The sequence below is a fragment of the Rhinolophus sinicus genome, chromosome 7 (genome assembly GCF_057876585.1).
Source record: "Rhinolophus sinicus isolate RSI-liver-muscle chromosome 7, RSI-T2T, whole genome shotgun sequence".
Lineage (NCBI taxonomy): Eukaryota > Metazoa > Chordata > Mammalia > Chiroptera > Rhinolophidae > Rhinolophus > Rhinolophus sinicus.
This window is the reverse complement of record NC_142507.1, coordinates 24536281-24597228: the sequence shown is the minus strand read 5'-3', so window position 1 is coordinate 24597228 and position 60948 is coordinate 24536281. Positions and strand designations below refer to the sequence as shown.

Genomic DNA, 60948 nt, shown 5'->3' with positions numbered 1-60948 from the left:
TAGGAAATTGCACGTAATGCAAAAATTTCCTCACATAATAAACAGAATTACTATATGACTCAGCAATTTCACACCTAGGTTCCATTCCAAGAGAATTAAGAACCTATGTCCATACAAAAAAATGTCACAAATGTTCATAGTAGTATTTTTTAGTAGTCAAAAAAATGGAGGAGATCCAAATATCAACTGATGAAGGAATATACCAAATGTGGCCTATCCATAAAATGGAATATTAAATGGCAATAAAAAGGAAAGAAGTCTGATACATGCTACAACATGGATGAACCATGGAAACATACTAAGTGAAAGAGACTAATCACAAAAAAGCCACATAGTCTATGATTCTACTTATATAAAATGTCCAGACTAGACCAATTTCTAGACAAAAAATGGATTAGGGATTGCCAGGGGCTGGGGAAAAGGAAAAATAGGATATGACTGTTAATGGACACGAGATTTCTTTTGAATGCACTGAAAGTATTCTGAAATTAGTGGTGATGTTTACACAATCTTATGAATATACTAAAAAGCGCTGAATTGAACAATTTAAAATGTTGAGTTTTCGCTATGTGAGTTATATTTCAATAAAACTTAAAAACATTTAAATTACATTTTAAAAAATCAATTGAAATTATTAAATGAATAGAGAGAATAGTCACAATCACTTGTTGCTAAGCTTTGGTTCATTTAACCATCACTGAAATGGTTTAAAAGTACTTTAAGAGTAGAAATCTGATTTAACTTTCACTGGAAGTGGCAGTCCTTTAGAAGAAATTAATGGAAATCTAATGTTTGGTCCTGGATGCAGGCAATTAGGCAGTGCATTGTCTGTGTTACTGTTAACAAACAATAATCAGTCTGCTTTTATTGTTACCATGTGCCATCAATCTTAAACTATACCAATGTAAAAATACTACTCCCCAAAAAATCGTTTGTTAGTCCGAGTTTCTCAATCTGTGGTCATCTAGGGCCAGATAATTCTTTGCTGTGGGAGGCTGTTCTGTGCCTCTTAGGATGTTTAGTTACATCCCTGTTCTCTACCCACTTGATTTCAGTAGTACTCTCTTCCTCACCAGTTAAAACAACCAAAAGTGTCTCCAGAAATTGCCAAATATCCTGAGAGGCAAATCACCAAGGAGGAGAAGCACTGATGTAATTATAAATAAATGTTGTGGTTTCTATTAAATTTTAATAGCATGTAAACCTCAATGTAAAAATATTTTTAAAAATAAACATTCTATGGGGAAGTTAATTCATGTCTTCAACTTCTGGGACTATATAAATCCTACCTTTAATGAGTACATTCAAAATACACAATGATAGCTCTGTGACTGCAAAGATGCCTAAACAGAAATTGAATCATTTCAGTTCTATCACACTATGTACAAATCATTCTATGAACCCCGCATGTTTCTCTTTTCTGAAGTATTTGTGTTTTCTCTTTTCCAAAAAAAATTCATATTATGAAAAAGTACAAATCTATTACTTTTTAAACTTTTATTTTGAAAATTTTTATGGCATAATTAGTATTTGAAGACAAAAAAATATTTTAATGTGTACAATTCTGTCTAGCCTATATTTTCATTTCATTTGATGATTATTAATAAAAATAAATTCCTCATTTAGAGGGAGAAGGTGTTAAAAATGATCTGTACTAGGTATCAAATGTGTTGTACCGGATATCAAATAGGCCACTGATTTCAGACAAAGAGAAAGGAGCTAACAAAATTGAGTGTGTGTGTGGTATCATGCCAGGTGCTTTGATACCTTGTGTAACCTAACATAGCAAACTGCCATTTCACATGTGGAAACAAATTCAGGCTTAATTGAGTTTTCTCAAATTCTGTTTAAAATTTTAAATATCATGAGTAATTTGTATTGGGAGATTTTTGCTGTCTCAGTCTTGGCCTGATTAGTGCTCTCTCAAAATCAAACAATATAATGACATGCTATTTGTATAATGTAATTAGTAACTTTTTGAAAATTGAGGTATATTTAACATATAACATTAACTTCAGGTGTACATAGACATTATAATGATTCAATATTTGTATACATTGCAAAATGATCATGACAAGTTCACTTAACAACCATCACCCTTACATAGTTACAAAAAATATTTTTTTTCTTGAGTTGAGAACTTTTTAAGATCTACTCAGCAACTTTCAAATGTGCAATATAGTTTTATTAACTATAGTCACCATGCTATATGTTACCTCCCCATGATTTACTTATACCTGGAAAGTTTGTACCTTTTGACTCCCTTTACTCATTTCTCCCACTCCCCACCCCACACCTCTGTCAACCACCAGCCTGTTCTCTATGAGCTTGGTTTTTATTTTAGATTTTAGACTCTGCATAGAAGTGAAAATATACAGTTTTTGTGTTTATCTGATTTATTTCACGTAGCATAATGCCATTGAGGTCGATCCTTGTTGCAAATTGTAAGGTTTCACTCTATATGGCTAAGTAATATTCCATTATGTATATATACCATATTTCCTTTATCCATTCATCCATAGATGGACACTTACTTAGGTTGTTTCCATATCTTGGCTATTGTAATATAGTTAATAACTTGTAAATTTTTTCTTAGTTCTTAATTTAATAAGAATTCCTTTCCAGGACATTAGTATACTTCATGGCAAGACTACTGTCTCAAATTATGAAACTGTCAGTATACACATACATTTTAAAGGGAACATTTCTAGACATACTTGCATCTCTAGTAGATGCCTAGTCTTGTGCTATACACGTAATTAACAATTATTGAATGAATAATAGTTTATAGTTTGCATAGTCAACATGAAATCGTCTCAAAGAAAAATTGTCCAGAAATGGCTCTATCAGCAAATCCTTGGTGCTCAATTTTAATTTGAAAGACAGAAATAATTAGAGGAGATGGAACAATTAAGATAAGTCCTAGTCTACAACATAGGACAGCAGAGGAGCAAGACTGGCATCTTTTAAAATATTCTTAAAACACTCTCTCATATCTACAATTGTAAACTTTTGGAGTGAATTCCATTTTTATGGTAGAAAGCTAAATATCAGGAATTATGCGTGGCATTTTGCTTTGGGATCAGAAATTTCTAAGTATGGCCTCAATAAAATTAACCACTGTAAGTGCTTCTTTGCCCCAACCACAAAATGCATCATACCCAAGTATTAAATAATGTCCTATGCCAGAACTTGGCATCACTGGGCAGTCAGTGTTAGAAAGTTCTTATGTGGAAGATGCCCCTTGTCATGACGTGAAAACTAACTGGGAAATCAGAATGTATTAACTTCAACTTTAGCTTTAAATAATTGGTCTTTCCTTTTAACAACAAAGCAACCTAGCCACATTTATTCTTTACTCAGTAAATATAGACAGGGTGTGGTGGCCCTTAGCAAGCTGAGCATGTCTCTGCAATTGAAAAGATGACTAATGAGGTACTGTTTACATTTAAAAGTAGAAACATTATCCTTGATGTATACTGTTCCTTTGAGTAACTGGTGATTGAGGCTATTAATGAAAATTAGGAAAACTGGAAAAGTACAGAGTTCAAAAGCAGTAAAAGTCTGTTCTTTCCCAACCCCTCCCATTTATCTCTAAAGTCTTTAAATGATGGCATTGGATTGGGGTTGAATTTCCTTGGGTAATCAACAACTCTATTATCTTCCCTTAGACACTGCAACTCGTAATTCAGAATATTAACTACAGTCCCTCAGAGTCCATGCCAGATGGCTAGCATGCTTTGCAATCAGTTTCTTGTTACTCATTGATTCACTAGTTCATTCATTCACTCAACAAATATTTATTATGGACCAGGCATTGACAAGGATACAGTGACATGGGAAAACCATAATTGTCTATCAGTAGCATGTGGGTAAGTAAATTGTGGTATGTTCAATTCATACAATTGAATACTACCCAGTAGTTACCACAAATTGAATGCCTTTTCCATCTGATCTAAGCACTTATGTGCAATGGCCATAACTTTTACAGTTTGAGATGCAATAGCAAAACTAGCATGAATTTCTTTTTTCACAATTTCATGGATAGAAGATTCCTTCTTCCCATAGTTCTTAACCTCAGCATACAATTTTTTCCCTTTCGTTACTTATTAAGTGGAGAATTATCACCTTTTCACTTGAAGTACTTTAGGGCTGCTCTTTGGCATATCTGAATTGCCAGCATGACTCTCCTTGTGTTTTGGCGCCATTATTAAGTAAAATAAGGGTTACCTGAACACAAGCACTGTGATATTGAGGCAGTTGATCTGACAATCCAGTCAGCTACAAAGTGTCTAAAAGGTGGGAGTATATATAGTATGGAGATTATTTTGGACAAAGTGATGAATCACGTTCCAGGCAGGATAGAGCAGGACTGTGAAATTTTATCACAGTACTTAGAACGGTGCACAATTTAAAACTCGTGAATTGTTTATTTCTGAAATTTCCCGTTTAATATTTTCAGACCATAGTTGACCAAGTGTAACAAACCACAAACCGAAACCACGGATAAGGGGGGACTACTGTACCAACATTGCCAGGGTATTGTGAAATAATACTTGTAAAGAGCTGAAAACACATGGCATGTGGTAAGTGCTCAATTTTGTCTGTTATTATTTGCTCTAGAAATAATCTTCCGCTTTCCAACTATGCTTTTGCTCAGACTATTATTTTTCCTGGAATTTTTTTCTGCTCACCTTCCTGTCGATAGGCTGCCAATTTTTAAAAATTATTTTTTCCTGGTCTGCACAAATGAATGTCATTTTCTGTACTCTGAATCTTCATGAAACCACAAACCTCTTATGGTACTTCTGCCCTGCTTCTCTGAAGTTATCTGGGTACTTGTCTTGTTCATAGATAGATGATATATATCTAGCAAGATTCTTGCTGAAGGCGGGCCAGGGTGATCAGACATCACCTAGTGACTAGTAGGGGAGATATATCTCCTGACAGATGACATATATAAACTTTTTTGTCATTAGATACAGACTTTGTTGCATTTCTTTTAATGCCTTTGTAGTATTCTATCATATGGAATATAATAAAGTCCATATGGATATACTATTTGTTAATTGGTCCATTGATAGATATTTAAAAATTTGGACAGGTATTTAAAAACTTTTTCAGGTTTGCTTCTACAGTTTACAGCTATACAATTATCATGGAAACATCTGTTTTTGTTTTGTTTTTTTTCTTCCCCTCACTCCACACAGTAAGTCATGACTAAACTCCCATGTGCAATCATAAGGTTGTTCCATATAGTCAAAGATTTTAGGTAGTGAAAAATCATTGCTAAAATTTCCATCTCTGAGAAACTGATGTCTTGAAACACTATTTAGAATGCATGAATGATTTTTCAGTCTCTTTCTCTTGAGGACAAATTGGTGTTTGACCATATTTGGTATCCCTTGATTTGCCCCCTTTGTTCCCTCCAACTCAGCACCCTAGATTCTTTCCCTATTTTTGTTTCTCTTGGAGGAGGTCATTGAGGGGACATGAATGCTGGTTGACTTGCAAGGTGGCCCAGGGCATTCAGAGGCTCCTTACCCACTCCTTTGTCCTTGGAATGTATGCTCTACCCACCGTTCCCACAATGGGAGCTGTTCCAAAGATATAACCTTGAAAAAGTAAGGTGGTGTTGAGACCATCTTGAAAGTATATATGACTGAATGCAGTTAAGGCCTCTATATAAACTTTTAAGATTTGGTGGATGGATGCAGAGATCTATTTGTCTTGCAGCTGCTCAAGACAAGCCTTGTAAGTTCCCCCGGTTATTAAATCAGCCACCTGCAAATCTGGAGTGGTCTGCCTCTTTCTTCAGTCCCCTTTCCCTTCCTGTACGGGGGCCAGTTTGAGAACCAAAAGCTTCTGATGCAGTATTTTTCATAGGCCTAGCTTTTAGGAAAATTAATTTTTATTGTCACCAACTCATTTTTATTTTTAGCCTTCTCTTTCCCTTTGCTTCCATTCTTCAATTTCAGGATCAAGAAAGGAAATAAGTACAATCACAGAATTTAGTAAAAACATTTGCTTTTTATATGATCTCTTACATTTTAGTAGGAACCTTGTATTCTAATAAGGATTTTCAGAATTGTCTGAGCAACTAGAAAAAAAATTTTTGAGCGGAGGGTCTTTCTTATAATCCTAATTTAACAACTCAGACTTATTTGCATGTTTTGCCTTATTGCTGGGCCATAAGCTTTATACATCACCTTACCACTGCTATGTTTCTCCAAAGGCTCCAGACTACCATCATGGTGGCATAATACTTTGCAGTTACAGTAGTGCCCACTTATATGCGGTTTCATTTTCCATGGTTTCAGTTACCACAGACAACTATGGTCTGAAAATATTACCTGGAAAATTCCAGAAATAAACAATTCAATAAACAATTAAATTTTAAATTGTGCGCCATTCTGAGTAGCATGATGAAATCTCAAGCCGTCCTGCTTCATCATGCCCTGGACGTGAATCATCCTTTTGTCCATGCTTATCCTCGCAATAGATGCTCCCTCTACCCTATTAGTCACTTAGTAGCTGTCGAGGCTATCAGATCAACTGTTGCTGTTATCACAGTGCTTCTGTTCAAGTCACCCTTCTTTTACTTACTAATGGCCCCAAAGTGCAAGAGTACTGATGCTGGCAATTAGGATATGCCGAAGAGGAGCCCTAAAGTGCTTCCTTAAGTGAAAAGATAGTATATGTAGGGTGCGGTACTATCTGCAGTTTCAGGTATCCATTGAACAGATAACGGGGGGCTACTTTATACACAAGTTTACACATACATGGTGTCACTACCAGGCTAGTTGATGGTGCAGCCTGATTAGAAAGAGGAAATTTAGGCTGGGAACACTATACCCATCTACCCAATTCTATACAAATTGGCTGGAGAATATACACATTAAATCACACATTCTTCATAGTTTTTATCAGTCAGCTTCAAATAGTTTAACTTGTAAAATTGCCAGTATTTGACAGCCCTTTGACAAAGAGTGTCTCCTTGACCAAACTTGAGTCAGCCTCTTCTGAATCCTCAAGTAGGCCTTGACATTTGGGCTTCTGTGTTTGTCTCTGTGTTACCACAGGCAGAAAGAATAGGGCCAAGGGGAAAGAAGAGAGGAGAGGAAATGAAGGAGGAGATAAGGTCATTCTTAAGAAAAAGTACAGCTAACAGACCGGCCAGAACTAGATGTCGGTGGCCAAGAGCAGACACAGGATACCATCTTGCCCTGAACTTTAGCTAATTATAATGGATTATAATATTATCAACGTTAGGGGCAGGAAAAATCTCCCCCTGTGTCACCAAGACAGTTCTGACTAGAGTCAAATAAGGACACAAACCCTGCCTCCTGACAGGAAGGAGTGGTCAGTGAAGACCTGCCTGGGAATGCCTATAACACCACCCCTAAATTTTGAATATTTCGCACCCTCATTTTGAGGGTAATAAAGTCCTAAAACCCTTTGTTCCTCAGATCAGTTGCTCTTCTCCAGGCCTGCCCACTCCCACGACTTTGTCCTATTTCTTTTATTAGGTTGGTGCAAAAGTAATTGTGGTTTTTGCAATTTTCAACCTTTTAAACAACTATTACTTTTGCACCAACCTGATAATAAATTTACCACTTGCTTGGCTTATTCAGTGCATCCTTGAATTCTTTCCTATTGTGAACACCACAAACCTGTTTGCAGCAACATTTGCATTGTCCAATTTTAGCAAGAATGCTCCTAAGTCAGTTTAGACAAAATCTCCTATCCGTGATATCTGATAAGCCCTCAGTATCTGATGACACTCAAAAATCTCATCAAGTTCCTCATCCTCCATTATCCCCCAGGGGGTGTCTGCTCACCCTGGCCTGCCTTCAGCAAGAATCCTGCTAGAGCCGTTTATTTAGAATCCTTTTTACCCTTGATGTTCCCTCTTTGTAATGTTCCATCCCCTGCCCGACTCCCCCACCCCCACACACACACACATTGGCCATAAATTCTCATTTCCCCTTGTGGTATTCAGAATTGAGCCCAGTCTCCTTCCCAATTGTAGTAGGTCCTATGCCTATCACAATAGTCCCCTTGAATAAAACCTGACTTACTATGCTTTAACAAGTATCACTGAATACTTTTTTCTTTAATACCTTTCACCTGTTCAACCTAATATATATTAAGCATTGTACTAGCTCCAGTACATTCGGTGGTGATAAAGCTCAAACTCTGAGGAAACAACAATCAACCCAACATATGCATTTTCTCTCCTTTTCCTTCCTATCTCCTTGTTTTCTCCCTCCCTCCCTCCCTTCCTCCTTTCTTCCAGTTTTTCCCGCCTCACTTTTTCTTTCTCTCCTTTTCATCCTACCATGTTCTGTGAAGGATTTGAGGTGAAAACTTTGTTCTCATTACAGTAGCAAATCCAGAGTTAAATGTCTTGGTGTGCAGTATGAGTTATTTAGATTTATCTCATATTATGACATAGACGACTAATTTCTTAAATTTGTCGTTCTTGAGGGAACATATAATTCTGCATAATTATGGATTTTAAGACATTTGAAAAATATCTGTCTTTTATGTATTTTTTTTTTTGGATAATGCCTTCCACTATATTAGGCTATAGATAAGTTTAAATTCCTAAAATAACTTCTATTTTTCCAATTGCTTTAGTAGCTGAGATTTAATAAATTTAGTTTCCAAGTGATATTTTTGTAAATTTTAAAAATAGCATATATAGGTGTTACCTAATACAATGTTGCTCTTTTGTATGTTTAGTTAACAGAATCTAATTTGGAGAAATTTGCAATTTACCGCATGGACCACTGGAAATGAGCTATTTTATAGAGTTTGCCAAGTCTTGCCAGTAACTATTTCAGTAGATGGTTTTAAAGATGAAAATATGAATAGTAGTAACAAGAGAAAAATTCTGAGATGCCTAAATTAACTTACAGCAGGCGGAAGGGTGGGAGAAAAGGAAAGTTAATCAGTTAACAGTTGTGCGCAAAATCACCAAAGGACTGCACACATTCCTGAATGTATGTTGAAACTTTGAATCAATTCCAGGTGGTTATTTCAGCAATTATCTAAAAAGAATAGCCAAGCACCAGATGCCACCGCTCAATCTTATACATGAACTTTCCATACATGGACTTTCCAAACTGTTGCCCACAACCAGTCCAGAAGCATGAAATACTTTTTCTGTATGAACCATCCACCTATCCTAGACTTTCCCCACTTCACCTTCTCCCACCTCCTTATCTATGGCCATTGTAAATTCTTTCAAAACAACTTACATATTTCGTCTCCAAATCCATTATATAAAAGAGTCCCATCAACCCCAAGGCAGCAAACATGTTTGTCTTCTCCTTTTAGCCTTGCTGCTGGTAGTTCAGACTGCGTGCCCCAGGACCTGGTCCTTTTTCTGGCTAGCATATAGCTCAATAAACCCTTTCAGGACAACTTTCTGTCTCACAGGTTTTTTTTGTTTAACAATAGCATACTGCGTGTTTTTCAAAATAACACAAGGGGTCACTGTAAGCTAGAAATTTTTAAACGTTTAGAAATGTTGAGTTAATATTAATCACGGTTTTTATTTGAATGCTTGTTTGTAGATCATTTATAAAATCTCTGCTTTCATTAAAGCCCATATTACCTTTAATCATGTTTAAACTATCCAATTTTAATTCAGCTGAAAAGAAAAATATTTTTAGAAGAAGCAGTGTTGTAATAGATCAACAATGACAACATACTATACTTCCAAGAATGTTGGGAATCTTTTTTTGTTTGTTTTTTTTAATTATAGTTTATTGGGGTGACAATTGTTAGTAAAGTTACATAGATTTCAGGTGTACAATTCTGTAATACATCATCTATATCTCACATTGTGTGTTCACCACCCAGAGTCAGTTCTCCTTCCATTACCATATATTTGACCCTGTTTACTCTCTTCTACAACCCCCCTCCTCCCTGGAAATCATTTTTTTCTCAGCAAAATTAGGCATGATATCATAGTTCAGTAGATAAAGCTGAATCCTTCTCCCCCTTTTTGTCCCCCCAGACCAAGTATGAAACACTTTATTCCAGTTCCTGCTAGGCGGGATGATCTGAAAGAGGAAAACTCCCCACATTCTTGAACCAGGTATCAGTCCTCTGAAAAGGGAGGTAAAGCTTACTTCTTGAATTTGCTGCATGTAGTATAATCTCTGCCTAAATTTCTATCTGGTAGGAAGAGACTAGATTAGATGATTTCTAAGATCCTATCCAGCTCATAGTTTTGTGATGACACTATTAAACTTGAACTGTTTATTCCTTTAAATATTCTAGTACTACACAGAAAGTCACAAAACTTTTCTCATGGTGGGCCATTTTGTTTAGGTATAGGTCTTGGGGGAAGAAGGAACTAGACCAAGGGCTATTTAGAGATTTAAATCAACTAAAAACAACAACAAAAAAAGGATTCATGACCACAGAGGACAAACCTCAGTTCTCTCCATGAAAGGAACCAAATCTCCAGACAGTCTGGGTCTAATGCTTTCCTTCAGAACATGTGTTCAAACATACCTCATTCTCAACTTAGTTCAATAATATGTAATTCCTTTCCCATTCAACATGAGATTACCCTCTACTTTCCAACACTCCCTCAGATACACCCAAGCAAATCAGTGACATCAACAAAATGTTTTTCTATATCAAGGTCTTGAACCAGGGGCTTTAAAGGACTTCCTCAGCTTTCTTTCAGCTGTGTCCTCAAACTCCTCCAAACTTCTATCTTTGCTTAAGCCAGTCCTACTCCCCAGGACCCCTGCTCTCCATAAATTGATAAATCACTTTCATTTTACTTCATTGCTAATGTGGCATCCCCTCAGAAAGCCTTTTGCTCCTTCTTCATCACCCTTTCCCAAGAATGGGTGCATGTGTTCCATGAACAATCATCGAAATTATTGTGTCACTAAGCTATTGCCTGTGCTGCTCACTTTACCACTCTCAAATTCATTTTCTTGGAGGATAATCTAGTTATTATACAAAGGTATATTTCGCATCTCCAGTATTTTTAAAATCCCATGAAAAGGAACTAAATCACATGCTCTAGTGCAGACCCTCAACAGCCTATCATACGGTATTATAGAACAACTTCCAATGGATCAGTAACTATGTCTGGAGCACAGAATAAAACATTATTCTTTATTTTGATCTCATAGGACCCCTGTATAACTTTGTGGATTATTATACCAATGACAGAATTTCCTATATTTTTTCACCACATCTGATTTATTCAATATTATTTAAATCTGGTTATGTGCTTCTTTGGTATTATATAGCATAAATCTGAACAGATCTCAATTTTTCAAGTGCATGACTATTCAGTGAACAAAAACACTGGCAATACATTAATATATACAAAACAATAAATGAAAGAGAATCATTATCAATCTTGCAATGCAGAATTCTTCTTAATCTTACACAGTTAAAAAAAAAAATGGGGTGGGGATTGAGGAAAGGGTTATTGAAAACTAACAAACAGTTCTTAGAAGGATAAGGGTTTCATTTTGGGGTATCCATGAATCATAGGGACACCTAAATCTGGTTTCATTCCAGGTTGAGAAACAGTTACTTTTCTTCATCTTTCCTTTCAGTAAGTATATACTGAGCAATAACTGGTGTTTTGGTGATTTTATAATTCTTAGCCTTGAGCATTTTATAAAACCTCACTGCTTCCTTCCTTATAACAAAGCTACAACTTATCTGAATACTCGTTTAACCATTGCATTCCAGTATGGAATTCTACTGCAATTCCTGCGTTCCTAATATGACTATTTTGCAAATCCTATTTGTGAGTCCAGAAACAAATTCCTGTAATTGGGAATTTAGCATATGAAAGGTGTGAAGAAACTATTCTGTATCTGGTGTTGGGACCTTAGGACATTCATTCACACTGATGCTCATTTCTCATTATCTTTAGACAGACTACAGAAAGAATAAATGTCCAAGATTAACTACCAAAACCATAGAAGTACGAGAAAATAACTGTAAAGAAAAATTACTCCTGTGTGTCTCCTCTACTCAATGCTCAACTATAACACAACTTCACTTTGATATCAGATGTATGTGTTTTCTACACTTCAAGCAATTCTGCAACAGCTGAGTGTCCTTCAATTTAATTCAATCATGACACTGTCTACCTGGAAATGGCATCAGATCCCACAGGTTAAGGATTCAGTCCTACAAGATTGTCATCCCCTTAATGCAACAGATAAATAAGTAAATCTTCCTAAAGATCTAAAGATGGACGATATTTTGATATCCCATCTACTTTGGTAATTCTGTAATCAAGAGAAGCTATCTGCACCCCCATGTTCACTGGAGTATTATTTACAATAGCCAACACATGAAAACAACCTAAGTATCCATCAATAAGTGAATGGGTAAAGAAAATGTGAGATATACAAAGGTCTGACAATTAAGTTCTCAAACTTGTTGCAAGGATGTTGCTAACCTTTTTTGATATCAGAGAGATTATTCATAATGAATTTGTACCAGCTAGATGAACAGTTAACCGAGTTTACTATTTTGAAATGTTGAAAAGACCGTGAAAACCTTAGAAACCTGACCTTTCTTTTTTATTTTATTTTTATTTTTTATTTTATTTAAAGTTTATTGCGGTGACAATTGTCAGTAAAGTTACATAGATTTCAGGTGTACAATTCTATAATATATCATCTATATATATCACATTGTGTGTTCACCACCCAAGGTCAGTTCTCTTTCCATCACCATATATTTGATCTCCTTTACCCTAATCTACTACCCCTCTCCCCCCTTAACCTCTGGTAACTACTAAACTATTATCTGTGTCTATGAGTTTTGTTTCTTCATTTGTTTGTCTTGTTCTTTTGTTATTTTCAGTTTTATATACCACATCAGTGAAATCTTATGGTTCTCGACTTTTTCTGTCTGACTTACTGCACTCAGTGAAATAATCTCAAGATCCATCCATGTTGTCACAAATGGTACTATTTCATCTTATTGTAGAATAGTATTCCAATGTGTTATGTATCACAACTTCTTTATCCATTCATCTATCGAAGAACACTTTGATTGTTTCCATGTGTTGGCAACTGTAAATAAAGCTGCAATGAACATTGGAGCACATATATCTTTACAGATAAATGTTTTCAAATTTTTTGGGTAGATAACCCAGAAGAGGGATTGCTGAGTCACATGGTAATTCTATTCTTAATTTTTTGAGGAACCTCCACACTACCTTCCATAGCTGCTGCACCAATATGCATTCCCACCAACAGTGTATGAGGGTTCCTTTTTCTCCACAGCCTTCCAACACTTTTTATTATTTGTCTTGTTGATGATAGCCATTCTAACTTGTGTGAGGTGATATCTCATTGTTGTTTTTATTTGCATTTCTGTGATGATTAGTGATGTTGAGCATTTTTTCATATGTCTATTGGTGATTCGTATGTCTTCTTGGGAGAAATGTCTATTCAGATCCTCTGCCCATTTTTTAATTGGATTGTTTGTTTTGTGGTTGTTGAGTTGTATGAGTTTCTTATATATTTTGAATATTAGCCCCATATTGGAGGCATTGTTTGTAAAAATATTCTCCTATTCAGTTGGTTGCCTCTTTATTTTGTCGATGGTTTCTTTTGCTGTGCAGAAGCTTTTTAGTTTGATATAGTCCCATTCATTTATTTTAGCTTTTGCTTCCTTTGCCTTTGGAGTCAAATTTATAAAATGTTCTTTGAACTCAATGTCCATAAGTTGAGTACCTATGTTTTCTTCTCTGCAATTTATTGTTTCAGGTCTTATGTTTAGGTCTTTGATCCATTTGAGTTAATTTTGGTACATGGTGACAGATAGCAGTCCAGTTTCATTCTTTTGCACGTGGCTTTCCAATTCTCCCAGCACCATTTACTGAAGAGGTGGTCTTTTCTCCATTGTATGTTTTTGATTTTTTGTCAAAAATTGTCTGTCAGTATTTATGTGGGTTTATTTCTGGGTTCTCAATTCTATTCCATTGGTCTATGTGTCTGGTTTTTCTGCCAATACCATACTGTTTTGGTTATTGTTGCCCAGCTGAAGTCAGGGACTGTGATACCTCCAGCATTGTTCTTTTTTCTTAGGATTGCTTTGGCTATTCGGGGTCTTTTGTGGTTCCATACAAATCTGATGATTTTTTGTTCTATTTCTTTAAAAAATGCCATTGGGATTTTGATGGGGATTGCATCAAATCTGTATATTGCTTTGGGTGATATAGCCGTTTTTAACTATGTTGATTCTTCCAATCCATGAACACAGAATGTCTTTCCATTTATTTCTGTCTTCTTCAATTTCCTTTAAAAATGTCTTATAATTTTCATTATATTGGTCTTTGAGGGAGTTTTTAGCCAATAAACAACTGTATTGGAACTGATCTGGCTCCCAATGACTTCTTTCTTTACCTGAAGATAAAGGAAATATTGAAAGGAAGACATTTTGATAACATTCAGGACATCAAGGGTAATACAATGAAAGCTCTGATGGCCATTCCAGAAAAAGAGTTCAAAATTGCTTTGAAGGGTGGACTAGGCACTGGCATCAGTGCATAGCTTCCCAAGGGGAGAACTGCAAAGGTGACCATAGTAATATTTAGCAATGTGGTATGTACCACTTTTTCTAGGATGAGTTCGTGAACTTTATTGTCAGACCTTCATATATAAAATATAAATATTATTCAGCATTGAGAAATAAGGAAATCCTTATTTGCAACAACATGGATGGACTTTGAAAGCATTATGCTAAGTGAAATAAGTCAAAGACAAATACTGTATGATCTCACTTACATGTGGAATCTAAAAAACCTGAACTCATAAATGTAGAAAACAGATTAGTGGTTACCAGAGGCAAGAGATAGGGGGTTGAGTAAAATGGGCAAATGTGGTCAAAAGGTACACATTTCCAGTTATAAAACAAATAAGTTCTGGGATAAATAAATAATATACCACTTGGTGATTATAGTTAACAATACTGTATTATATATGTCAAAGTTGTTAAGAGAGTAAGTCTTAAAGTTTTCATCACAAGAAAAACAATTATAACTTTGTGAGGTGATGGATTTTGACTAAACTTATTTTGGTAATCATTCGGAATATATACATATATCCATTCATTATGTTACATACTTAAAAGCAATGCAATGTTATGTGTCAATTATGTCTCAATAAACCAGGGGAATAAATAAATAAATAAATAAATAAATAAATAAATAAATAAATAAATAAGAAAAATTATAAACAATGATTGTTGCCAAGGAGCAGAATGAGGTATTTGGGGTTGGATAGAGAGCTCTTTTCACTTTTAATACTGTTCTGTAGTTTGAAATATGTGCCTCGCACAGTGCATTAGCTGTGAGAACAATATGAATAAAGCCATCTCTCCCCCTTTCACTAGCCGCCAACTAACAGCTGGTAAATATAATACAATGTCATGAGCACCAAGATTGTGTGATGTAAATGGTATATTTCAGAGCCCAGATTTAGAAAACTCCTATTAAAATTATTTTTAAACATTGGTATAAAATTGCACACTAACTGACTATAGTGACTCAGATTCAGGTCTCAAGAAGCTTATACTCTATGAGAGACACACCAATCCAGATTCACAAAATAGAATAAAAGTATTAATCCACAAATTTCAATATTTATTTTTCAAAATAAACAAGCAAAATGAGGGATGGAGACAACAGAAAGAATAAATGCAGCATGAAGAGTAGATAGAAGACTTCAATTTTCGGGTGAGATGGGACAGTGTAGATAGACGAAACAGTTCCTGTTACCAAACTATAGATCGTAACTTTTTAGTGGGTCATAAAACCTTTTAGTTTGTTTAAAGTTATAGATATTCTGACCCAGAAAAAATGCACAAAATTCAGTATTTACCAACAGAAAACCAAGGATCTCAGGTTGAGAAACTCTACCATAGACATTTTAGTCTTTGGTTTCTCTTATATCTGAAGGGACAGGTAAGAGTGGGTTATGTTGTGGTTTGCTTGTAAACACAGTTAGACATGTGTTGGGAATAATAGTTTACTGATTACCAGAGGGTAAGGGGGGAGGAGGGTGGTAGATGAGGGTAAAAGGGATCAAATATATGATGATGGAAGGAGAACTGACTTTGGGTGGTGAACACACAATGGGATTTATAGATGATGTAATACAGACTTGTACACTTGAAATCTATATAACTTGACTAACAGTTGTCACCCCAATAAACTTTAATTTTTAGAAAAATAAGAAATCCTTACCCCCAATCCAAAAAAACAAAAACAAAATAAAATAAACTTATAATATATTTATTATAGTTAACAAATAATGAGTAGCCTTTACATAATAAAGAACCTTTCAGGTTTGTTGTTTGGCTCTTGAGCCATTCGTTGAATTAGATAAATAAATCTCTCTAAGCATCAAAACAGTAGAAGGCCTCTAAAAGGAAAAGCCAGATTTGACTATAAAAACTTTAAGTGTCTAATAAGCACAATGGTTGCAAATGTAATTAGACAAAAGAGACTAAAGTAGGATATAATATTTGCAAAAAAATCATTGTATGCTTATTAGATACATAGGTCATACAAATCACTAAGAAAAACATGAATAACTCAAAAGGAGAAAGTAAGACAATGACACCAACAGGTAACTAAAGAAATACAAATGACTAAGAACGACCATGATTCAGCATTCCCTCTTCAGGGTATATGTCCAGAAGAAATACAAACATGATCTTGAAGAGATATCTGCACTTCCATGTATGTCACAGCATCATTCATGATAACTAAGATAGGAAAACGACTTAAGTGTCCAGCAACAGATGAATGGATTAAGAAGATGTGGTATATATATACCACAGACTATTATTCAGCCTTAAACAAGGTAATCCTGCCATGGGCAAAATGGATAGATCTTGTGGGCCTTATGCTAAGGGAAATAGCCAGACAAAGGTAAGAACAAATACTGCATACTGTCATTTATGAAATCTGAAAAAAAGTCAAAGTCATAGAAACGGAGTAGAAAACAAGTTTCCAGGGACTAGGGGTGGGGGAAATAGGAAGGGGTTGGTAAAAGGGTGCAAACTTTCAGTTATAAGATGAATAAGGTCTGAGTATCCAATGTATGACATGGTAACTACAGCTGATAACAATGTATTATATACTTGAAATGTGGTAAGAGTAGAACTTAAATGGCCTCATACACACAAAAGATAAATAGTAAGGTGATGAATGTGTTAATTAGAATTTAGTTAATTAAATGTGTTAATCATAACATAAGTATATCAAATTATCACAATGTACACTTTAAATATCTTACAGGTTTGTCAATTACACTTCGATAAAGAGAAAAAATGACTAAAAGTATAATTTAATATATTTTGCTAAGTTATCTGATGGTTATTTTTAAGTTTCTCTGCAATAAAATCTGATACCTGACATAGTTAAGAAACCTGGTGTTTTAAGTTATGATAATGGCACTAAATGTGCTGCATACTTTATTTCATTTAATCTACCCAGCCACTGGAACATACTATTATCCTCATTTTACAGATGAAGAAATCAAGGCTGAAGAAGTTTAACTACCCCAGGTTTCACAGTGGCAGAAATAAGATTATATTTAAACCAGGTCTGAATCATTTCAAAAACTCTTAGCTACCACTCAATATTGTCTGTTTTATGCTAAGTTTTGTGGCAAAATGGTCTGGCTTTTTAAGAAATGATGTGGTAAGTTGTGATGTTTTCACTCAGAGGAAGTCCTGAGAGAACTATATATATCAAATAGGATTCTAGATAAATTTCCACTTCTGGCCATGATAGAATAAGAGGAATTGGATCGCCCTCAGGCGCACCGTAGCAAAGCTTAAAAGTAAGCCTCAAAAATATCAAATGGATTTCAAGTAATTTACCTACAGTTTTAGAATTAAAACCTAAAAAATATTTAAATGAGTACAAAAGAATCCAACATTCAATAACATAAAAGTGACATTGGCGTCTAATCATAAGCTACCAGGCAAACAAACAGTATGTAAGGCCATATTTAGGCCAGGAACAGGAACCTTCTTATCTTAAAAAACATCTTGTCTTGCTTTGTACCTTGTACCTGCAGGCTTGTGTTTGCCTTAAGCCTGGAGAAGCCGCCTGGAATGTCGAAACCATCTTATCCTGTCTTGCTTTGTGTTTTGTCTCCTAGGGGCTGGTGATCAGCGGGCCTGGGCAGTCCAGATGGAGGCCTACGGGCTAGGGTGTGGAGCTGGAGGGCTTGGTCATGCCCCAAAACTGGTGGTTGCTACAGACAATGCAACGAAAACCCCCTGAAGCACTGAAGGGGTAACAACCTCCTTTACCCCTTCTATAAAACTCCATACCCATTTTTGCTCGGGGAAGTTATGGTCTTTTCTAGCCTGACCTCTTGCAGATCAAACACGTCAAATAAATTCTAATAGACCAATTTTCCAGCCATGTGCCTAACAGTAAAACATATCAGCACCAACAGGAAAAAAAAATAATCCAGACAAAGATCTAGAAATGACACAGCCTATACAATTAGCAGACAAGACATTTAAAAAGCTATAAAAAATACACTGCAGCTACTCAAGATTAGAGAAAAGCACGAGCATAAGGAGAAAAGAAATGAAAATTGTAAAAAGATCCAAATTAAACTTCTAGATGTGAAAAATATAACATCTGAGATGACAGAAAAAAATAAAAAGAAACACTGGATATGATTAACAGTAGATAAGACAGCATAAGACATTGCAAAAAAAATACACTGTGAAATTGAGATAAAGCAATTGAAAATATCCAAAATGAAACTCGGGAAAATATTTCTAAAAAATGAATAGATCGACATAATATGGCCTAAAATACTTCACACATATATACATATAATTAAAGTCTCAGAAAGGAAGAGGTGGAGGCTCAGACAAAAAAAAAAAAAAAAGTGTTTGAAGAAATAATGGGGCTGGCCCAGTGGCTCAGGCAGTTGTGTTGCAGAAAAAAGGCAAAGACCGAGAAACAAGCGGCACACAGAGATCAGGGAGAACACAGCTTTATTATGCCGGTGGGCTCAGCGGGATCCTTCCCAAAAGACTGAGCCTCCAGCAAGGTTTTGAGCAGGATTTTATGGGTTGGGGACTTCCTTGAGTTGGGGAAGGGGTAGGTGTCATCTGGTGATTGGCTAAAGGTGTGGCTTGAAGGGGGTTATGTGGAAGTGGGCTAGGGCTTAGACTGGGGACTTCTCTCTCCACTGGGGCCACTATTTTAGCTCAGTTCCACGTGGCAGGGAACCATTTTAAGGTCAATTTCCCCATCAGTTGGAGCTCCGTGTTACTAATGCTGAAGGCTGCCAGTTCGATTCCCACATGGGCCAGTGAGCTTTCAATCACAAGGTTGCCAGTTGGACTCTTCGACTCCTGCAAAGGATGGTGGGCTGCAGCCCCTGCAATTAACAATGGCAACTGGATCTGAAGCTGAACGGGGCCCTCCACAACTAAGATTGAAAGGACAACAACTTGACTTGGAAAAAGTCCAGGAAGTATACACTGTTCCCCTTCCCCAATTAAAAAAAAAAAAAAAAAAAACTTTAAAAAATGAAAAAGAAATAATGGCTGAATATTTATCATGTATGGAAACTATAAACCAACAGATCAAAGCTCAACAAACCCCAGGTAAAAGAAACACGAAGATAAATACAACCAAGCACATCTCACTAAGAAGTAAATGGCAAATTAGCACATGAAAAGATGATTATTAGTCATTGGGAAAATTAAAATTAAAAATCATACTGAGAAACCACTTCATACCCATTAAATTGTAAAACTAAAAAGACTTCCAATACGAAATGTTGGCAAAGATATAAAGCAACTGTAACTCTCATACATTTCTGGTAAAAATGTAAAATGGTATGGACAATTTAGAAAAAATTCAGTCATATAAAATTAATTGCTTACACAGTAGTCCCACTCTTGTATTTAGCCATGAGAAATACGTAAATTCCTATGTCCACACAGACCAGTACAGCAGAACTTTAAAGCAGCTTTACAACAAATAAAAACTAGAAAAAACTCAATGTCCGTCAATAGGTGAGTGGATAAAGAACTTGTAGTAGTCATTCAATGGATTTGTAGTAGTCATTCAAAAGCAAAGGACCAAACCATAGATTCAGGCAACAAGGCAGGAGAATGTCAAAAGTATTATGCTAAGTGAAAGAGGTCAGACACAAAAGCACTCCCCTCAGACTACTCCTGGCCCTGTACAAAAGTTTACATACTGTAGCTTTCCACTTATATATAAAATTCTAGAAATGGAAAAACCATAGTGACAAAAGGCAGATCAGTGGTTTCCAGAGGTTAGGGGATGGGACTAACTTTAAAGGCGCACAATAGAACTTTCTTGAGTGATGGAAATTTTTTTCTCATAATTTAGGTGGTAATTACATAACTTTATAAATTTGTTGACATCAAATTATCAACTTAAGGAAGTGGCCAGTTGGCTGAGTTGATTAGAGCAGTGTGCTCTTAACAACAAAGTTGCCAGTTGAATGCCCGCATGGGATGGTGGGCCGCACCCCCCACAACTAGATTTAAAACGGCAACTGGACTTGGAGCTGAGCTGCGCCCTCCACAACTAGAATGAAGGGCAACAACTTGACTTGGAGCTAATAGGTCCTGGAAAAAACACACAAACCAATTTTTAAAAAAATTATTGACTTAAAATTGATGTGTTTCATTTCTTGTAAATTATAGCTGATCAAAGCGAGATTGAAAGAGGATATCCTGGAAGCTACAATAAAAACAGAAGGATGGGGAAAACCAAAGTGGGAGCCTGAACTCTATGATGAGGACTGCTTGCTCTGAAGAGCTAGTGAGATATTTAGGATGAGACTGTGAAAACAATATGTCTGTTGCGAGAGTGGAGCTGATTTTAACTCCTGTCTAACCTTGGCAGAAGAGGAGGGTAAATGTGCTCTGTAAGGCCTGGGGTAGAGAGAGAAAAGGGAAATAGCCTCTGAGTTGTTAGGAGGCCTTCAAGTAAATCATGATAATTTAGTTAATTTTTAGAAAGAAGTAAATGCAAATACAGAGTTGAAATGCTATAACAGGAAGCGTGAATACCTGGACAGCTAGTTCATGGTGCATTCCTTCAGATGCACATTTCTAAGAGCATTCACAATTGTTTTAACTAAAACATTCGGTGTTAAACTTTGTAAAATAATACCATTCATACTGCCTTTCTTAAGACAGTCTAATGAGTCAATGATTTAAGGATTAACTTAGCATTGCATTTCTTAGATAAAACCAGGTAGCATTCCTTTTGGAAACAGTTAATAAGCTAAGAATAATTCTAAGAGGTGACTGCTTTCAACAATTAGAAATCTAACTCACAACAGTTTATTCTTCTAGAATAATTCCTTTCCATAGAATTCTCTTATGTGTTGATTGAAAGAAATTCGCAAATCAGACATGCCTATTTTATGTTGATGTCTACCCATGCAGACGTATTGAAAGACTAAGAAATCACACAGCACAAGATAACCAAAGCAACTTCAAGAAATTTCAAATATTTTTAGAAATATAATTCCAACCACAGGAAATGTATTTAAATTGTCAAAATTCTTACCATTTCTCAAGTGCAAAAATACTTTAGCACATTCCCACTGAGAGCTGTTCCTCACAAAGAAGGAAATTTAACTTTGCTCTACTTCCAGATTTTTGTACAAAGACCATGCAGAAGCTAATTTTATTTTGAAAATGTTTTTGGTTTTCGTATGCTTTGATCAAAAGCTTAGTAGGTAGTTTTCACATTCAAAGAATAGTTTTTTTATTGGAAATTATTTAATTCACAGTTAAATAATCTACAAGGAAAATATTTCTAATATATTTTCTTTTTCAAATTTATTTAATAGCAAATTAAATGCTCAAAAAAATGACCAAACTATTTTTTTTATGCTGGCAAGAAATAAATTCAGTACTTTTCGTTTAGTGTTTAAAATAGAAAGTAATTGGAAAAAAATATCTCAGCTATGTTTTAAAAATCTTATATCACCTTTTCCTGGTAGAGATTAGGAGGCAAAAATAAAGCAAATGCTGTAGAAATAATAGTGTAAATTCATAGATCTTTAAATTATCTTTGTGGTATTTATGCATACATTCCACCTCTAGCCATATAATTTAAATGTAAAAGAAGACAAGCGATCCTTTTGATATTCAGATAGAGTTACTAATATCTCTGAGGAGATGGGATATAGATTTGTCCCAAGAGACCACTTCATCAAGTTCTAGGCTAGAATAAATGAGATTATGTAACTAATTGTCTCTGTCAATGCTTTAGTCCAGGCAGTACTAGGCACCAGAAATGTTTCCAAAAAAAGAAAAATTTCAATCAGACCAGGTCTTCTTCTCAAGGACTGTACAGCCTTGTGGAAAGGAATGCTAAGGAATGCTAAGTAAACTGTTGGGGTGCGATGACAGTTCAGTCCAGTAAGTGATACAACGCCCACAAGCACCATTGGATAATCATGCGATCTCTGGAGGGATCAAAGACTTAAGCATAAGACCTGACACAATAAATTGCATAGAGAAAAACATAGGTACTAAACTTATGGACCTTGGGTTCAAAGAGCATTTTATGAATTTGACTCCAAAGGCAAGGGAAGTAAAAGCTAAAATAAACGAATGGGACTATATGAAACTTAAAAGCTTCTGCACAGCAAAAGAAACCATCGACAAAATAAAGAGGCAACCAACTGAATGGGAGAAGATTTTTGCAAACAGTGCTTCCGATAAGGGGCTAATATCCAGAATATACAAGGAACTCATGCAACTCAACAAAAAAACAAACAACCCAATTGAAAAATGGGCAGAGGACCTGAAGAGACATTTCTCCAAAGAGGACATACAAATGGCAAATAGACATGAAAAAATGCTCAACATCTCTAATCATCAGACAAATGCAAATAAAACCACAATGAGATATCACCTCACCCCAGTCAGAATGGCTATCATCAACAAGACAAATAGTAGCAAGTGTTGGAGAGGCTGTGGAGAAAAAGGAACCCTCATACACTGTTGGTGGGAATGCAGACTGGTGCAGCCGTTATGGAAGGCAGTGTGGAGGTTCCTCAAAAAATTATGAATAGAATTACCATATGACCCAGCAATCCCTCTCCTGGGTATCTACCCAAAAAATCTGAAAACATTTATACATAAAGACACGTGTGCTCCAATATTCACTGCAGCTTTGTTTACGGTGGCCAAGACATGGAAACAACCAAAATGTCCTTCGATAGATGAATGGATAAAGAAGTTGTGGTATATATACACAATGGAATACTATTCGGCGGTAAGAAAAGATGATATAGGAACATTTGTGACAACATGGATGGATCTTGAGAGTGTAATGCTGAGCGAAATAAGTCAGACAGAAAAAGCAGAGAACCATGTGATTTCACTGATATGTGGTATATAAACCAAAAACAACAAAAGAACAAGACAAACAAATGAGAAACAAAAACTCATAGACACAGACAATAGTTTAGTGGTTACCAGAGGGTAAAGGGGTGGGGGGGTGGGAGATGAGGGTAAGGGGGATCAAATATATGGTGATGGAAGGAGAACTGACTTTGGGTGGTGAACACACAATGGGATTTATAGATGATGTAATACAGAATTGTACACCTGAAATCTATGTAATTTTACTAACAATTGTCACCCCAATAAATTTAAAAAATAAATTTAAAAAAAAAGCATTTCTTTGATTTAGGGGCTTCAGTAAACACATCCCTTAGGGGTATGTGTCAGCCAGGAATACTGCCGGGCAGCTGCAACGGGTCTTGACCCCATTAGGAGCTGCAGAAAGGGGCTTTCTAACTAGGGCTAAATTTCTCCTTCTCCTGCTTTTTTAAATCTATCTACCTACCCTATCAAATGGATAAATTTCCCAATAACACCACCCAGAATGAAGGCAGGAGTTGGGAAGGAAAAGACGATTGTGAGTTATTAAAGTCTAAAGTAATAAGCTAATAAGGATTGAGCCATTACTATTATAAGACTTTTATAGATTGCTTTATCTAATCCCCAGAAGACTCCATGGATGGTGGGGAATAATCAGATTTATACTTGGCAGTAACAAATAGTAGTGATATTGAGACAGGTTAGTTAGCATGTTGTTAGGCAGACAGGAAGGTCCCTGGTGGAATAAACAAAAGAACAGCCATATTCTGAAACCCCAGGTTCTGAAGTAACTCATTCACTCCAGGACAAAATGTAACAGCGCCTTGAGGTTAACTAATAAATTATCTCATAAATCCCTTTTGGCAGGATAAAGGGAACAAATCTGATGGATAGGAATGGGTTATTTTGCTAATCCCTTTTAGGATGGGCAAACAGAACAAACCTGGTAGACAAATTCTGTTAAAAGGCACCATCTCCCCTTCCCCAAACAGGCAAGAGCTTTTGCCTTAGGGGGGGGTGTCCCATTCGGGGAGCCCCCTCTCACTGGGGAGCTGCATTTCTTTGCTTATTAATAAATTATCCCCTTTTGAAACTTCTCACCTCTCCTTGGTCCATGTTTCCATTCTTTGGTTTCAGGAGACACGATCCCAGCACTCACCAGAAATATTCCTACATCAATATGGCTAGAAATTTAAGAGCATTTTTTGAATAGTTAGGGTAGTGACCGTACTTGATAGAGAATGATGAGAGAGCCATGGGGGAAGTTGTGTCCTCAGAAAAGAAACAAACATATAGGGGGAATCTTTGAAAATGAGAATTGATTTGCCATGAAGGAAAAAAGTCAGAGGACTAGACACAGAGATTAGACACAGAATGGAAAGGCTTGGGAAGGTGAGAAACACAAGAGATTTGAATTTGGGAAAAGGAAGCAGTCATAGGGACTGGGACTGAAGGTAAGTAGAAAACCATAGAAGACCTGAAGGCGTACCATGGAAACATACCTAACCCCCAATAGCTCTACCCAGTGTTGAGCAAAACTAAATTATGCAGACAATCCTTTTGTGTTTAAGGGCCAATTCAAAAATGCTATGATTAATTGGTTGTAAAATTTTTATTTGTTGTTATTTTTGTTATTGTTGCCTATTTTATTTTTCTTCCACTAAGCCCTAAGTAGGATCATCATCTGGATACACATTAGTTTTACAGTTTCAAGCCCCCGGTATAGTTCCATATTCACATTAGGCATTTAATGAATGTCTTTGGAAGGCAGTAGGTTATGACAAAAAGAGTGTAGAGTTGGGATCCAAATCCTGTCTCCACTATGTCATAACCTTGTGCAAATGGCTAACCTTTCCAAATCGTTTTTAATCTATAAAAAGTACATAGGAAAATTTACCTCATATTGTAGATTAAGTGAAATAATGTTTATAGGGTTAATCGCTGGAAAGGATATGAATTCGTTAAGTGGCAGTTATTAATTATCCCTCTGCAGTAAACTTCTTGAAATGTAGAGCCATATTTTCATTCACCACTCATTCAACTAATGTGTGTCCTATTAACAAAGTGAATTTGAGGACGTCATCAAAATGGCGGCGTGAGGTGAGCCTCTGGAAATCTTCCCTGGAATTTACAACAAATTGAAAAACTATAACTCCACAAAGGACTCCCTGCACAGCAGACAGGCAAGATGAAGAGTCTCACTACTCAATTCACCTAAAGATGGGAAAATTGCGCGAGCAGGGGTGGAGGAAACGGAGAAGTGCAGAGACGGAGCAGCGCTGGCTCAGCACGCAGACCTAGCTCAGTGCTCCGAGCTCGCTGCATCCCAGAACAACCACAGCTGAGGGAGAGGGAAGAACTCGGACTACTAGGTCTCTGTTTATGGCCCACAGGGCTGAGGGGATAGCATATAACACAACTGAATGCAATGCTCACGCTAGAGACCTCGGAGCAAAGACTGAGGGAAGACGGCTGAAAACGGTGGTTTAAGCCCTCACTGCCACAGAGAACGAAAGCCTTAGGCACTGAGACTACCCGCGCCCTCACTACCCTCCCAGAACTTGCCCTGCCCCCACCTGCCCGGTGCAAGAAGCGGAACAGTAGCACTGTCAGATCAAAAGAACAGAATATTTGCTGTTCTGAGAACTGTGGTCCACAGACACAGATTCGCAGCCCAACTAGTTCCGGCAAAGGGGAGGGAGCTGTGGAAGCAAGACTGGCTGTGGAGGTGGTCGCTGCCATTGCTCTGGGCCGATTCTCAAAACTCACCCCGACCCTGGCCCCACTTATCTGGGTGGATCCCTGCAGGAGCAAACAGAACTGCTGAAACACATGGGCTCTGAATCTGGTGTAGGAAGAGCTTTGGAACTACAAAAGCTCTCTGCATCCCCACAGGGACGAGAGCCCTATGACCCAGGTGAACTGTTAATGGAGAAGCCCACCTTCTAGGGAATGCCCCAGTTGTGTGAGAAGCTACAATAGTACAGAGAAAATATACCACTACAGTGAGAGAGAGAAAAAAAGGCTGTAGTCAGAGAGAAAATAAAACATTCTGGAACAGAAAATAAAACATGTCTGGAAAAGAAAAGAAAAACCTCTTTCTATCAACCTGTTGCAGAATCCACTCCTGTAGATGTTTAGGAAGAGAAATAATAAATCGTTAATTGCCGTGAATAACCAAGGCAACAAGACAGCTCAGAAAGAAAGTGAAAAGTATCCATAAAATGAATTTAAAGATATGGAAATATGTGACTTAAATGACAGAGAATTCAAGATTGCAGTTCTGAAAAAACTCAGTGAGATGCAAGAAACATAGAAAAGCAGTTTAATGAACTCAGAAATACAATCAAAGAAAAACATGAACAGCTTACCAAAGAGATTGAAATTTTAAAAAAGAACCAAATAGGATTTCTGGAGATGAAGAACTCAAGAGGAGAAATTAAGAATGAAATAGCCAGCTTAGGTAGTAGACTTGACCAGAAAGAAGAAAGAACCAGTCACATTGAAGATCGAAACCTGGAAATGACAGTAATGGGAAAAGGAAGAGACTGGAGACTTAAAAGAATGAAAGAAGTCTACAAGATATTTCTGACTCTATCAGAAAGAGCAATATAAGATAATGGGCAAACCAGAAGGAGAAGAACGAGAGAAGGGAACAGAGAGTATATTCAAACAAATAGTCGATGAGAACTTCCCAAACTGGTGGAAAGAACTGGATCCTCGACTCCAAGAAGCAAATAGAACACCTAATTACCTCAACCCCAACAGGCCTTCTCCAAGGCACATTATATTGAAGCTGTCAAAAATCAATGACAAAGAAAGAATCCTCAAGGCAGCCAGGGAAAAGAAGACAGTAACCTACAAAGGAAAGCCCATTAGATTATCACCAGATTTCTCAGCAGAATCTCTACAAGCCCGGAGGCAGTGGAACCAAATATTCAAACTATTGAAAGAAATTATAAGCCAAGAATAATATACCCAGCAAAGATGTCCTTTAGATATGAAGGAGGAATAAAGACCTTTCTAGACATACCGAAGCTGAGGGAATTTTCGAATACATGACATACACTACAAGAAATAATAAAGGAGGCTATTTGACTACCATCAACAGGGACAATTTGTGGCAACCAAAACATAAAAAGGGGGAGAGTAAAGGCCTGAATCGGAATATGGGAATGGAAAAAGTAGGCATGCTGAAGAAAATGGAATACTCTAAATATCAAACTTTCTTTTACATAAACTTAAGGGTAACCACTCAAAAACATCCAGAACTGAAATATATACTGTAATAAAAGAAGAAACAGAGGGAAACATCAAAGAATACCACCACACAGAAATAATAGACAACAAGAAAAAGGCAAAGAAACAATTGAGACACTGTGTTACCAGAAAACTAAAGATAGAATGACAGGAAATCCTCATTATCAATAATCACCCTAAATGTAAATGGACTGAACTCACCAATAAAAAGACACAGAGTAGAACATTGGATCAAAAAACTAAACCCAACCATATGCTTTCTCGAGACTATTCTCAGCCACAAGGACAAGCATAGACTCAGAGTGAAAGGGTGGAAATTGACACTCCAAGCAAACAGTATCCAGAGAAAATCACGTGTAGCTATACTGATATCAGATGAAACAGACTTCAGGGTGAAAAAGGTAACAAGAGACAAAGATGGACATTTCATAATGGTAAAGGGGACTATACGACAAGAAGACATAACAGTCATCAATATTTATGGCCCAATCAGGGAGCACCGAAATATACCAAGCAACTACTAACAGAACTAAAGGGAGAAATTGACCAAAACACAATTTTACTAGGGGACCTGAATACATCATTGACAGCTATGGATAGATCATCCAAACAGAAAACAAATAACAAAATAGCAGCCCTAAATGACGCATTAGATAAAATGGACATAATTGAAATTTATAGAGCACTTCATCCTAAAACATCAGAGTATACATTTTTTTCTAGTGTACATGGAACATTCTCAAGGATACACCATATATTGGGACATAAAACTAACCTCAGCAAATTTAAGAATATTGAAATCATACCAAGCATATTCTCTGATCACAAGGCTTTGAAATTGTATATCAACTGCAAAAAGAAAGCAGGAAAAACCACAAACACGTGGAGATTAAACAACATATGTTAAAGAACGATCAAGTCAAAGAAGAAATTAGACGAGAGATCAAAATATACATAGAAACAAATGAGAATGAAAATACATCATATCAAAATTTTGGGGATGCAGCAAAAGCAATTTTAAGAGGGAAATTTATATCATTGCAGGCCTATCTCAAGAAACAAAAAAAACATCCCAAATAAATAACCACACATTACACCTTAAAGAACTAGAAAAAGAAGAACAAATGAAACCCAAGATCAGCAGAAGAAAGAAAATAACAAAAATCAGTACAGAACTAAATGAGATAGAGAACAAAAAGACAATAGAAAAAATTAATGTGACAAACAGCTGGTTCCTTGAAAAGATTAACAAAATTGACATCCCTTGGCTAGGCTCACTAAGATAAAAAGAGAGAAGACACTAATAAAATCAGAAATGAAAAATGAAAAGTTATCACAGATACCACAGAAATATGAAGTATCATCCAAGAATACTAGGAAAGACTATATGCCACCAAATTCAATAACCTAAAAGAAATGGACAAATTCTTAGAAACATATAGCCTTCCTTGGCTGAAGCATGCAGAACTGGAAAATCTAAACAGATCCATCACCAGTAACAAAATTGAATCAGTCATCCAAAACCTACCCAAAAGAAAAAGTCCGGGACCAAATGGCTTCACTAGTGAATTCTACCAAACCTTCAAAGAGGATCTAATACCAATCCTGCTCAAATTCTTCCAAAAAATTGAAGAGACAGTACTCCCTAACTCATTTTATGGGGCCAACATTACCCTGATAACAAAACCTGGTAAGGACAACACAAAAAAGGAAAACTACAGACCAATATCTCTGATGAATACAGATGCAAAAATCCTAAACAAAATTCTAGCAAATCGAATGCAACAATGCATTAAAAAGATTATTCATCACGACCAACTTGGTTTCATCCCAAGGGCACAAGGATGGTTCAACATCCACAAATCCATCAATGTGATACATCACATAAACAAAATAAAGGACAAAAGTCATATGAATATATCAATTGATGCAGAAAAAGTATTTGACAAGATACAACATCCATTTATGATTAAAACACTTAATAAAATAGGTATAGAAGGAAAATACCTTAACATAATAAAGGTCATATATGACAAACCCTCAGCTAATCTCATAATTAACAGTGAAAAACTGAAGCCCTTTGTTCTACATTCAGGAACATGAAAGGGCTCTCCCCTATCACCTCTGCTTTTCAACATAGTGTTGGAAGTCCACGCCAGAGCAATCAGGCAAGAGAAAAAAATTAATGGCATCCAAATTGGGAATGAAGAAGTTAAATTGTCACTCTTTGCAGATGACATGATGCTATATATAGAAAACCCTAAAGACTCCACCAAAAAGCTTTTAGAAACAATCAACGAATACAGTAAAGTTGCTGGCTCCAAAATCAAAGTACAAAAGTCCATTGCATTCCTATATACTAACAATGAAATCTCAGAAAAAAACAAAACAAAAAACAAAAAAAACCCCACCAATTCCTTTTGCAATTGCAGCAAAAAGAATAAAATAACTAGGTATATACTTAACCAAGGGTGTGAAGGACCTATGTGCTGAAAACTATAAGACATTTTTAAAAGAAATTAAAGAAGACACAAAGAAGTGGAAACACATTCCATGCTAATGGGTTGGAAGAATCAACATAGTTAAAATGGCCTTATTACCCAAAGAAATATACAGATTTAATGCAATCCCCCATCAAAATCTCAATGGCATTCTTTAAAGAAATAGAACAAAAAATCCTCAGATTTGTTTGGAACCACAAAAGACCCCGAATAGCCAAAGCAATCTTAAGAAAAAAGAACAATAATGGAGGTATCGCACTTCCTGACTTTGGCTTGTACTACAGGGCAACAATAATCAAAACACCATGTTACTGGCAGAAAAACAGAAATGTAGACCAATGGAATAGAATTGAGAACTCAAAAATAAAACCACATAAATATGGACAGATAATTTTTGACAAAGAAGCAAAAAACATACAATGGAGAAAAGACAGCCTCTTCAATAAATGGTGCTGGGAGAATTGGAAAGCCACATGCCAAAGAATGAAACTGGACTGCTACCTGTCACCATGTACCAAAATTAATTCAAAATGGATCAAAGACTTAAGCATAAGACCTGAAACAGTAAACCTCATAGAAGAAAATATAGGCAGTAAACCTTGGGTTCAAAGAGCATTTTATGAATTTGACTCCACAGGCAAGGGAAGTAAAAGCTAAAATAAATGAGTGGGATTATATCAAACTTAAAAGCTTCTGCACAGCAAAAGAAACCATCGACAAAATAAAGAGGCAACCAACTGAATGGGAGAAGATTTTTGCAAACAGTGCTTCCGATAAGGGGCTAATATCCAGAATATACAAGGAACTCATGCAACTCAACAACAACAAAAAAAAACCCAATTGAAAAATGGGCAGAAGTATTTTGGTTTCTATACCACATGTCAATGAAATCATATGGTTCTCTGCTTTTTCTGTCTGACTTAATTTGCTTAGCATTATAATCTCAAGATCCATCCATGTTGTCACGAATATTTCATTGTTACCTGAAGAGACATTTCTCCGAAGAGGACATACAAATGGCAAATAGAGAGATGAATAAATGCTCAACATCAATAATCATCAGAGAAATGCAAATAAAAACCACAATGAGATATCACCTCACCCCAGTCAGAATGGCTATCATCAACAAGACAAATAGCAACAAGTGTTAGAGAGGCTGTGGATAAAAAGGAACCCTCATACACTGCTGGTGGGAATGCAGACTGGTGCAGCCACTATGGAAGGCAGTGTAGAGGTTCCTCCAATAATTACGAATAATTACTGTATGACCCAGCAATCCCTCTCCTGGGTATCTACCAAAAAAATCTGGAAACATTTATCCATAAAGATACGTGTGCTCCAATGTTCATTACAGCTTTATTTAAGGTGGCCAAAACAAGGAAACGACCAAAATGTCCCTTGGTAGATGAATTGATAAAGAAATTGTGGTATAGATACACAATGGAATACTATTCAGCAGAAAGAAAAGATGAAATATGCATGACAACATGGATGGATCTTGAGATTATAATGCTAAGTGAATTAAGTCAGACAGAAAAAGCAGAGAACCATATGATTTCATTGACATGTGGTATAGAAACCAAAAACAACAAATAACAAGAGAAACAAATGAGAAACAAAAACTCATAGACACAGACAACAGTTGAGTGGTTACCAGAGGGTAAGGGGGGAGGAGGGTGGTAGATGAGGGTAAAAGGGATCAAATATCTGGTGATGGAAGGAGAACTGACTTTGGGTGGTGAACACACAATGGGATTTATAGATGATGTAATACAGAATTGTACACCTGAAATCTATGTAACTTTACTAACAATTGTCACCCCAATAAACTTTAATTTAAAAAAAAATCTGCTTTGATAGATAATTTGGCAGTTTCTTATACAACTATACATAGTCTCAGCATGCAATGCAACAACTGTGCTCCTACTGAAATGAAAATTTATGCCCATATAGGAACCTGCACATAAATGTTTTCTTTATAGAAGCTTTATCCTTAATCACCAAAAATAGAAACAACCAAGATGTTCTTCAACTGGTGTGCAGATCCTGTGAGATCTGCAGGATGAGAATTAACTAATTAGCCATTCAAAAATATGAGGAAAATCATTTCAGGCTGAAGGAAGAGCAACTATAAGACTGTAAAGTGGTAAAGGACTTGCTTGCTGTATCTGAGATACAGAGAGGGCTGACTATCCAGACCTTAATAAAAGAGATGCTGTTAAAAGAGGAGGTCAGAGTGGGAACTAGTATATCTACCCACAGCCCCTGTGAACTGGGAAAGTGTTTGGATTTTGTTCTAAAATAAATAGAAATCTGTTGAAGAGATTTAAATCAGAGGAGCGACAGTATGTGATTTATACTTTTGGAAAATCACTCTATCAATTATGTGGCGAAGGGGTCAGACTGGGGTATAAGTGGAGGAAGGGAGCTCAGTCTACAGTCACCTAGAGAAAGGACATAGAAAGCAGTAGGTACACCCAGGGTATGCTCTAGAGACAGGATTGGCAGAACTTGCTGACATGTTTGATGTGGAATGGTGCCACACAAAATGACCCATCCTAAGAGGTAGAGCCAGGATTTGAACTTGGGCTGCACTCCCAGCATTACAGTGAGGGTTAAGAATATGAACAAATGAGAAACAGAAACTCATAGACACAGACAATAGTTTAGTGGTTACCAGAGGGTAAGGGGGGTGGGGGGTGGGAGATGAGGGTAAGGGGGATCAAATATATGGTGATGGAAGGAGAACTGACTCTGGGTGGTGAACACACAATGGGATTTATAGATGTAATACAGATTGTACACCAGAAATCTATGTAATTTTACTAACAATTGTCACCCCAATAAATTAAAAAAAAAAAAAAGAATATGAACCTTGACCTAAATAACCGGAATTGTGCTTTAGTTCTGTACTAACATCTTCTATATAAAATGAGGTAATAATAGAACCTACTTATGAGGTTGGTTAGAGAAATATATCAGTTGGTATATGATTTTTCAGTCACCAATACATTTCATTGAACATAATCCTTGATTGGTTGAAGGATACTAATACTTCCCACCAAAGGAATGATACTGTACTCAAAGAGCTGAGAAAGCACATTCCTGAATTTGGCAGGATACTTTCACATCAAGTCACCAACATATCTCATTTATTTATAATGGTTCTGTAAGTGAAGCCCCCCAAAATAAATATTTTGGGTGGCAACTCTATGGGAAAATAATGATCTTAAATCAATACTTTCCAAAAAGTTATTTTAAAAACATTATGAAATCTCCTATTTCAAAGTTAGAAGATAGCAAATATGATATTTTCTTTTCACATTTCTGGAACTTAGTTCTAAACTCTACGCAATTCAGACCAATCTCAAAAATCAATTGTGTGTTAAAAGTGACTGAATGTTGAGTCAGTGTTTAAGAGGCCATATGTTATATTCATGTTAGGCACAAGTCTCATAGGGGATGTTAGCTCATTTTGTATCTTAATACTATAGGCCTTTGGCTATTTCCAAGCAATGTACAATATTTGGGTAAAGGGTGTTGAATTTAGGCAGTTGTTCACATTTTATGTGTACAACCTGTCAAACATCCAGATGTCTCTATGCAAATAGATATCTAAGAGAATTATTATGGTTTTTTTTCTGGGTATTTTGCATCATGTAGTTTCAACCTGGCAGTGTCCCAAAAGACATGCCTTCTTTCAGAATTTTTATACTCCACACTTCCTTTACCCTACAACAGCAGTTGATGACATGTCAGTCACCCTCCTTGTTCCTAGAGTTATAGTGGACTCCTGAAAGTGACATTGATTTCAAAGTAACATAAGATTTCCAGACATCTCAAGAGGCCTATGATAGCTAACATCTTATAGTTTATGGTTCTATCATGTTGCAGAGCTATGTATTTTTTAAGAGGAAAAGGCTTAAAGAATATTAACCACTGTGATTTGTAAATAAAATCTAAATAGGTAGATGTATTATTTCCCACAAGAATTATGCTCACATTAGTAAATGAAATGATTCTGGCTCTACAGTGCCTTAGATAAAATTAATACAACCAATTTTAGAGATATTAGCATTTTCTTATTATGGTGTGAGAAGTGGGAACTCAGTGTAGCCACCAATTATTATTTTTCCTCAAAAAAGTATTTTGCAAATTATCGAGTATATATATACATTCCCGTGGGCATTAGATTCTTCTTGGGGCCACTTGTGCAAGGTAGGACAATTAAATTCATGAACTCATCTTAGAAAAAGTGCTACATACCTCATTGCTGTATATAACTATGGTCACCTTCGAAGTACTCCCCTTGGGAAACTATGCACCAACTTTTCTGGAATGGCCATCAGAACTCTCGTATTACCCTCGATGTCCTGAATGTCATCAAAATGTCTTTCTTTCAATATTTCCTTTATCTTCAGGTAAAGAAAGAAGTCATTGGGGGCCAGATCAGGTGAGTAGGGAGGGTGTTCCAATAGAGTTATTTGTTTACTTGCTAAAAACTCCCTCACAGACAGTGCCGTGTGAGCTGGTGCATTGTGAAGCAAGAGCCATGAATTGTTGGTGAAAAGTTCACGTCATCTAACTTTCATGCAGCTTTTTCAGCACACCAGATAGTAAACTTGGTTAACTGTCCAGCTGGTACAAATTCATAATGAATAATCCCTCTGATATCAAAATAAGGTTAGCAAAATCATTGCAACAAGTTTGTGAACTTAATTGTCATACCTTATATACTGAGGAGTCTCAATGTGGGTGAGTATAAACATAAAGATCTTTACCCAATATCTGCCTTCCAAATGGGTGAAATGAAACCCACTTTCCCACTAGGAAGTGGCTTCCTTAATGCCAGCTTGGCCATATCCCTTACCTTAGTATTCAATGTCAGATATTAGAATACTCATTCCAGTAAGTAAAGTTCAATCTTTTTCTCTCTGTCTCTCTGTCTCTCTGTCTCTCTGTCTCTGTCTCTCTGTCTCTCTCTCTCTCTCTCTCTCCCCCTCCTTTCCTCCCCCTCTATTTCTTTCTCTCTTTTTTAACTTCAAAACACCCCTCCCCAGGTGAGACCAAACAGTGAGTAATTTACTTCTTTCCATTCCTTGGGGAAGTAAAATAGAGAGAGGAAAATGCTTAAAGAGATGTCTATGGGAGGCAGGTGGTAGCCCTCAATTTGTTTGGTGGTAACTGCTGTTGGAATTCATATCTGTGGGTCTAGTTAGATTGTTTGATGCACCAACATGTCACCGTGGTGTAAGATCATTCTCTGCAATTCTGCTGAGCTTTGCAGTCCTTGGACAGCTTTTATCTGATCTTCTGGGGACATCAGGCTGAATTCTCTGATCTACCAGGTGATCCTGACAAGTCTATAGTGGCAAAGTGTCTACTTTTCTGAGGCCAACTCTTAAAACTTCAGACACTTTCAGACCTATTGCACATCTCTTAAGAACTAGGAAGCGGGTGGCTGGCAGTTCTCCACTACCTCATCTCTCATTCGTTTTCTTTTCCATTGCTACAGTAGCCAGGGGAACTTTTCCAAGTCCCTGGAAAGCAGATATCCAACCAGAGAACAAATGCTGGTCTCCTCTTTTAGTATAAACCTTAGTCTTTAAAGCACTCCCTGAATCTCTCCTTCCTTGCCTAAGAAGCCCTCTCTGAGGGAAGAGAAAGAGCAGCTTCTCTTATCAACACTGCAATCCCCAATGTTGGCCTCCCTTTCTGTAGACTGAAGATAGCAGGAGGAGATTATGCAATAGGGTGTGTGGGGACAGAGCCCCAGAAAGTAGTTTACAGGCTCTCAGCCTCACGTGGAAGGGTGCTGGCTCGGATGGTGGATGGCCGTCGGCTGTGGCCGGTTAGCCGATTGGCCGCTGGTATAACTGCTGCGGCTACGAGGATTGTCGAAGAGCCGAGCAGAACCGAAGAGAGCAGAAGAGGAGAGCCGAGAGGGAGGAACAGAGTCGAGAGAGTGGAGGAGAGTCGTCAGTTGGTCGGTTGGCAGAGAGGTGGACGGCGGGTCACGCGTCTGGTGGGCCCAGCCTCCAGTGAGACCATAGTGGTATGACTCCCCTACCTATGGCTCCGTGGGTGTTCCTTTTCGGCCTCACCATATCCTGCGTTCTTGTGTGGGGAGCGGAAGCAGAGACCCCGCAGGCCGCCCCGCCTGAAAGATGGCGCAGCGAGAAGGCCTCCGCGCATGACAAATGGCGCAGCGAGCAGGGTCTCCCGCATGACAGGGTGGTTTTGGCAGTAGCACCTGTCGTGCAGGGCGTCCAGCGGGGTCTCTGCTCCCGCTCCCCACGTAAGAGCGCACGATATGGTGAGGCCAAAAAGGAACACCCATGGAGCCATAAGTAGGGGACTCATACCACTATATTCTCGCTGGTGGCTGGGTTGGAGAAACAGGAAACAGGAGCCACACAATTCTCAACCCTCATTGCTCCGCTTACAGGCTCAGCCACCATCTTCTTGCTAGTCCCCATTTTTTTCCTTTCTGCTAGCATAGCCACAGCAGTTATATTAGTGGCCAATGGCTCACTGGTTACAGCTGACGGCCAACTAGCCACAGCTGATGGCCATCCAATCACAGTTGATGGCCATTTACTACCTGAGCCAACACCTTTCTATGTGAGGCCGAGAGCCTGGAAACTGCTTTCTGGGGCTCTGTACCCAAAGCACCCATTCTCTGACCATCTTAGTAATAAAAGTGAGACAGTGACTGGCCTACGCAACTGTCTGAACTCAGAATGTAGGACCTTAACAGCAATTCCATAACAATGACAACACAAATTCCTGTTGCAGTAGTTAGCTTTGTAGTGACTGCTCGTTATGGATCTGGGTTGCTTGAGCCTATCTATGGCACAATATAAGGAATGTACTTAGGTGCCCAGGGCACATGGGTTGCTACATCATATCCTTTTTAGGACAAGGACTAAAAAGGACTAAAAAATTCATCAACACTATTTCCATTGTACTCTGAAATGGAGGGAAAAACAACAAAAACTATTAGGACTAATAATAGCACTATTCTCTACCTCAGTGCTAAGTGATTACATAGAAACCAAGGTGCAAATAAACACAAATACTCCTGCAGAGAAGTACACCATTTCCTGAACTTCTAAGTTTGTTTACACCATATACACAATCATTCTAAAAATATCATTTTCTCTTGTGTTTGCAGAGCTAAAGTGTGTTGCAAGGGACCAGGGCTGTCATTCCACTGCTGGTAGATTAGAAAGCTCTCATAGCCTCGAGTCTATTCTATGTATCCATCTCTGAGATGTGGAGTCAAGGTTGTTAGAATGCAGCTATGTGGGGAGAACCTGGTAAGGTGTCAGATGTCAAATAAGAAAATGCCTCCCTCTATCTTTACCTCTTAATTCATCGTTTATCTATGCCAGGTGTGTGAATTGACCCAGTCACAAAATAAAACTTTGTATATAAGTGATTGATTTCTAGAAAACACGTTTATTAAGTAACTTTTGCTTACTAAAAAGCTCAGTGTCTCAAAATATCAGGGTTTTTGTTTTATTAAGTAAACTTTTTATTTTAGAATAAATTTATAGAAAATTTCCAGAAAAAAGGGGGAAATTATACAAAGAATTCTCATATGCCGCATGTCTAGTTTCCCCTATTAACATCTTGATACATTTGTTACAATTAATGAACAAATATTGAGACATGACTCTTAACTGAAGTCTCTATGTTATTCAGATTTCCTCAATTTTTGCCTAATGTTCTTTTTCTCATCCAGGATCCATCCCATCCAGGATATCATGTTACATTTGGTCATTGTGTCTCTTTAGGCTTCTATTAGCTGTAACAATTTCTCACACTTTATTTTTGATGATCTTGACAATGTTTTTTATAAAGATTTATATTAAAATATAGCTAACATGCAATATTATATTAGTTTCAAATGCACACCATAGTTATTCAACATTTGTATGCCTAAAAAGTGATCACCATGATAAGGCCAGCAACCATCTGACACTGTACCATGCTATCACAATATTACTGACTATATTCCCTATGCTGTACATTATAACCTCAGGACTTATTTGTTTTATACCTGGAAATCTAAACTTCTTATTCCCCTTCACTCCCCCGCCCTTGGCTTTATTAAATTTTCAATTACAGTGGACATTCAGTATTATTTTATATTAATTTCAGGTGTACATCATAGTGGTTATACATTTATATAATTTAAGAAATGATCCCCCAGACTAGTCTAGTACACACCTGTTACTATACATGGTTATTACCATATTATTCACTTTATTCCCTATGCTTTACTTTACATCCCTATGACTATTTTGTAACTACCAATTTGTATGTCTTAATCCCTTAACCTTTTTCATCCTGTCCCCCAAGCCACTTCCTATCACCCCAATAAATCTAGTACACATCTGACACCATACATACTCATCACAATAGTTTTCCTTATTAGATTGTTGACTATATTCCTTATGGTATAACCTACATGACTGCTGTGAAACAACCAAATTGTACTTTTTAATCCTTCCCATTTTTTAACTGCCTTCCCAACACCCCTTCCATCTGGCAACCATCAAAATGTTCTCTTTACCTATTAGTTTGTTTCCATTTTCTTTGTTTATTTTGTTCTTAGGTTCCACATATAAGCAAAATCACACTGCATCTGTCTTTTGCTGTCTGACATACTCCACTCAGCACAATACCTTCCAGGTCCATCCATGCCACAGCAAATACAAGAACACATTTCTTTCCCCATGGCTGAGCGATATTTCATCGTATATATGTATGTACCACCTACTGTTTATCTATTCACTATCTACAGACACCAAACATCTTGGCCTCAACATCTTGGCCATTGTAAACAATGTTGCAATGAACATATGGATACACTCATCACCTCCAAGTAATGTTTTGGGTGTTTTAAGATAAATACCGAGAAGTGGGATGACTGGATCCTTCTTTGTCTCTTGTTATAGACTTTGTTTTAAAGTCTATTTGCCTGGTATAAGTATTGCTACCACAACTTTTTTTGCTGTTGTTTCCATTTTCATTAAATATCTTTTTTTCCCATGCCTTTACTTTCAATCTGTGTGTATCTCAGTCTGAAGTGAGTCTCTTGACTCAGCATATGTAAGGGTCTTGTTTTCTTACCCATTCAGTCCCCCATATCTTTTTTCTTTATTAGTTTCAGGTGCACAAGACAAAGTAATACTTAGACATTTATCATTTATATCCCTCACACTGTGTAAATCTCCCTCCCCCCATCCACTATCCCTCTGACATCACACAAAGCCATTACGTTTCCACTGTCTCTATTCCTAATGCTGTACTCTGCTTCTTTTAAGTATATACATACATACATACATACATACATACATACATACATACATATATACATATATACATATATATATATATATATATATATATATATATATATATATACACACACACAAAATTGTAGTTGACATTCAGTATTGTTCAGCTTCAGCTTCAGGTGTACAATGCAGTGATCAGGTGTCTGCATCATCCCTGAGGTGGTCTCCCTAATGAAACAAGTGTCCATTAGATACCCGACAAAATGTTTACAACATTATTGATTACATTTCCCAAATTAACTTTCCTAACCCCGTGGCAATCTTGTGGTTACTGACTCTGCATTCTAATCCCCTCACCTTCCCTCTTATCTCCAAACCCCCTCCCATCTAGCAACCTTCAGTATTTCCTCCATGTCTCTGAAACTTTCTGATTAGTCCATTCATTTATTCTTTTCTTTAGATTCCACATATAAATGAAATCATTTGGTATTTCTCTTTCTCTGTCTGACTTAGTTCACTTAACATAATGTTCTCGAGGTCCTTCCATGTTATTGCAAATGGTAAGATTTATTTCTTCTTTATGGCTGCGTAATACTCCATTGTATAAATATACAACAGTTTCTTAATCCAGTCATCTACCGATGGGCCTTTCGGTTGTTTCCATGTCTTGGCTATTGTGTATTGTGCTGCAATAAACATAGGGGTGCAAAATTATTTTTGAACTAGAGTTTTGGATTTCTCCAGGTAGATACCTAGGAGTGGAATGCTGGTAGTTCCATTTTCAGATTTTTGAGATACCTCCATACTGTTTTCCATAGTGGCTGCACCAATCTGCAATCCCACCAACAGTGCAAAAAGGTTCCCTTTTCTCCACATCCTCGCCAGCACTTGTTGTTTGTTGATTTATTGATGATAGCCATTTTGACTGGGGTGAGGTGGTATCTCATTGTGGTTTTTATTTGCATTTCTCTGATGGTCAGTGAGGTTGAGCATTTTTTCTTATGTCTGTTTGCCATCTGTATCTCCTTTTTAGAAAAATGTCTCTTCATGTTCTCTGCCCATTTTTCAATTGGGTTGTTTGTTTTTTTGGGAGTTGAGCTGAGTGAGTTTTTTATAAATTTGTGATATTAACCCCTTATCAAATATATCATTGACAAATATCTTTTCCCATTCAGTAGGATCCATTTTTGTTTTATTGATGGTTTCCTTTGCTGTGAAAAAACTTTTAAGTTTGATGTAATCCCACATGTTTATTTTTTCTCTTACTTCCCTTGCCCGAGGGGATATATCAGTAAAAATCTTACTCCGGGTAATGTCTGTAAAGTTTCTTCCTATGTTTTCTTCTAAGAATTTTATGGTTTCAGATCTTACATTTAAGTCTTTAAGCCATTTTGAATTTATTTTTGTATGTGATGTAAGGAGCTAGTCCAGCTTCATTTTTTGGCATGTGTCTGTCTAGGTTTCCAGCACCATTTATTGAATAGACTGTCTTTACCCTACCATAAATTCTTGCTTCCATCGTCGTAGATTAAATGACAATATGGTCGTGGATTTAGTTCTGGGCTCTCTATTCTGTTCCATTGATCTATGTGTCTGTTTTTATGCCAGTACCATGCTGTTCTGATTACTGTAGCCTTGTAGTATAATTTGATGTCAGGTATCGTTATACCTCCCACTTTGTTCTTATTTCTCAAGATTGCCGAGGCTATCCAGGGTCTTTTATGGTTTCATATAAATTTTAGGATTAGATGTTCTATTTCTGTGAAAACGTCGTTGGTAGTTTGATAGGAATTGTGTTGAATATGTAGATTATTGCCTTAGGCAGTATGGACATTTTAACTATATTAATTTTTCCTATCCATGAACATGGTATGTGTTTGCATCTATTTGCATCTTCTTTAATTTCTCTCTTCAGTGTCTTATAGTTTTCTGCATACAGATCTTTTACTTCTTTGGTTAAATTTATTCCCAGGTATTTTATAGTCTGTGAAGCAATTGTAAATGGGACTGTTTTCTTAATGTCTCCTTCTGAGATTTTATTATTGGTATATGCAAATGCAACTGATTTCTGAATATTAATTTTGTATCCTGCTGATTTATTAAGTTCATTTATCAGCTCTAATAGCTTTTTGGTGGAGTCTTTAGGGTTCTCTCTATATAGTATCATGTCGTCTGCATATAATGACAATTTTACTTCCTCCTTACCGATTTGGATGCCTTGTATTTCTTTTTCTTGTCTGATTGCCGTGGCTAGACCTTCCAGCACTATGTTGAACAGAGGTGGAGAAAGTGGGCAACCTTGCCTTGTTCTTAATCTTAAGGGGAATGGTTTTAGCTTTTCTCCATTGAGTTTGATGTTAGCTGTGGGTTTATCATATATGGCCTTTATTATGTTGAGATAATGTCCCTCTATTCCCACTTTCTTAAGGGTTTTTATCATAACTGGCTGCTGGATTTTGTCAAACGCTTTTTCTGCATCTATTGATATGATCATATGATTTTTATTTTTCATTTTGTGAATGTGGTGTATCACATTAATTGATTTGCGGATATTGAACCACCCTTGCATACCAGGGATGAATCCCACTTGATCATGGTGTATGATCTTTTTACTGTATTGCTGAATTCTGTTCGCTAATATTTTGTTGAGGATTTTCGCCTCTATGTTCATTAGAGATATGGGCCTGTGGTTTTCTTTGTCAAGTCTTAGTCTGATTTTGGGATCAGGGGATTATGGCCTCGTAAAAAGTGTTTGGGAGTCTTCCCTCCTTCTGGATTTTTTGGAATAGCTTGAGGAGAATTGGTGATAATTCTTTTTTGAATGTTGTAAAATTCACCTGTAAAGCCATCTGGTCCAGGGCTTTTGTTTGTTGGGAGCTTGTTGATTACTGATTCAATTTCCCTGGTGGTGATCAGTCTATTCAGGTTTTCCGTTTCTTCTTGAGTTAGCCTTGGAAGGTTCTATGCTTCAAGAGAATTCTCCATTTCTTCCAGATTGTCTAATTTGTTGGCATATAGTTGCTCATAGTAATTTCTTAAAATTTTTTGTATTTCTCTGGTGTCTGTTGTCACGTCTCCTCTTTCATTTCTGATTTTATTAATTTGGTTCCTCTCTCTCTTTTTTTTTGATGAGTCTGGCTAAAGGTTTGTCGATTTTGTTTATCTTCTCTAAAAACCAACTCTTGGATTCATTGATCTTTTGTATTGTTTTTCTGGTTTCTATTTCATTTATTTCCATTCTGATCTTTACTATCTCCTTCCTTGTATTCACTTTGGGCTTATTTTGCTGTTCTTTTTCCAGCTCCCTTAAGTATGAAGATAAACTGTTGATTAGTGATTTTTATTGTTTCTTTAGGTAGGCCTGCAATGCTATGAATTTCCCTCTTAGGACTGCTTTCGCTGAATCCCATAGATTCTGGGTCGTTGTTTTCATTTTCGTTTGTCTCGAGATATCTTTGATTTCTTCCTTGATCTCATGATTGACCCATTCATTATTTAGTAACATGTTATTCAGCCTCCATGAATTGGTGTGTCTTCCAGTTTTCTTCCTGTAATTCATTTCTAATTTGATAGCACTGTGGTCAGAGAAGACAGTTGGTATGATTTCAATTTTCTTAAATTTATCAAGACTTGTTTTGTGGCCTAACATGTGGTCTATCTTGGAAAATGTTCCATGTGCTCTTGAGAAGAACGTGTATTCTGCAGCTTTGGGGTGAAATGCTCTGAAAATATTGATTAAATCCAAGTGGTCCAATGTGTCATTTAAGGCTATTGTTTCTATATTGATTTTTCTGTCTGGAAGACCTATCCCTTGTTTTCAGAGGTGTGTTGAAGTCCCCTACTATGATAGTGTTACTGTTGATCTCTGTCTTTATGTCAGTCAATATCTGTTTTATATATTTCGGTGCTCCTATGTTGTGTGCATAGATGTTTACTAGGGTTATGTCCTCTTGTCAGATCGATCCCTTTATTATTATGTAGTGCCCATCTTTGTCTTTTAATATAGTCTTCATTTTAAAGTCTATTTTGTCTGATATAAGTATTGCAATTTCAGTTTTTTTTTCATTTCCACTTGCATGAAATATCTTATGCCAACCCTTCACTTTCAGCCTGTGTGTGTCTTTTGATCTGAGATGAGTCTCTTGTATACAGCATATGCAAGGGTCTTGCTTTCTTATCCACTCAGTCACCCTATGTATTTTTTCTTTTTTTTAAATCTTATTTTATTAAATTTATTGGGGTGACAATTGTTAGTAAAATTACATAGATTTCAGGTGTACAATTCTGTATTACATCATCTATAAATCCCATTGTGTGTTCATCACCCAGAGTCAGTTCTCCTTCCATCACCATATATTCGATCCCCCTTACCCTCATCTCCCACCCCCCACCCCCCGCCCCCCTTACTCTCTGGCAACCACTAAACTATTGTCCTGTGTTTTTTGATTGGAGCATTTAATCCATTTACATTTAAAGTGATTATTGATAAGTACATAGTTATTGCCATTTTTTAAATTTGTAGTTAGATTGTTTTTATTTTCTTCTGTTTACAGAAGCCCTTTTAATATTCCGTGCAATACTGGCTTGGTGGTAATAAATTCCTTTAGCTTATTCTTTTCAGGGAAGCTGTCTATCTCTCCTTCAATTTTAAATGATAGTCTTGCTGGATAAAACACTCTAGGTTGTAGGCCTTTGTTTTCCATCACTTTGAGTACCTCCTGCCACTCCCTTCTGGCCTGCAATATTTCCGTAGAAAAGCCGTTTGATAGTCTTATAGGAGTTCCCTTGTATGTAACCCGCTGTCTTTCTCTTGCTTTTAGGATAGTCTCTTTGTTTTTAACCTTTTCCATTTTAACTATAACGTGTCTTGCTGTCGACCTGTTTGGGTTTATCCCGGTTGGAACTCTCTGCACTTCCTGGGCTTGTATGTCAGTTTCCTTCACCAGGTTAGGGAAGTTTTCGGACATTATTACTTCAAATGTGTTCTCAAATCCTTGCTCCCTCTCTTCCCCTTCTGGTATTCCTATGATGCACATGTCGTTATGCTTGATGTTATCCCAGAGGTCTCTTAAACCATCGTCATTGTTTTTTATTATTTTTTCTTTTTGTTGTTCCGTTTGGGTGACCTCTGCTAACTTGTCTTCTAAGTCGCTGATTCGATCCTTGCTTCATCTAGTCTGCTGGTAATTCCTTCAAGTGTGTTCTTTATTTCAGTTTTTGTATTCTTTAGTTCTAACTGGTTGCTCATTATGATTTCTCTATCCTTTATGTTGTCACTAAGCTCCTTAAGCATTCTTATCATCAGTGTTCTGAACTCTGTCTCTGATAGGTTGGTTACCTCTATTTCATTTGGTTCCAATTCTGAAGGTTTCTTCTGTTTTTTTACTTGGGACATGTTTCTTTGTTTCCCCATTCTGGCTGACTCTCTGTGTTTGCTTCGACATATTATGTAGATCCCCTAGGGTTCTTGGTTTTTGCTGGGTTATCTTATGTAGTATGTGTCCTTTGTATTTGACTTGCACCACGTCCTTCTTCTCCTGTGCATGTGCTCCAAAGGTGACTCTTGTGTTGTGTATAGTGTCCTGTTAAAGTTGATCTTTAATTGCTTTTATCTTGTGAGTAGGTAGGATTGACTCCTAGGCTGACTAGTTGTGAGACTTGGCTCTGCCCACATCAGGGTGTTCTGCTGCGTGAGGGTTGACTGCTCAAATGAGGATTGGCCCCTATGGCCTCTTGTGCCTGTAGAGAATTCCCTCTGGGTGTGTCACTTGTAGGTCAAACCCAGTAGTACTCTGGTTTGGTCTGGGGTTGGCCTCTGGGTGTGTTGAATCTTGTGCCTCTTGAGCTGGGCCCTGGTGTAGGGCAATTTCAGAACAAAGCAAATCACCACACACCACCATCACCACCACAATAACAACAACAAAGAAAAAAACAAACACATTCACATGTGGAAACAACCGATAACCCATACTCAACACAGGCAAAAATATCAAAAAATACAAAAACAAAACAAAAGGAAAAAAGCAGTGCCAGTCTTGTCTTAAACCCATCAAGCAATCTCCAGGTTGTCCTCTGCTGTACCAAAGAGTCCTCTGCGTCTTGTGCAGGCAGAGCCGGTCACCTGGTGCCCAGAGTGACCCTGGGACTGCAGTTTTAGATGAGTGGGTGTATGGGGTCTCGATGGTAGTTTCTACAAAGTCAGTGCGGTTTCTGCTCTTTCCTGCACATATACATACAGAGAGTAACAAAACCAGCCCTGTGCCCAGTTCTGAGTCTTACGGCACTTCTTGTGTGTGTGTGTGTGTGTGTGTGTGTGTGTGTGTGTGTGTGTGTGGCGGGCGTGAGATTTCTGAGCTACTGAAAGCCCAAAGCTGTATCTGCCACTTACTGCTGATCCCTGGGAGTGTGTCCGCTGTTGTAATTGCCCTGCCCTAGGCAGGCCAGAAAGGGTGGGGGCTGGAAATGGGAGGGGGGGTCTTCCCTCTCCCAGCCCAGAAGTGTCACACTCTTCCCAGCCTCTTCCCTGGGTCAGAGCTGTGCTGCACACCGGGTCTTCCCAGATCCTGAGCACTATGGCTCCTCTGTAATCTGACACTACTCTTCAGTGCAGGGGCCAGCTTAAGTATCTGGAAGGGCAAGGGTAGGATTGGGAGAGTGGGGGGAGGGGCCCAGGTATGGAGTTGATGTCCTTTGTCTGACCTAGGGTCCACCTGGAAGTCTCAGCTGAGGTTACTGCCTCAAATGCGGGATATCCTACTTTCTCGGCAGGAGAGATCAGCTGTGGGACGCAGGGAAAGAGCCCACCTCCTTGCTCTTGTGGTCTCTGTTCTGTCCTGGGACCCCCTGCGTTTCCACAGCCGATCTGCATCTCCACTCTGCTCCCTTTCCTCTTCCCCTGCTCGCCCACTGTACCCACTTTCAAGTAATCTTGTACGAGTCTCTTAGCTGTTCTGTGTGATGAGCAGAGAGTCCTTTGGTGTGTTATAGATGTTCAATTTGTGGTAAGTTCCAGAGGAGAACTCAAGAAGACCACCTCCCTGCTGAAATTCCTATGATGTCACTCCCTCTAGTAATTGTTTTTGGTGTCTTAGATGTCAGAAAATTTCAAAGACTGATTAAAATATAGCAATAATACAAAGTATTCCTAGGCTCCGCCCTGCCCAAGGCAAGTAATGGCAGGAAGAAGGGACTGAATGAATCTAGGACAATACACGTAACAGATGCAGCAAAAAAGAGAATGAAAGCAGCAGTAAGGAGAATAGAGCCCCCTAATACGGTATTTTTGAAACTAGACTGTATCTGAGTACTTATCTGTACACCGCAGAAGTTTTAGGTCTTCTAGTGGTTGAGTGGAGTATGTAGGACCTTTGTTTTTTTCTTCTGTGTGTCTGGGTGCACTCGTGCAGGGCTTGACTCGAGAGTGGTGAATCCAGGAGTCAAATTCTGGGTCTTTTACTGCTGTGGAAGTAGAAAGAATCATGGTGTAGGGTCCTTTCCACACTGGATTTAGTGTTGGAGATAGAGAAGGAAGAGACTTGATAAGAACTTCATCTCCTGGGCTAAATAGGGGTTTTTCAATCTGCTCGAAGTTGAGCTTCACTTCTGATAATTGTTGGATGGCTTGCTGAAACTGTGCTAAAGAAGTTACATGTTGGGTTAGTTCTATAGTCTCATGATCAGTTAGGAGGTCATTGGTTAAGAAAGGTCTACCACACAACATTTCAAAAGGGCTTAGGGCACACTTAGTTGGAGTATTTCGAATATGGAGTAGGGCTATGGGGAGTAAAGCTGTCCAATTTTGGCTGTTTTTTTGTGATAATTTCTAAGATGTCTTTTAATAATGTCATTGGTCTTTCCTACCTTGCCTGAGGATTGTGGCCTCCAAGCACAACGGAGGTGATAGTCTATTCCCAGGGCTTTGGATACACCCTCGGTGACTGAAGATTTGAAAGAAGGCCCATTGTCGCTTTGAAGAGACTTGGGGAGGCCAAATCTAGTTATAATTTCTATAATTAGGATCTTAACTACTTCTATTGCCTTTTCTGTTCTACAAGAAAAGGCTTCAACCCAATGGGTGAAGGTGTCCATCCATACTGGGAGATACGTGTATCCTTTGGCCTTGGGCCTATGGGTGAAATCTAATTGCCCATCCTCCCCTGGTCATTTGCCTTGTCTTTGCACCCCTATGGGTGTCTGAGGATGTTTTAGAGGGTTATTCTTATGGCAGACTTCACAAGATGTGAGAATATCTTTTATAGTCTTTTGAAGGCCTTTTCCTGTGAACATTTTTTGAGCCATTTGTAAAGTGTTGTCCTTTCTCAAGTGGAAGGTTTGGTGGAGAGTTTTTAGAACTTTCCATTGTTTGGCAGCTGGGAGGTATAAACAACCATTCTCCCCTTGCAACCAACCTGTGGGTTGGGCGGTGTAGCCCCTTTTCTTAGCCCATTCTGTTCTTTTTGAGTATATTGGGGCTTAATGTGGGTTATGAGCCCATCCCAAATTAGAGGAGTTAGTGTAGGGTTGAGACTTAGTTTGGCAGCGTTTGTAGCTCTTTGGTCTGTTCATCTGTTGCCTTCAGAAATCTCATCACTTCCCTTTTGGTGTCCCTTGCAGTGTATAACTGCTATTGCTTTAGGAAAAAGTACTGCCCGTGGTAGTCGGTTCATGTCCTGGTGATATTTGACAGGAGACCCATTGTTCAGTTAGGAAGCTTCTTTCTCTCCAAATGCTTCCATGGACATGTAATACTAAAAAGGCATATTTGGAATCAGTATATACGTTGGCTCTTTTTCCTTTGCTTAGCTCTAGTGCTCGAGTAAGAGCTATTAGGTCAGCCAGTTATGCACTGGCTCCAGAAGGAAGGTTTGCATGCGCTAAGATATTATGTAAAGTAACAACAGCATATCCAGCCTTTCATATGCCATTTTCTACAAAAGAGCTCCCATCAGTAAAAAGTGTCCAATCTGGATTGTCTAGGGGATAGGCTTGTAGTAAAACTTGCTGGCAGTCATGTATCAGCTCCTCTCCTGCCTCAGGGAGGAATGTGGCTGGACTGAGAGAAGAACAGGTCCGTATTTGAGTTACAGGACCTTCTAGTAAAAGAGCTTGATACTGTAAGAGGCGGCTATCTGTGAGTCAGTGACTTTTGTCAGTATTTAAAAGTCCTTGAATGTGATGGGGGGTAAAGACGGTTAAGTCTTGTCCCATTGTGAGCTTGGTAGCTTCAGGAAACAGAAGGGCAGCTGCAGCTATGGCGCGGAGGCAAGCCAGCCAGCTGCATGCTACAAGTTCTGGTTCTTTACTTAAATGCCTACTAGTTGCTGTGAGGGTCCTCTGGGTTGTGTTAGGACTCCTAAAGCCATTCCCTTTCTTTCTGTTATATATAAATGAAAGGATTTTCCTGTAGGAAGGCTTAAGGTTAGGGCACTTAACAGTGCATGTTTTTAAAGGCTAAAAGCTTACTCTACCTCTGAGTTACAAAGTAGTAGATGTGTATTTGCAGTTTGAGTATCTTTAATTAGTTGGTAAAGGGGGCGGGCCATTTCTCCGTATCCTGGAGTCCATAGACAGTAGTAGCTGGTAATGCTTAGGAAGCCCCTTAATTGTTTCATGGTCTTAGGTAGGGGATTCATGAAGATGGGACGAATCATATGTGCTCATTTGAGTCACTTTTACATCTTCTTTGGAGAATGTCTATTCATATCTTTTGCCCATATTTAATTGCGTGATTTGTCTTTTTGTTACTGAGTTGGAAGAGTTCTTTGTATAGTCTAGTTATAAATCCTTTGTCAGATATGAAATTTGCAAATATTTTCTCCATTTGTGTGGAGAGTTTTCACTTTTTTGATGTATTCTTTGAAGCATGAGTTTTGAATTTCAAGGAAGTAAAATTTACCTATTTTTTTCTTCTGTAGTTTATGTTTATAGTATCATATCTGTCGCATCCAGTGCAACACGGGCAGTGAGAGAACGATAAGGGGCAGCAAAGGGTTAAGAAAGAAACAGAAGTCAAGAGATTTATGCACTAGGGGCCCAGGGTCTCACAGCCTCAAAGGACTGAGAGCCCCGAATCAGGCCACCTTGTGGCTTTTATTGATGCACACACAAGGAAGTAAAGTTGTTTTCTCCACGGTCTGTGAATTTCATACATTATACATGGAAACTGATTCAAACCAATTACCCTTGCCTGCAAGTAGCGGAACTATAAGTCTCAGGATGTATGTACCTCTCCAAGGGACAAAACCTTTATGCTGAAACATACTGATATGAATAGATGGAGAACTGATGTTATCACATCATTGAATCTCTTCCTAAGCAGGTTGTGGGAATATAGTCACAGAAGCAGAAGCTCTCCTTAGCTGGCGGAAGGTATGGGTCTATGCCCAGCTCGGTCAACCCCGTGAGTTCTCCTGATGGCCCCTATGTGACTGTGCCTGGCTTAGGTTGTTCCTTCCTTGAGGAATCCTATCCGTCATTCATTAACCAGCCATCCTTTGGGACCAAACAGGTAGACATAAGGTGTAAGCACAAAGGTGAGGCAAAGTCCCTGAAAAGAGACTGAAAACGATCAGTCTCACAGACTGTCCTTCTTTTAGGGACAGACAGGTACGAGGGGTAGGTACGAGGGGACAGACAGGTAGGCTGCTGCGTGAGAACATATATCTAAGAAACGATTGCTTAATTCAAGGTGACCAAGATTTATGTCTGTGTTTTCTTGTAAGAGTTTTATAATTTTAGCACTTATATTTAGGTCCTTGATTCATTTTGAGTTAATTTTTGTATATGGTGTGAAGTAACATATCCAGTCGCCCCACATCATTTATGAAAAAGACTATCCTGTCTCCATTGAAATGTCTTGAGACTATTCTTAAAAATCAATTGATCAGAAATGGGAAAGTATTTCTGTACTCTCAATTATATTCCATTCATTTATATGTCTCTTCTTATTCCAATATCACAGTTTTGATTACTATAGCTTTATAGAAAGTTTTGAAGTCTGGAAGTGTGACTCCTACAACTTTTTAAACATTGCTTTAGCCATTTACAGGTCTTTGAATTTTCTTATACATTTAAGATAAGCTTGTCAATTGTTGCAAAAGAAAACTAGGTCAGATTTTGATATGGATTGTATTGAGTCTGTAGATGAAATTGGGGAATACTTGCATCTTAACAATATTAAATGTTCCAATCCATGAACATAGGATATCTTTACATTTATTTGGGCCTTTTAAATTTTTTCTTTCAACAATGTTTTATAGTTTTTAGAATATAAGTTTTATACTACTTTCATTACACTTATATATTCCATTCAATTTTGAAACTATTATAAACAGATTTGTTTTCTTTATTTCATTTTTAAATAATTCACTGACAGTTCATAGAACTGTCAATTTATTTTTGTATATTGATCTTGTGTCCTGTGACCTGGCTGAACTCTTTTTTTTTTCTTTTTTCTTTTTTTGATATTCCTTATGATTTTCTCTATACAAGATTATGTCTTCTGCAAATAGAGATAGTTTTACTTCCACTTATGCAATCTAGATGCCTTATATTTCATTTTCTTTCTTTGTCTAATTGCCATGGCTAGAATCTCCAGTACAATGTTGAGTAGAGTGACAATAGCAGACCTCCTTATCTTCTATGTAGACATTTAATTCACCATTGCATTTTCAATTTGTGTAGAGTAGGCATGTATTAATAAATACATTTATTAAATATGTATTAATAAATACATATTTTTCATTTGTTAAATAGATTTTATTAAAATATAGCTAACATATGATATTATATTAGTTTCAGGTTTACATCATAGTTATTCAACATTTGTATACCTGATCACCATGATAAGTCCAGCAACCATCTCCCACTGTACCATGCTATCACAAGATTATTGACTATATTTCTTATGCTTACATTGTATCCCCTTAACTTATTTGTTTTATACCTGGAAATTTGAACCTCTTATTTCCCTTGAACTTTCCACCCCCTTATTAAATTTTTCAATCACAGTTGACATTCAATGTTATTTTACATTAATTCCAGGTATATAGCATAATGGCTAGACATTTATATAATTTAAGAAGTGATCCCCCTGTTTAGTCCAGTACCAACCTGGCAATATACATAGTTATTGCCATATTATTGACTATATTTCCTATGCTTTACTTTACATCCACATGACTATTTTGTAACTACTAATTTGTGCTTCCTAATTCCTCATCTTTTATTACCCTACTGCCAAATCCCCTCCCATCTACTATTCTGAAAATCTAGAATCCATATGAAACCATATATAGTTATTACAATATTATTGACTGTATTCCTTATGCTATAATTTACATCCCCATGACTACTGTGTAACAACCAATTTGTGCTTTGCAATCCTTTCCCCTTATTCACCTGCCCCAAACCTCCCATCTGGCAACCATCAAAATGTTCTCTGTGTCTCTGTGTGAGTTCTCTGTGTGAGTTTGTTTCTGTTTTGTTTGTTTATTTGTTCTTCAGATTCCACAAATAAGTGAAATCACACTGCATCTGTATTTCTCTGTCTGACACACGCCGCACAGCACAATACCCTCAGGTCCTTCCATGCCACAGCAGATGGCAAGAACCCATTCCTTTCCATGGCCAAGCAATATTTCATTGTATATATGTATGTACCACCTACTCTTTATCTATTCATTATCTACAGACACCCAAGCTGCCTCAACATCTTGGCCATTGTAAACAACGTTACAATGAACACATGGATTCACTTATCACCTCCAAGTAACGTTTTGGGTATCTTCAGATAAATACCCAGAAGTGGGATTACTGTGTCCTTATTTGTCTCTTGTTATAACCTTTGTTTTAAAGTTTATTTGCCTGGTAGAAGTATTGCTACCCCACCTTTTTTCTTTTTGTTTCTATTTTCATGAACTATCAATTTCCCATCCCTTTACTTTCAGTCTGTGTGTGTTTTGATCTGAAGTGTGTCTCTTGTAGACAACATATGTAAGGGTCTTTTTTTCTTATCCATTCAGACACCATATCTTTTCATTGGAACATTTAATCCACTTACATTGAAAGTAATTGTTGATAGATATGTAATTATTGCCATTTTATTATTCATATTCTCTCTCTCTTTCTTTCCTTCCCTCTCTCTCTCTTTTTCTTTCTGTCTCTTTTGTCTCAAAGAAATCCCTCTAAGATTCCTTGTAATACTGGTTTGGTGGTGATAAACTGTTTTAGCTTATTCTTGTCTGGGAAGCTCTTTATCTGTCATTCATTATTAAATGATAGCCTTGCTGGGTAGAGTAAACTTAGTTGTACGTCCTTGGTTTTCATCACTTTGAATATTTTATTCCAATAACTTCTGGCCTGAAATGTTTCTTTTAAGAAATCAGCTGACAGTCTTATTGGAGCTCCCTTATAAGTAACTAACTGCTTTTCTCTTGCTGCTTTTAAGATTCTTTTTTTGTCTTTAAGCTTTAGCATATCGATTATGATGTGTCTTGGTGTGGGCCTTTTTGGGTTCATCTTGTTTGGGACTCTGAACTTCCTGAGCTTGTATGTCTATTTCCTCTGCCAAGTTAGGGAAGTTTCCTGTCATTATTTCTTCTAATAATTTTTTAATTCCTTGTGCTCTCTCTTTTCCTTCTGGTATGATGGGAATATTGATGTGCATGATATTGTCCTTAAAGCCCCTTAAACTAACCTCATTTTTTTGGATTCTTTTTTTCCCCTGCTTTTCTAATTGGGTGTTTTCTGCTACCTTATCTTCTAAATTGCTGATTCAATTCTCTGCTTCATCTAATCTGTTGATTTCCTGTAATGTAGTCTTTATTTCAACTATTGTATTCTTCATTTCTGACTGGTTGTTTTTTATGGTTTATATCTCCATTTTTGTTTCCTATCTCTTTGTTCATGTTCTCTGAAAGATCATTGAACATCTTTATAATCAGTGTTTTGAACTCTGTGTCTGGTAGATTTCTTGTCTCCATTTTATTTTGTTCTTTTTCTCGAGCTTTGTTCTGTTCTTTTATTTGGGACATGTTTCTTTGTTTCCCCTATTTCAGCTGCCCCTCTGTTTGTTTCTGTGTATTAGGTGAAGCTGTTATGTCTCCTAATCTTAGTAGAGTGGACTTATGTAGTAGATGTCCTGTGGGACCCAGGGGGCAGTCTCCCTAGTTACCAGAATCGGGTGTTCCTGGTGTGTCCCTTGTGTGGGTTGTGTGTGCCCTCCTGTTGTCATTGAGCTTTAGTTGCTGTTTGCATGTCAATGGGAAATACTGACCCTCAGTCTGATTTGTTGACTACAGTGGGGGAGCTATGGTGCAGAGCATTATCTTATGGAGCAGGATTCACTTTAGCAAGGCTCTGGTTCCTACCCAGTCTGTCATTTGGGTGTGTCATCCTTGGAGGTGACTGGGTGGTGCTCCAGCTTGGTCCAAAGCTGGCCTCCAGGTGTTCCTGCCCCAGGGTCTCCTGGAAGTTTTCTTGCTGCAGACTAAGTTCAGTTGCAACCTGTCACCTGCCCGGGGCCACCTGACATGAAACAGAACCCAATCTGCAGATGGCTACCACCCTTGCTGTACTTGGAGGTGCCTCGAGGGGCTAAACCATGAACCAAGGCCAGCTGTCACTACTGCTGGGCTTAGGGCTGCTCAGCCAGAGGTATGGGGCATGGTGGGGCCAGATGCTGCTTGTTTGTGTTTTGTGAATTTTTGAGAGATTTTAGAAATGTCCACAATATGAGCCAATACAGGCTATTTGTATAGAAAAGCCACTGGTAGTGGCATGGGTGTGCCCAAAAGTTGATGAGGTGGAGTCTCAGGGAATAACTAGAGCAGGAGGAACCAAGAGTGTTAGCGAGGTTGATGTGGACTCATATATGGTGGACCCCTGTGTCTGCAACCTGGGACTGGGGAAGACTCAACAAAAAAAAATGGCTTCCACCAGCTCCTCCATTGGGGATAAAGCTTCCCCTCCAGTCTTCGCTTTGAAGCCAGATGATTTAGTTCCTTCCCTTATGTCCCTGGCATCTTTTAGCAGCTGCCCCACTGCTGGAGCTCAGAGAGTGAGTTTGTCTGTAAGTCTGTGCATGGGCCCTTAAGACATGAGACTGGGATTGCAGCCACCCTCGTCTTTCTCAGCCACAAACTCCACTGTTTTTTTACAGCCTGCACTTGTGGGGACTTCTCTCTGCAGCACTGGAACCCTAGGCTGGGGAACATGGTATGGGGCTGGATCCTTTGCTCCACTGGGGTGTGGGGAATCACTGCAACCGAGAGATCCCTGCCTATTTTTAATGATCACACATGGGTGTTGGCTCAGCCTGTTCCACATCTCTTCCTCGCCTACCATTCTCAAAGTGGCTTCTTTTATATGTCCTTCATTGTAGGGTTTTGGCTCACCTAAACTTCAGACAATTCTCAATTATGGTTGTTTTGTATTTTAGTTGTAATTTTGATGTGGTTTTGAGAGGAGGGAAGCACAGAATTTACCTACTCTTCCATCATGACTGGAAAAATCAATAACTATTTCTTATATGAAAGAATGAGGTGAAAAGCAGCATACTTTTTCTAGAAAATTACAAGCCTTTTGGTCATGTCATGTCTGAAGTGAGGGTAGAAGCAGTAAAGTAACAAACATGATGGGTTGAGTTCCTGTCAAGGAGGCGTTGCTTGCCAGGTGAAGCTGCACTGACGTAGTCACTGATGCTAGACAGTGAAAGGGTAGTTGGAGGACAGTAGCAAGAGCAGAAGTGGGAGTTTTACTGATTACTTTTGGCATTGTGTGAAAGGTAGAGTTAACAGTAGAAATCTTATAGGAGGAAGAAGGATAATAAATATTTTGTAGTAGACTAGGTCTGAAAATGGGTAATCAGTTGGAGAGAAGGCAAGGAATTTTAGAAAATCAGCATGTTTTGATAATTTGTTAGATATAGATGGGGGGGTGAAGTAGACAGTGATCATATGAGTGGTGGTTTCATTAAGTTAATAATATTGAAAGAAGAGTACTTTTATGGGAGCGTGTGATGAGCTTGCCTATTGGGATACATAGAGGGAGATGTTTGAAAGTTAAGTGTAGATCTTAAAAGTTTTCATTACAAGGAAAAACACATGTAAGTATACATAGATATGATGGATGTTAACTAGATTTATTGTAATGATCTTTTCACAATATATACATATATTGAGCCATTATATATACACATAAAACTAATATAATGTTATATGTTAATTATTTATAAATTAAAAAACAAGGGGGAGTTGGAGAAAGAGACCTACCTAGGTTAGTGTCTACAGTAGAGTGAGTGCTCAATAAATGATTGCTGAGTTCAATTACATTATAAAGGAGAAGCTGATTTTCCTTTATACTTTTTCCAGTTGTGATTCACTTGAAACAGGTGCTCAGGATGCTAAAGCCAAAATGTGTCCATTAAAATAAGCTCTTTAAGCCAGGTTTTGATCAAATTAATGACAGGATGTTGTAGGTAACACTTTTAAAGTAAATGTCAAGAGATGTGCTTAAATGTAGTCGTTTAAAGGATGAGAGATGAAAATATCACTTGCTAGACTCTTCCTGACTGTTTCAAAGCTGTTCAGAAGGTCAGGAGATAACTGGCCAGAAAACTATCTGATGAGGGGAGCATATTACCTTTGTCCTTTGACAAGACAGATTGTCATTAAACTGACAAACAGTCTCAGTTTCCTTTTGGAGGTCCAGAAAATAGACTCATTAACTTTATTTTTAAGAACTTTTTCCTCTGTAACCTTCACAGAAATGCCAGCAATAATAGAAAAGGTGAACTCACAGACGAAACATCTGAAGACTTTAATTAAGCACTGCACTCTCAACATCCTTTGGTGGCATAGAAATTATTGCAACTTAGTATAAGAATTTAAGTATATTTCAGTGTAAATTATATTATATGCATTTTTCTAATAACTTTCAAAATAAAGACACTAATTTCAACTGTCTCCTTATAAAATTAAAAATTTTAAATATGAAATCACTTTTAAGCTTACAACTATTTGATCATAATTTAATACACAGAAATACATATACGAGGTCAGACAATTAAGTTCGTGAACTTATTGCAACAATGTTGCTAACCTTTTTTTGATATCAGAGGGATTATTCATTATGAATTTGTACCAACTGGACAAACAGTTAACAAAGTTTACTATTTGGAAATGCTGAAAAGGCTGCATAAAAACTTTAGACGAAAACCACCTGAACTTGTCACCAACAATTCATGGCACTTGCATCACAATAATGCACTAGCTCACAGGGCACTGTCTGTGAGGGAGTTTTTAGCCCGCAAACAAATAACTGTATTGGAACACCCTCCCTACTCACCTGATCTGGCCCCCAATGACTTCTTTCTTTACCTGAAGAAAAGGAAATATTGAAAGGAAGAGATTTTGATGACATTCAGGACATCAAGGGTAATATGACGACAGCTCTGATGACCATTCCAGAAAAAGTTCTAAAATTGCTTTGAAGAGTGTATGGACTGGGTGCTGGCATCAGTGCATAGGTGCCAAGGGAAGTACTTCGATGGTGACTGTAGTGATATTCAGCAATGATGTATGTAGCACTTTTTCTAGGATGAGTTTGCAAACGTAATTGTCAGACCTCATATTGCTGATCATTTGAATAACTATAAAGTAAATGTTAAACTTTTGTAAAATAATTCTACAGTGAAATAAAGCACAGTTTTACCAGTAAGGTGATTAGAAATTCACACAATTTAGCAAATGTGGTTTGTATCATTTATTTGTACCACTCGGCAAAGCACATAGGAGCAAATATTTAGGTAAAATATTTTATAACTCCAAAGGTTATGGTGCACCATTAAAATTAGTCCCCACACAAATGATTTTACCTGTTTTTAACATTTTAAGAAAATGTTAAAATGAACAAGAATAGAATACTGAATGACCTAGAAAATGCTAGCTTAAATAATTTGCTATTAGAAAAATGTGTTTTGCAACAATATGTGAAGACATTAATGTACGATGATCTTTTGTGAATTATTCTGTATTCTCTCCTCACTTCATCAACAAGTTAAAAACTTGATTGACTTCACACAACTGGTTAGTGTGTAAACAAAGACAAATGCTGAATCTCTTATCCTCTGACTCCACTATTTTTCCCCAATGGATTTTATTGCTAGTTTGACAACTCCTGAAACTCATTCTAAAATAAATGTTGACAAAGCAATTTCTTTAAAAACTATAAATGCTAGCTTTTGCCTAATGACTCCTCATTGCCTAATTGATCAAATCAAAATGCAATGTTGCATAAAGTCCTTTCATGTCTGGCCTTTTTCGACTTGTCTCCCTCTTGCATCTCTCTTATAGGTGTTCTGACTGTATAGTCTAACCAAATTCTTTCTTGCACATCCAGGGTTTTTCTTGCCTTGGCCCATTCTGCTCCTGTTGCAGAGTGCCTTCTCTCCCTCAGTTCAACCAACAGCTCCAAGTAGATTTCCCAGTCCCTCCAGTCACTTTCCCCCCATGTGATGCTTCTCTAACCATTTCCTCATTCTATCATAGCACTCATCACCATGCTTTGTAGATCTTTGTGTCCCTTACAAGACTATGTGCTCCTGCAGGATCTAGCGGAGTGGCTGAATGAATGAATGAATGAACAAGCCCCAGCACTGTACACATCTTTGTCTTATCACTGAATTGTATGTGTGAATGATTATGCATGACCATCTCTGTGTGAGTAAAATTCACACTACAGCTTGTTGTTTCCTGTCATTGTGCACGAGGAACTGATCACACTGGGAAGTTCCACAATCTCATTTAAATCTGCATGATTCTCTAATGTGATTGGCATTCTGATTATGACCATTTTTAAAGATGAGGGAAATGAGGCTTAGAAATGTTCAGTAACTGGCACAAGGTAGCATCTGGTGAGGTCAGTGCTGGGACTGGCTCCCAAGTCTGCTCATCACCAAATCCACATTTTGAGCCATTTCACTGATGCTTCCACTTTCAGCTCATTCTCTTACAACTGTGTTACTGTTTCCTTTCTACCTTAGCTGAAGAATTTTATTAAGCAAAATGAAAGCAGAAGCGACTGTTTTCAAGATCAAAAAGTAGATTATAGATCATATAAGTCAAATTATAAAAAAGTCAGTGACTCATTAAATTATTTCGCTTTTCAGTTTGTTGATTACTGTGTACATAGTTTACCATGTTGATAACCATAAGTCATTTCCACAGTGATATTTGTGGTGGAGTAAAGCATTCTCTCAATTTGTGGTGTCACTACGTGCTACACTGTGGGTTTGTTCCAGGGAGTGACGAAATGCTCTGAGGTTCAAAGGATCTGCTTGCTTCGCTTTAGTCAAAGTGTTGGGGAAAAAAAGAAACAAACAACCTACACAATTGTAACCAGAGGGGATCCCCAAGCTGGAGTCCTGCTGTTGAATCTTGGAAGAGGTTGTCTTAAAGTTTCTGGCAGTTGATGAAAGAGAAGAAAAGAGCAGGATTGATTAAGAGAGAACCATGTGATTTCACTGATATGTGGTATATAAACCAAAAACAACAAAAGAACAAGACAAACAAATGAGAAACAGAAACTCATAGACACAGACAATAGCTTAGTGGTTGCCAGAGGGTAAGGGGGCGGGGGGTGGGGGGTGGGAGATGAGGGTAAGGGGGATCGAATATATGGTGATGGAAGGAGAACTGACTCTGGGTGATGAACACACAATGGGATTTATAGATGATGTAATACAGAATTGTACACCTGAAATCTATGTAATTTTACTAACAATTGTCACCCCAATATATTTAATTAAAAAAAAAAGATTTCCTTATCTTTCCTATTTAAAGTTTATATTTGAAGATATTATTTCTCTTCTTCCTCCCCCATGCTCCATTTTTAGATGTATCACAATTAACCTAGGAGAGATTTCTGGATGCCATTTTCTTTTATTTAAAATCATTTTAAAATTAAATTTATTGCAGTGACAATGTCAGTAAAATTACATAGGTTTCAAGTACACAATTATATAGTATATAATCTATATATCATCACATTGTTTGCTCACCACCCAGAGTCAGTTCTTTTTCCATCACTTTATATTTGACTGTGTTTATCCTCATCTACCAACCCCCTCTGCCCTTACCCTTTGGCAAACACTAAACTATTGTCTGTGTCTATGAGTTTTTGTTTCTTTCTTTCTTTGTCTTCTTCCTTTCCTTTGTTGCTTTTAGTTTTATACCCCACATATGAGTGAAGTCATGTGGTTCCCAACTTTTAGTATCTGACTTATTTTGCTTAGCATAATAATCTCAAGATCCATCCACGTTTTCGCAAATGGCAGTATTTCATCTTATTTTTATGGCATAATAGTATTCCATTGTATATATCTATATATCTATATCTATCTCTATATATCTTTATATATCTATATATCTATATATATCTATATATCTATCTATCTCTATCTCTATATCTATATCTATATACCAAATCTTCTTTATCCAATCATCTATCGAAGGACATTTTGGTTGATTTCATGTCTTGGCCACTGTAATTAAAATTGCAATGAACGTTGGAGCACAGAGGCCTTTATGTATAAATGTTTTCATATTTTTGGGTAGTGGATACCTAGGAGAGGGATTGCTGGGTCATGCGGTAATTCTATTCTTAATTTTTTGAGGAACATCCATACTGTTTTCCATAATGACTGCACCAATTTACATTCCTAACAACAGTGTGTGAGGGTTCCTTTTTCTCCACAGCCTCTCCAACACTTGTTACTATTTGTCTTGTTGATGATAGTCATTCTATCAAGTGTGAGGTGGTATCTAATTGTGGTTTTGATTTGCATTTCCCTAATAGCTAGTTAAGTTGATCGTGCCATTTTCAAATGGTTGAGACTCTATTGAAGATAATCTTTCTGTTTTTTTTTAATTTATTGAGGTGACAATTGTTAGTAAAATTACATAGCTTTCAGGTATACAATTCTGTATTACATCACCTATAAATTCCATTGTGTGTTCAACACCCAGAGTCACTTCTCCTTCCATCACCATATATTTGATCCCCCTTACCCTCCTCTGCCACCCCCCAACCCGTTACCCTCTGGTAACCACTAAACTATTGTCTTTGTCTATGAGTTTTTGTTTCTCATTTGTTTGTCTTTTCTTTTGTTGTTTTTGGTTTATTTACCACATATCAGTGAAATCATATGGTTCTCTGCTTTTTCTGTCTGACTTATTTCGCTTAGCATTATACTCTCAAGATCCATCCATGTTGTCACAAATGTTCCTATGTCATCTTTCTTACTGCCGAATAGTATTGCATGGTGTATATATACCACAAATTCTTTACCCATTCATTATCGAAGGACATTTTGGTTGTTTCCATGTCTTGGCCACCGTAAACAAAGCTGCAATGAACAT

At 37.4% G+C, this 60948-nt stretch overlaps 1 long non-coding RNA gene across 1 annotated transcript; it reads left to right on the top strand.

Annotated features, from left to right (window-relative positions):
- The first annotated feature begins 4592 nt into the window (after positions 1 to 4592).
- On the top strand, positions 4593 to 13541 carry LOC141568582 (uncharacterized). Its single transcript, XR_012491741.2, has 2 exons — positions 4593 to 10111; positions 11933 to 13541. It is a non-coding gene; the product is annotated as an uncharacterized LOC141568582 (long non-coding RNA).
- The last annotated feature ends 47407 nt before the right edge of the window (positions 13542 to 60948 follow it).